Raw genomic sequence first — 72,089 nt, forward strand, 5'->3', positions numbered from 1 at the left:
GAATGAGTGATTCCCTGAGTGATTTCGCTTTGTGTCAAAAAACCACCAAAGAAGAACTAAAACAAATGGGTGCCTCTCTTTCGGCTCAAATGAACAAGCTGAAAGCCGATATTTCTGTTGACATCGAGCAGCTACGTGAGGAAAACAACAACACCTTTCGTAAACTGAATGTTTCCATTGAAAGGACCAAGTCGGATGCTGTGTCTGCAGTGGATCGGAATGTGCGTATGAACGACCTAATTGTCAGCGGTGTGCCGTTTACACCGAGAGAGGATCTATCTGCATATTTTTCGACGTGGTGTCAGTCTCTGGGATATGCGGAAAACTGTACACCCATGGTAGATATCAGGCGACTTACGAAAGGAACTCCAAAGGCAGGAGCCGCCAGTTTGCTGTTAATCCAGTTTGCCATAACGGTGCAGAGGAACGATTTTTTCGCACGCTATCTACGCTCTCGCAACCTATCGCTTTTGGAGATTGGATTTTCGGTGAGTCAGCGGATCTTCATCAACGAGAACCTTGGGCTCGCTACGAGGGGATTACGATCCAAAGCACTGGCGATGAAGAAAAACGGACAACTTTCGGGAGTCTTCACTAGCGATGGGATCGTCTTCGTCAAAACGTATGGAAGTGATCGTGCGGTTGCTGTAATGTCCGAGAGTGAACTGGAAGATATAATGCAACTTTGACCTATCCTTTCTTGCTATTGTTTACATCCTTGCCTCCGCTCATTTTTATCCCGTGTCTCCCCTCCTAAAAGTTAAAGTTTTTAGTTGAACTATAGTGCTGATGTTGTTGCTGTTGCTGTTGCTGCTGTTGGGCCCGAGGACTGGGCGGTACGAGAGATGGAATGGAGCGTTGCTGTATTGGTGAATAATGCTATTAATAATTATTTGCGTCACATCTTGTAAATGAAGTACAAAATTTGAAATGTTTGCTAACGTAGATTTTAGTTTAGTACTCAATTATCGTTTCCTCCTAATTGCTTCCGCGTTTTCTCATGCTTATGGCTGATAATTCCATCTATCACGTCTCAACGAACGTGTGTTTACCCGGAGTAGTACTGAAATCGGCATTGGTTCTAGGGAAGCTTTCAGTGTGTTGCATCAACAGCCAGAGTATTTGTGCTCGCAAGCTTAGTAAACTCGACGAATTACGCCAAATACTTTCTATAGCAAGAGTTGATGTTGTTTGTTTGACTGAGTCCTGGCTCAATGAGAGAATAGATAGCACCATTTTATCAATGCAAGGTTATAATCTCGTTAGACATGACAGAGTGGGACGACTAGGAGGGGGAGTTCTGATTTATATAAAAAAAGGAATCAAATTCAATGTTGTCGGGAAATCGGAAAATCGAGCTAATGTATCGCAGACCGAATACTTAACGCTGGAAATTTCAATACGAAATGATAAAATCCTCCTTGCTTGTTTCTATAATCCTCCTGAAGTTGATTGCACTGACGATATTGACAACATTTTACTGAATTTTGGAACTAATTACGGCCATACACTTTTACTTGGAGACTTCAATACAAACCTACTTAATATTAATGCTACCAGAACCTCTAGATTAATGTCAGTTTTTTCATCGTTCAATCTTTCTACTCTAGGAAATCAACCAACATTTTTCCATACGAATGGGTCTTCTCAGTTAGATTTAATGCTTTTTAATGATGAGTCCAAAGTTTTAAGATTTAATCAAATAGATGTCCCGATGTTTTCCAATCATGATCTTATATTTGCTTCGTTTGATTTTGACATGGAACAGTGCGATAACATAACTTCTTTTCGGGATTACAATTCCATGGATGTTGATGGGCTGTTGGATGCTTATAATGAACTCGAGTGGTTGAGTTTCTGTCAAACTGCCGATTCACACACTCTTTTAGAGTTTTTTAACACTGCTATGACAAATCTGTACGATGATTTCGTTCCTACTCGTGTTCTCAATTCAGATAAAAAAGAAAACTCCTGGTTTAACAGTTCAATAAGCAAAGCTATGGTTGATCGTGACTTGGCGTACAAAGCGTGGAAAAATTCAAAGCTCATTGATGATCACAATTTATTCAAACGACTACGCAATAAAGTCAACCAGCTCATTCATAATGCGAAAAAAAAACTATTTTACAGTGCATCTAGATCCCAAATTACCCGCCCAAGAATTATGGAAAAGATTAAAATCAATGGGTGTTGGTAAAACCAACTCTTGTCCGATCAACGGATTAAATTCCGATGAAATTAATGCAAGTTTCGCCAAGAACTTTAGCTGTTCTAGTAATTCGAATGAATATAATTTCCAAAGTCAAAATGAAGAACACATTCCTGAGAATGAATTCTACTTTGATATCGTCAGTGAGGTCGATGTAATTAATGCAATGTATCATGTAAAATCAAACGCAGTTGGACTAGATTTGCTTCCATTGAAATTTTTGAAAACTATTTGCCCTTTAGTTATAAAACCAATTACTCACATATTTAATTCCATCATCTTATCCAGCCGATTTCCCGATGGATGGAAAAAGTCAAAAATTATTCCCATAAAAAAGAAATCTTCCAGTGATGTCATAGACAACCTACGTCCGATAAGTATTCTAAGCGCTTTATCCAAAGTTTTTGAACGTTTGTTGAAGCTGCAAATTTGTCAATACGTCGATCACAATAATCTTCTCAATACCCATCAATCAGGATATCGTCCAAAACACAGTGCGAAAACTGCGATGTTAAAAGTTTTTGACGATATTGGTATTGTCTTGGATAATAACAAGCCGGTAGTTTTGATACTCCTGGATTATTCAAAAGCATTTGATACTATTTCCCATAAAATAATGTGCCGAAAACTTCGTCAAAATTTCAATTTCTCTAATCATGCGACAACTTTAATTCAGTCTTATTTGAAGGGTCGAATGCAAGCCGTTTGCAATAATGGAATACTTTCAGCCTTCATTCCTATTTCTTCGGGAATACCTCAGGGTTCTATTCTTGGCCCAATTTTGTTTTCCTTATACATAAAGGACTTGCCCGGTGTACTAAAGTATTGCAAAATTCATCTTTTTGCCGATGATGTCCAATTGTACTTTGATTGTTCAGGAACCTCTGCTTCTGATATCTCGGAAAAAATCAATGCAGATCTAGCCAGAGTTTACGAATGGTCTTCTAACAACATGATGTCTATTAATATTAAGAAAACACATGCTATTTTTATCAGTAACAGTAGAGGAAATTATGTTTTGAAACCCACTTTGGTATTTAACAACCAAAATATTGATTTTAAAGAGCATGCTACTAGCCTTGGAGTGACAATTCAAGAAAATTTCTCATTTGACAAATTTATCTTAAAACAGTGTGGCAAAATATTTGCTGGTTTGAAAACACTAAACCTAGCCTGCTCATTCCTTAGTGTGGACACCAAGATTAAATTGTTTAAAAGCTTGCTTTTTCCTCACTTCATTGCATGCAATTTTCTTTTGTTCAAAGTTTCGTCTTTCGCTCTGTCTAGACTACGAGTTGCACTTAATTCTTGCGTACGCTATGTTTTTAACTTAAATAGATTCTCAAGTGTTTCACACCTACAACATCAACTCATTGGTTGTCCCTTTGATAAATTCGGTCACATGAGAAGCTGCTTGTTTCTGTTCAGTCTTGCTGCCACAAAACAACCCGGCTTTCAGAAGCAATCGATCGAGGAAGTACAAACTGACGCGCTTCAACACATCAAGGTATGGAAAATCCTTTTTCGTTAGAGGCGTGATTCAATGGAATTTACTTCCCAACGATTTAACATTAGAAAAATCATTCTTAGCATTTAGGAGGAGATGTATTGAGTACTTTAACTAAACAAAAATGTTTGGTCAATTAATGAATGAGTCAATAATTTAACAAAATCAGTATGGATTAATATTAATTTGAATTAGTAATCGTGACGCCAATTCTACGTGGAAAAACATATGTAACAATTATAAAAAGACGAATGTCTTATGTTACAGATTAGTATTGAATAAATAATAATAATAATAATAATAAACTCATCTGCTCCCTTACCTTTGAAAGGAAATAAGATGAGTGCCTACCTTGCTTCATCGACCGAATAGCCTCAATCGAACTGAGACTATCCGAGAAGATGAAGTAATGGTCTATGGGCATGTCGGAAATCATCCCCAATGCGAAGTTGATGGCTGCTAGCTCAGCAACATAAACGGAACAAGGCTCCTGAAGTTTCCGAAAGGCGGTTGAGTATTCATTGAAGATGCCGAAGCCAGTGGATCCATCAATGCGTGATCCATCAGTGAAAAATCTTCTATTGCAATTGACTTGTTGGTACTTTTCAGCAAAAATGCGGGGAATTGAGATAGGTCGAAGTTGATCTGGAACTCCTTGAATAGCCTGTTTCATGGAGAGATCATACACACTTAGAAATAACTAATTTTACAAGTGACGGAATCCATCTTTGACATAAAAGATGAGACGTAAACAAACATGTCATATAATATTAAGTGCTCCGAGACTGAAAAGTTCGTTGCTCGACGAAAAGTACGTTTGATTAAGCTATATTTCACGTCTGTTATGACTCAAATTTATGTCAAAATTGACGCTCGTATATGTCAGTCTCAGAGCACCTAAATTTACATGAATTTTTCTTAGTGTGTAGTCAATGGGGGAACTGTAGTTAGTAAAGCATACACGAGAAGGGTTATAACAAGGAAGGCTAATATCCGATGACATGTAATTAAGATAGATTCGCACGAATCTAGACTGGATGCTCAATTCGAGCATTTCTTCGAAGTTTTCAATCACAAGGTTGTTACTGACACTACATTTAATCAATATTCTTAATGAGAGCTCCCAGAAACGGTTCTGCAGGGGTTTTACGCCCGCTAGGACCTCTAGGCTCATATTGTGTGTTGAATGCATACAGCCAAGGGCAATACGTAAACAGCGATATTGAATGCGTTCCAATTTAATTAGGTGGGTTTGCCCCGTAACGTGGGTAGATCACCTTTTCGTGGTACGTTACGGGATGTAAGATCTACCACCGATTCCTAGTCTTGTCTACTTCAGACTAGGGGAACAGGATTTTTCAGTAATCAAAGGAACACATCTTAGTCCTTGTTACTTTTTATGCCTTGTTGATAGTGACAAGTCCCCGGGTTGCCTTGACCGAGGATGATCTTGAAACAAGGAAAAAATGAGTTAGTCTTCACCTATGTGATTCCAAATCTTCTATTCATTGTTCTCTAGTTTGAAGTGGTTAAGACTAGGGTTCTGATGCATGGTCATTATCGGTGTCATTGCTTGTTTTTGTTGCTAAGAGATCCAATTTTGATTGACAAAGGAGCGCGCCTTTGGAGGGTGTTCCAACACTCCGAAGGGTATAAATAGCGGTACCTTTCAATTAGAGTCGGATCCTTGCGATAAATGCGAGAATGACAACTGTAAAAAAAAATCGAATGCTTCATCATTTCTCAATAGTGATGGAGTAATACGACATGCACTAAACTAAGGACACGGGATATACTACAATAGATCAAATTACTGGTCGCAGTGGTTTTATGTCCCGAACAGAGGAAAAAAAAAAAGAAAAAAAAGGGCAATACGTAAACAACGATATTGAATGCGTTCCAATTTAATTAGGTAGGTTTTTCTTGCCGAGAGAAAGCAAAAAGAGCCATACTCAAGAACTGAAAGAATAGTCGTTTTATATAGTTTAATGAGGTCTTCCGGGTGAGCACCCCACCATGTCCCGGAAATTGATCGTAGAAAGTTGATCCTTTGTTGACACTTTTGTTTCAAATACGTAATGTGGGTACCCCAATGTAGGGATTATTGACTACATAGTAGTCAATAATCCCTACACCCAAGTGCATTTTGAATCAAACCAGACTCCAAGGTATTTGAAGGTTAAAGATTGGGTAATGTCTCTGCCCAAAAGATTTAGATGCAGTTGGGCTGGAAACCGCTTTCTTGTAAACACTACCAATTCAGTTTTTTTGCGGTGAAAACTCGATCCCTAAATTTCTTGCCCAGAGAGACAGATTATTTAGGGAATTTTGCACTGGTCTTTGCAAGATTTCTGCACGTGGACCTCTCGTGGAAACCACGGCATCGTCTGCAAGCTGTCTAAGCGTGCATAGATTATCTAAGCAGTTATCAATATCTTTGACATAGAAATTATAAAGTAAGGGACTTAAACATGAACCTTGGGGTAAGCCCATGTAGCTAATTCTAGAAGTTGTCAGTTGACCTAGATTGAAGGTCATTTGTTTTTCTGACAGCAAATTATACAAAAAATTATTCAAAATACCGGGTAATCCACTACTGTGCAAATTGTCTGACAGTATGTCTATGGAAACCGAATCAAATGCGCCCTTAATATCCAAAAAGACTGAAGCCAATTGCTCCTTGTGCGCAAAGGCCAGTTGAATATCAGATGAAAGCATCGCTAGACAATCGTTTGTTCCTTTACTCTTCCGGAAACCAAATTGCGTATTTGAAAGTAGCTTGTTTGATTCGACCCAATGGTCAAGTCTTATTAGGATATTTTTTTCTAATAATTTCCTCAGGCATGATAACATAGAGATCGGACGGTAAGAATTGTGATCAGATGCTGGTTTCCCAGGCTTTTGAATAGCTATTACTTTATCCTGTCTCCATGCTGGTGGAACTATATTGAGTTCCATAAATGAATTATATAGGTTAAGTAATCGTCTTTTAGCGATATCGGGGAGGTTTTTTAGAAGGTCGAATTTGATCATATCGCTTCCCGGAGCAGAGTTATTCGATGAAAGAAGTGCCATTGAAAATTCCAGTATTGTGAATGGTTCATCCAGAGAACCGTTACTTCGGACTGTATCCCGTAAAGTTGGTTGTGCTGGAACAGAATCTGGACAAACATTTTTAGCGAAGTCGAATATCCATTAAGAGGAGTATTCTTCACTCTCATTGGAAGATGAGCGGTTTCGCATATATAGCGAGCCTTTTTCCAAAGCGTTGTGAGGTTTCTCTAGAAAGTCCCTCGATAAAAGTACGCCAGTAATTTCGTTTCTTTGCTTTTAGTAAGTTTTTAAGCTTTTTTTCAAGCTTTAGATACTTTTCAAAAAGCTCAGATCTTTCATGTCTACGATAATCTTTAAAGGCATCGGATTTCTCAAGATACAACTTTGTGCATTCGTCATCCCATCCAGGGGTGGCGGGTCTTCTTTTGAGGGATGCACTTGGAACACGTCGTTTCTGAGCATCTAATGCGCTTTTGTAGATTAGCTCGGTAAAGAAACGATACTATTCCAGTGGTGGTAGAGGATCGGTAGAATCAATTCCAAGAATTACCACCGATACAAATTTTGCCAATCAATGTTCCTCGTGAGGTCAAAAGGAACTTGAATTGACTGATCTGTTTTTAGACGACCACTTTTGATTGAAATAATAATTGGCAAGTGATCACTACCATGGGTATCATTGATAACCTTCCACAGACAATCTAATGATAGTGAGTTAGAGCACAAAGAAATGTCAAGACGGCTCTCTCGAGCAGGAGGGTTTGCTATACGTGTTGCTTCACCAGTGTTCAAGATAGTCAAGTTGAAATCGTCGCACAAATCATAGAAAATACCCGCTCTATTGTCATCGTATGATTCGCCCCAACCAGTACCGTGTGAGTTCATATCGCCCAGTATTAGAACTGGAGATGGAAGGATATTAACTGAACTCCAAAGCTGACGGCGGTTTATGGAAGTCCTTGGAGGGACATATACAGAAGCTATGCAAAGATCTTTGTTCTTCACATTTATTTGGCAAGCGACAATTTCAAGGCCTGAAATTATTGGGATTGAGATTTTATAGTAGGAGTAGCATTTTTTGATCCCCAAAAGTACGCCACCATATGAATCATCTCGGTCCAGGCGGATAATGTTAAAATCGTGGAAGTTTAGTTCATCTTCAGAAGAAAACCAAGTTTCACAGAGTGCAAATATATCACAATCAGAATTGTGAATCAAATACTTGAACGAGTCTAATTTAGGTATTAAACTACGACAGTTCCATTGTAATAAAGTGATCATATCTTGATCCTCACTCGACGAATTATCCATCGAAAGATATGAATTCACCAATGAGGGGCCATGATGCAGTCAATTGCTTGAAGCAGTTTCCGACTATAGGAACAAGCAGGTCAATAAGCCCTCGAAGTGGCGATTCGTCGAGAAAGCCGAGGGCATTCAAAATGTTATCCACAATGTCCTTAAATTTAATCTTTCCTCGCTTGGACGGGAGAGTTTTCTTTGAATTGCGAGTAGAATTGGTGTTTATTTTTGGTAATCTCTTACGATTACCTTAATTAGGTAACGGCGGGGTGGAAAAGCTGCAGCAAGGATCAGATGGAGCAGCAATTACCGATTTGTTCGGCTTTTTCAATGAATCCCCGCTACCTTCAGATTTTTGCATGCTTTTGAAAGTGGTTTTATTTTTTTCCGGCGCACTCCCGGGGAGCTAGTCGGCTTCCTTTTACCGGGCGCGTGTACCTCCAGAGACTCACTCTCATCTGCTATGTCAGAGTCCAGTTCATAGGAAGACAAAATCTCAAAAGTGTTTTCATTTTGAGCGGCTGATGCCAACGAAGCAGAGGTTCCATTTTGCAACTTAACCATTTCTAGCTGATTTATTGTCAAGATTAAATTTGTATGCACCTTCCCGACAATTACGCAATCGACACTTGTTCGCAGTAGATTGCCATCGGACCAATTACGCTAAATTTGGAGGTAAATCAGATGATGACTGTTAATAATCATCATTGTGCAATGATTGACCTACACACTTAGAAATTATCGCCGACTTCGGTAATTTTTACCGAAATCTGAACAGCTGAACTTTTCGGTAAAATTTATGCAATTCAATTCAATTGCTTTCAGCTACTTTGAAACTAAATCTCCACTAAAACGACAAGATTTGATCATTTAAACAAGGTTGAACATGTTGTGATATTATTTTCAAATTCAATAGCCTTTAAAATGAATGTCAAAGTTTTACCGAACGTTCAGCTGTTCTGATTTCGGTAAAATTTACCGAACACGGAAACAAAATCTTAGTGTGTAAATATGCTCTCAACAGAATTAAAAATATATTTCAGAACCCTGCGAAGTCATAGAACATAGGTCCTAATGTTAATATGTAGTCTACAATTTGATTGATTGACGAATAAATAAATAAATTTTAGGAACACTACCCTAACTATAGGTGCAAAGGAGTGAAAATTTTAAGGAAAATTAATTATTTTCCATCACTTTCGGGCATATTTTATGTTTGAAATATGCAAATATGCTTTTTTTAGGAGAGCTACTGATGAAAAATAATCTTATCCGGGTTCTCCTCACTATTTCGGCACAACCTCCGTACCGCAACTATAAGTACACCACTATTACAGGAACACGTACCCTAACGAAAAATCGAACTTTAATTTTTTTCGAATGTCGCCATTTTGGCAGTTTTGCAAAAACATCGCCTGCATCTATGTGGTTGCAGGGCTGCCAACAGCGGAAAAAAAATATATTTTGGACTGAAAATTTTCGAAAATTCATCTGAATTGTTGGTTAATAACATACTGTATGCCTAAAGTGATTGCATTTATTCTAATGTTCTTGAACAAATTCACATAAAATACTCTTTTTTTTAGAGATCCCAACAGGTCCCCACCTTAAGTTTCTAGATTTGAATACCAAAAATTGCAAAATAAAACCAATATTTAGGCTTTGATTGGTTTTTGTTTTATTTAACACCAGTCATTCAAAATAGATCAGATGATTAAATTACTCCCAATGAGCTTATTTGAGCGTGTCACACGATATGTATAGGAATTAATATAACTGTAGGTTGAGGAATTTGGCTCTCCTCAATTCTAGTCGGGGGACGTCATAAGCCAAGAAGAAGAGGATGATTTTTAAAACTTCAACTTTTTAGAGAGTTCAACCAAACTTCACCCCATCCCTTTATATTTTTTACCTCCAATCTCTTCCAGATGAATGTTCAACCGACAAAGTACACCGGCCTGGTGGCCGACCTGATGCCGAACATCCGGCTGATGCAAGGTTTCGGTCACTTTCTGTTCCGCTATGTGACCGGACCGATTTTCATTCGCAAGATTTACTCTTGGTGGAATCTGGTGATGATCCTGTTGCAATTTGTCGCCATCATGGGCAACCTGGTGATGAACACGGGCGACGTTAACGAGCTGACAGCCAACACCATAACGACGCTGTTTTTCACCCACTCGGTGACCAAGTTCATCTACTTTGCCGTCAACTCGGAAAACTTTTACCGAACGCTGGGAATCTGGAACCAACCGAATGTTCATACGCTATTCGCCGAGTCGGACGCCCGGTATCATTCGATTGCCCTGGCCAAGATGCGAAAACTGCTGGTCATGGTGATGGCAACATCGTTGCTTTCGGTTGTCGGTAGGTGTCCAGAAGCCAAACTGGATATGGAGGCACGCGGGTTGATTAATTACGGTTTAACTTTTTTTATTTTTTTTTTCTTTTTCTTACCCAAACGTGCAGCGTGGATAACTATAACCTTCTTTGGCGAAAGCGTGAAGAACGTGATGGATAAGGATACCAATGAAACCTACCAGGTGGAAATTCCACGGCTACCAATCAAGGCGTTGTACCCATGGGATGCCATGAGCGGAGTGGCGTACGTTTTCTCCTTCATTTATCAGGTAGGTTTGACCGAACGGAAACTTTTACAATAAGCCAAAGCAGACATGAAATTACTGGAAATTGAAAAAGTTTTCCGGTAGATTCAAGTGTATCATATATATGGGTCCGGGAATTTAAACGTCACATTGCCTTATCATAGAGCGTGGTTCTGAAAATTTCATCTTGAAAATGTCAAAAAAGCTTGAGACACATCTAAATAGTCGACAGCACACGTAGAAGTATTTGACCCAGAAAGTTGGCCAAAACTACAAATCATTGATTTTTTTTTTGTTGAAATTAATTCAATGTTTGCTAGTAATGTGTTTTTTTTTTGTGTGTTTTCCGTGACAATAGAGGTGTCTTTATTATGTATTTATAGATGAAAGTATTTGAATAACATTCTTTTTACCTTTTACATGCTTACCCATGTCAAATTATAGGGGAAATAGACCTATGGATTTAAGATTGGGCCCATCGCTAAAAATCTGCTATTTATCAATTTTATCGTCATTAAGACGGTACTAATGGAAATTTTTGGTCGTTATTGAAAATTTAGTTGATTGTTAAATTTATGTATGGGACCAAATTAGGGCATTTAGACCGACACTACATCCATTTCTCTTACCTATTTATTTTATTTTTTATTCTCTTGCTCCGAATTACTGAGAAAAAAAAAACAATAAAAAAGCTCAATGCTGCTAATAATGACAATTGGGTAGATTTGTTAAAGCGTGAGTCAGGTCCAGAATAGTAATTATATGATGACTACAATATGTAGTTTCTTAAACGAGAAAAATCATGAGATTCACACATTACGGATTTCGGAGTTTTGGCCAACTTTTTGGGTCTAATACTCCTATGTGCGACGACTTGAAAACCATTAAAATCACACTTTCTCTAATTAAAAAACTTAATTAAAGAACAAAACAGTATAGCTGGAACACCCGCCAAATGAAAGCTTCGATGCACCCTATAATATGAGCCTATGGTTTACTGAAAGCAAGGTCTTTGTGAATCACGTAAGTCCAAATTTATGGCCAAAACATGAATGGAATATCTCAGAGGTATAGTGAGGTATAATTGTCTCTTCTACGTTTACCTGCACCTCTGGAGTACCTCATGGAAGTAACCTGGGTCCACTTTTGTCCACACTTGTTGTATTAGAAAAAAAATTGTGTGTAAGTTGGAAGACAAATGGCGTATAAGACATACCTATGTAGTGCGGTTTATGAACACGGTTTGCCAAGTACGTGTAACGCTTGTAGTGGTCTTGATTCCACTGCATTATGAAATCATGAATTTCCATGACAAAATCATGAATTATCGTTACGATTTCATGGAATGGCAAGTTTTTTCATTTCATGAATTTTTATTCATGAAAATGGAATCGGATTTGTTTCCGTGTACCTAAAGCTACAACAAATTTAACAGCACTTTTCAGTGCTCAACCTGTAAAATGTCTACCTTGTTCAACTCTTATTCCTCTTCGATCCTTGTTTGAACCCTATACGAGGTTATCCTTCTTGGATATCGATTTGGAAAATTCCTCTCCGATCCTTCAGATTCTTACAATTATGTGCTTGGAAGTCGATTTAGATAAAAATTTACTGCCTCCATGGCGCCTAAGCGCAAAAGAAGAGGGCAAACTCTTGATCCCCCTTCTGATGAAATTAATTTGAGCAATCGATTTGATTTGCTCACGGATGATGAGAATGATCCATCATCCAGGAAAAATTCTAATAAACTTTCCCGGCTTAATATCTAGAAGGAAAAGATTTCCGCTATTGTGATAACCACTTCCAATTTCCATGCTCTTCGCATGGAACTTTTGAACTTCGTGAAAGTTAAGTTTTCACTACAAATTGGACGTCGGGGTGAATGCCGTGTATTGGCTGAAACCTTGGACGGATTTAAATGTCTTCTCAAATATCTTACTGAGGAGCAGCACAAATTTTCTTCTTACGCTTAGCTTAGCTTAGCTTAGTCTGACTGCACGTATCGATAGTTGCACTCCGTGATTGATCTGAACCAGTGAAATTGTACAAAGAATCAACTGAATGGGGCTTGGTAGTAACCTGCCATTCTCAGTGTACATGTTCCAGTGACTCCTACCTTTAAAGATCAATAACGTCACCGGCCACGTCCTTGCAATCAGGTGGGAGAGGGAAGGAATGTTAGTGTGTGACTTTTGTTGTTTTGGGACCGTGTTTACCTCTGCATCCCACAAAAGTCACAGGAAGGAGGTTTTGTTAGTGGGTTAGGTTCGTTGGATCAGGATTCACCTTGATAAGTGATGCGATCTTTTGTTTTGTGTAGTTATTTATAAGTGTTTTCGATTTATGCTCTAAACAGCCGGCTGTCTAGAGATGTAGATCATTATTAGATGTGTGTATACCGATTTAAACCAACAATAAGGATACTGTTGGGGCCCCTCACAAAGTGTGATGATGGTTTATTTTATTTTATCAATGACCAAAATAATTAATTATAAGCGGTTTGAACCGATTTAAACCAACAGCAAGGATGCTGTTGGGGCCACTCACAAAGTGTGATGGTGGTTTACTTGATTGAATATAAAATAATTATTAGAACCGATTTGACCCGATTTAGACCAACGGCAAGGATACTGTTGGGGCCACTCACAAAGTGTGATGGTGGTTTATTTAGTTCGGAAGAAAATGAATATGTATACTTCTTTTTTTTTTTATATATATAATAGAACGAATTTGTACTGATTCAAACCAAAAGCAAGGGTTCTATTGGGGCAACTCACAAAGTGCGATGGTGGTTTATACTATAAGGGCATAAAACAAAATCAAGAGCCATTTCGGTTTCCATAGCTTCCTAGACACTCGGCCGCAAAATAATCTTATCCGACGGAAACGTCTCGATCATCGCTGCACAATGGTTTATTATAGCATTTATAAAGTAAATTTGAATACCTTATTGTTTATTTATTATCCATTTTGACTTGACTTGGTACCGTTCAGTTTTATGATGACAAAGTTGCCTGGAGAAAAGTGACAGTTCAAAATGTTTCGGAAGGGAGTCAGCTAGTGTCGTCCAAGTTCAAGTGCGGAAAAAATGCCATTTAAAGTGGTACAAACAATTGAAAGATGCGAAACATGCCTAACCGTAATTCTTTCTGGTTGGAAAGAAGCTGGAATCCTACACTGGCCGGAAAAAAACGCGGTAGCGAAACTCTCTCAAGACGAGTTCTCCATGCCAAACCCAATGTGGGAACGTATCAATTGAGTGAAAAAAAGAGAGTTCAAGACTCGCTTGGAGGCTGAAGCAGAATTGGAACAGATGTAGCCAGTTTCGGATACGGAGGCGAACGAAGGGAATAATCCACCACCGTCAAAGAAAGTTTGCCCCGAAGTCTACAAGTCCCCCAGTCGGAAGGGAAACACAATAAGAGACTTTAACGAAGTTTTCCTTATTCCTGGGCAGGAGGTTGACACCTGTGAAGCTGACTGTAAAATCCAGAATAAGATGAGATTATAATATATGCGACACAAATTCACTTTTTAATAGGGGAACATGTGATGTGAATAGAACCCACCATCAGTGCAAGGATTACATATGACTGCAGATACTTCACTGGTTGTAAAGTTCTGCCTGATGGTTTGTTGCAGCTGGGTGAATCAACTTCATTGAAGACCTTTGGAAGACAAACGACAAGATGTACGTCTATCAACACGTGACAAGGGACTGGCAAATCCACGAACACTTGTCCAGTCTACAAATCCATTGAAACCCTTAGGCTGCCCCCCCCCCCCCCCCCCAAACCCAACATATAATAATGTTTGATTGATGAAACGTATTCAAAAAAGGGATATTTAGAGAGAACAATCTTCAACTGGAACGTACTCACCAAATCAATACATCCGGGAGCGCATTCTCGATGCTTAATTTTCTCTAGTCATTTTTAAACAATTCCTCCTCCAGCGAATCCAAACACACAATAACTAAATATCACTTTTCTTCTTCATGTCACTCTGTGCACAAAAGCAATGCACACCGCAAAAACCTAATAATAGATCAGCGCGGTCGAGTCACACTGTCAACAAAGGGAGCGAGAGCACACCAGGCACCAAAGCAACAGGGGAAAAACATCAGCACAAATCATTCTAAATAGAATTATCGCGTCCGGGACATAAAACTATTCAAATGCGAGCACCGAAAAACTACACGGCAGCACAAAGATAGCCCGAGCTCTAAAAAAAAAGCACGCAGCGGAGCAAAAACACACAACCGTTCTCGGACGCTTCTGAAAGCGGACCTTCCAGCACAAATTTTCTTCTTACGACACCAAAACTTAACGTGTGTTCAAGGTTGTCATGAAAGGACTGCCCAGTGGTGAATCCCTGGATCAGATCAAAGATGAACTGCAAAATTACTTGAAGTTGTGCCACTCCAAGTAATCAAAATGAAAATGAAATCCCGTCCGTTTTATTTAGTTGTTTAGTTAACTAGACTTGAATAGTTAACTAAACAACCTTAAAGCTAGCCTTATACTCCATGCCCGAGTGAAGTGGGAACACTTCAGGAAGACTGGAGGAAATTTCCAAAACCTCACTCAGTGCCGTAAGTGCCAGGGATGGGGTCACAAAACTAAAAATTGCTACATGCCAGCTAAATGCATGAATTGTGGTGATTTCTCTCACGCAAAGGACGACTGTCCTGTGAAGGAAGATCCTAAGAAATTTAAATGTTCAAATTGTGGTGAAAACCACAAATCCAATTTTTGGGAATGTAAGACTTGCAAGCGATCCTACAATCTCGTTCTAACCGACAGGTAGGAAACGCTCCACGTTTCCGATCAGGTACAAATTCCTCTGCTGTTAACAACGGTAAGCGAGGAACAAATTCTACATTCGTACCCGTAGGTACAAATATCACCCCTGCTTGAAATTTGTCATCTGTACCTAACAATGTTAACAATGTTCAGCGAGTTAATGGAGCTACCTATGCTGCTATTGCAACAAGGTAGAAATGAAAATACTAACCAACGTAATTCTAACGAAAATTTTGACAATTTTGACTTAGGAAGTATTACTGCACCTAAAATGGAATTTTTACAGAAATCATTAATTGACATGATTTCTGATATGCTTAAATCTAACTCCATGTTTGATGCTATTCAAACTGGGGTAAAATTTGCAAATAATATTGTCATGACTTTAAAATTCAGTAATGGATTTTAAAGCATTAAATATTTTAAATTGGAATGCTCGATCTATTCAAGATAATGAAGACGAGCTATTTAAATTTTTGGTTTATAGAAATGATCGTCTTGATGGACCCTGTGGTGGCGTGGCCATCATTGTTCATAGAGGAATCAAACATAAAATTCTTTCTTCATTTGAAACCAAAGTTTTTGAAGCTTTGGGAGTTTCCGTTGAAACAAAATTTGGACAACTTACGTTTATAGCTGCCTATTTGCCATTACAATGCGTAGGCCAGCAAAAGAGTTTTCTCAAAGGTGACCTTCTGAAACTTACCCGTCAAAGGTCTTAATTCTTCATTATTGGTGATTTCAATGCAAAACACCGCTCATGGAATAATGCTCAAAGCAATTCCAATGGTAATATTCTGTTTGATGATTTTTCTATTTCTTTCTATTCAATATCCAAACAGCCAAACATGTTTTTTTTTTAAAAGAAATCCCTCAACTTTTGATATGGGGTTAGCTGATTCATGTCAATTTTGTAGCCAATTGGTTACCCATGCTACCCATTATGCTCTTGAATCTCTGCTGCCTCAGTACCAATATGCGAGGTTAAATTCGATTCAATAATAGACGACGATTTTCAGCTCTTGATCCGTCTGAAAAATGTCCGTATGAGACAATATCAAAGAACACGCGATCCTGTCATGAAATTTATCTGGAACTGCGCCCAATAGAAAAATACTGGGCTATAATAAAGGAGCACCTTCTGAAACGACCTAAAGTGGAGAAGAATGTAGAAGAAATGAAGAAAGCATGGGTTAATATGCAAAAAACTGTCGATTCTGAGGTCGTGCAGAGCCTTCCCAAGTAACCAAAAGTTCCGCATTCAACGATGAAAATCACTTTCAAGTTCCATAACGTTCAAATAATGTTCTGGCAGAACATTCAAGTTCCATAAAGTTTAAATATAGTTCCGACAGAACTGTCAAGTTCCATAAAGTTCAAATAAAGTCCCGACAGAACTTTCAAGTTTCATAAAGTTCAAATAATGTTCTGACAGAAATTTCAAGTTCCATAAAGTTCAAATAAAGTTCCGACAGAACTTTCAAGTTCCATAAAGTTTGAATAAAGTTCTGAGTTCTGTGTTTCGTATTAAAGTCAGTCAGCTGGCACTGAAAATTCCAACAGTAGGCGGGACAACAGCTCTCATTAATATATCTAAGATGCAGTGCTGTAAATTCTCAAAATCATTTGAACATTTTTGATGAAAATGAGAAAAGTTGTTATTCGCTACCAAAGGAGACCTCCTTTGAATGGGTGATATCAGTTGCTTAGTCATATGACAAAGGCATGGATCATTCTCATTTGAGAAACGCTATATATTAGGGTGTCCCAAAATTGCACTATGTCTGGAAATCTGGGGGCTCACCCTCCAAATGATAGCTAAGGGTGTTAAAAACAAACTTTTGTATGGTGGCAACTCTGGAAAATGTTGTTTAGAGGTCGCCCCGACGATATTTTTGAAAAAAGTCCATTGTTGGATTTCATGCTTGAATCGAAAGTACCTGATGACGGCCAACTCCGACGGCAAACGGTTTCTGGGCAAATGCTTCCTCGCAATACCGGTGATGAGATCCGACTTGAGCTTGGATTTTGGTGACATGCTGTAACTAACAAATTGGACACAGAACATGCCGTTGCAATTTTTTCTCTTATAGTTTTGACCCTTAGGAATCTGCGAAAAATATAAAAGGGTGAGATTTCACTGAAATTTAAAGATCTAAAATATTTATTGGATAATAGTTATGAAAAATGGACTTTTTTTTCAAAAACATCGTCGGGGCGACCTCTAAACAACATTTTCCAGAGTTGCCAAATTTACAACACTGCTCAGATGACGTAGCGGTTCATGCCGGGGCTTTCACGCAGAAGGACTGGGTTTAATTCATCAAACAGCTCCAATTCTACTACTAATGCTGATAAACCAATACACGTTCATACCTGCCTTTAGAAATAACTTTCATAAAAGTGCGAACTAAATATGTAGAGGACAAAAACCTTTTCTAATTTATTTTCCAAAAGTTCCGTTCAAGCTCCGCCAGAAGCTGCTTAGAATGCTCTTCAATTATGGTACCGGAACTTTCAAGTTCTTATAAAGACTTAAAAATGAGGCTGCTTAGAATTCTATAGACCACCTTCAACCAAGCTGCTTAAGCCACAAATAGCCTTTTATCAGAACTTTTGGTTACCTGGGTTATGGCTGGGCTTTAGGTTTAATTTACTTTGAAGCTTTTTGGAAAATTTCAAAAGCAGTTATTTCCCGACGCATTATTTCAGATTGCAAAAAGCTCGCACTATTCGATTTCTTTTGATATTTTAAACAAAATGACGCGAGATTTTTGCAATCTAAAATAATGCGTCGAAAAAATCTGCTTTTGAATTTTTAAAACATGCATCAAAGTACACGGTGAATGAGAACGACCCAAATTTGAGTTTAGTTCACTCAAAATCGCCAAAAGTGCAGGAACTCAGCGATGAGTAAATTTGTCTCATGGTTTCCTGAGGAAAACTTAAAAAATCTGCCGGAAAATGAGGAAATTGACGAAAATTTTATTCAGTCTCGGAGTAGTACCAATAGCCTGAGTAAATCAAATTTTTACTTTTCTCAAATTCGGGAATTTTTCCCTGTAAAATCCTGGAAAAACCTGGGAGAACATGAGACAAATTTTACTCATCGCTAAGTTCCTGCACTTTTGGCGATTGTGAGTGAACTAAACTCAAATTTGGGTCGTTCTCATTCGCCGTGTAAATTGAACCTTAAGGGGAAGTTTACCGGCCCAAAAATAAAAAAAATATTTTCTGTACGTTTTTATTTTCTTAAAACATTGGGAAAAATTATCAAAAATCCAAGAAAATCAGTTTCTTCCTTAGGTTTTTGTCACAAATAACATGTAAAATTATTTTTTCTATCTCATCATGAAAAAAATTGGACTTTCAGAAAAACCGAAAAGTCGATGTTTTGTGGTTTTTTGAGTCCTACTTTTTGCCATAATGACTTATAAAAAATGTTTTTGCACGTGAATTTTCTTTGAAAAATTAGAAGAATGCTATTTTGTTAGATGGTTGGTACTTTTTTTTCAATATTTTTAGAAAAATCAAAACGTAATTATTTTTTTCGGAGCGGTGCACTTCTTCTTAAGGGCAAGGTTTGTACATTCGTATATAAAGGTGAAATAAATTAAATGAATGATGCCAAAACAAACTCTATTTTATTGCTTCTTTTTACTACCTTAAAATTTGGTGATAATCGGAGAAAAAATCGACCAAAAAAATTGCTACCGGATGTTGCATGGCGCCTACAATGAATGGGTTCCCAAGCCGTCGTTTACGTTACTTACATTTTCTTACAAATGACAAAAAAAAATTACCGTTTCTATTTTTTTAATAAAGACTTTATCTTTCCCTACAACTTTCTCTAAGACGTCATTTCGGTTAAAAGTGAAATTTTCGTGCTACTATTTATTGAAAAATCTAGAATAAGCCATTTTGGAAACATCAACATGATTAAAAATGGCAGAATTGTATTACAAATGTAACAAACAATTATGCAAAGTTTCTTCCAAATCGGAGAATGCCGTTACAAAAAAATAATTAATTTTGCTATTTGGCCAGGAACTGCTCATAAATCGAATATAAAAAGAAATGATATCTCAATATTTCAAGTGTGATCTGATGCCGGAAATAGTATATCCATATCCTTAAAATTTAAAGAAAATGTCTAATCGTCTGCCCAAACTGCCCTGAATGTATTCAAAAGGTCAACTTATCATTCTCACACGACATATGACAGACTGCCACTTCCTAATGGCACCTTCCCTGGCTAAAAAAAATGCCAGCGGTGGTTCCACGGATCATAAATGTCTCTGTCAAAGCAGCTGTAATTTTCCCAGCACCTGCCGTAAACCTGAAGACCTCAGCCATCATAGTTATTCCAGCGACGATGACAAGCCAGACCACATTTAACATATTTCAATCTCTTTCTCTCCCTGACAGGCTTATTTCCTGCTGTTCTCGATCTGCCAGGCCAATCTCGCCGATGTGCTGTTCTGCTCTTGGTTGCTTTTTGCCTGTGAACAATTGCAACATCTGAAGGTATAAGTGCTACCTTGTCACACTCCGGGCAAATTAATCTCAATCCAGAGTCACTCTTTTATGCATTTCATTTTGCATCGGTCTCATTTATCTGTTCCTTGCTCTTGCTCCTCATTCAACAGGGAATTATGCGCCCCTTGATGGAGCTCTCCGCCTCGCTGGACACCTACCGACCCAACTCGGCAGCCCTGTTCCGTGCCATTTCCGCCGGATCCAAGTCGGAGCTGATTTTGAATGAAGGTAAGTGTCTGACTTTTGCTCTGTACTGGCAATCAGCTGCTGTGCGGCCCCGTCAACGTTGAAAGCTCACCGCTGAAAAACGAACTGGTGGTTTTAAAATAAAGCTACACGGCTTAAAAATAGACACCAAAGGACTTTTGTATCCACCTCCACTGACTGCACCGTGCCACGGTTGATTGCTTGGTCTACTGCTGTACGAGTACGGTTGAACGGGATTTCAATGCTTTTAGCGGTGGCATGTTGACGGATAAAAATACCTATACACTTTGCTGAGTGGGGAACGCGGTCTGGCAATGCAGACATGATTTGAAATAAGTTTTAACCCTTCAAGCACAAGCTGGTCAATAATGATATTATTAACATTTAAGAAGACATTTAAATTCTAACGCTTAGCCTAGATTAATAATTAATTGATTGTTACGACTCAATTTTTCAACGTGTATCTGGTATCGGAGTACCGCTTGCTGACAAAATTCTGCTGGAAGGCGTGGTACGTGCAGTGCATTTATTCACAATCTCCTTTCACCGTCAATATCAGACCATGTGGACCAGTCACTGTCGCTTGCCTGGTAAATCTATACCTACTGTGGTCCAATACCGAAGCATATCCCTCCATTTCGTACGGATGGTAGTTACTAGCAGTTTCAGTAGTGCAGCGTTAACATGAGCTTTGAATCGTGCTTGAAATTGAAGTGGGGCAGCAGTAGAAATGTATCAACAAGTTGGCCTTTAATCCGGCGGTATTAAGCGCGAAGTAGGTCAGTGAGGGCTTATTTGTGCGATCTGACTATTGTTCAACAACCAACGGGGGTGTAGCTCAGATGGTAGAGCGCTCGCTTAGCATGTGAGAGGTACCGGGATCGATACCCGGCATCTCCAACCGAAATTTTTACCATTTCTCACCGAGCAAATTTGATCTGTTCCTTTTGCAGAAAAAGACCCCGCAACGAAGGACTTTGACTTGCAAGGCATCTACAACTCGAAGGCGGACTGGGGAGCGCAGTTCCGGGCGCCGTCTACGTTGCAGACTTTTAACGACAACAACGCCATGAACGGGAACCCGAACGGGCTGACCCATAAACAGGAGCTGATGGTCCGGAGTGCGATTAAGTACTGGGTTGAGAGACACAAGCACGTTGTTCGGTATGTAGGCTTTGAGATCCGGTTTTTAGTTCTAATTTAGAGTGTTTTAGATCATTTTTATAAGATATGGTTCGGATGTTAATCAAGGGGATGTAGCTCAGATGGTAGAGCGCTCGCTTAGCATGTGAGAGGTACTGGGATCGATACCCAGCATCTCCAGCTTTTGAAGGTTTTCATTTTGACCGTAAGGCAGATGAGTTCAATTTTAATCATTTTTTTTTAAATTTTTTTTCAAATTATTAAAATAGGGTTTTACTGCATAAATTCTATTCAAATTAAACTAATTAAGAGTGAATTCCTTCATCTATTTGTTAAATGTTTGAATATTGATCATTGAAATAATACAATGTCGAGCACAAAACTCAGAATTTCACTGCGAAAAAAAAAACCAGACTACTAAATTTAAAATTTTAAACTGATTTGCATACTGCATAGCGAGTGTACATACATTTTAGGTTTGAGTTTTTGAGACCAACTGAATAGCTTGAGAACATTTTTTTTTCTACTATTGTCAATAAAGTTGGTTAATAACCAGTAATTCTATCACCACGGGGGTGTAGCTCAGATGGTAGAGCGCTCGCTTAGCATGTGAGAGGTACTGGGATCGATACCCAGCATCTCCAACTTCTCATTTTTGTATGATGTCAATAAGGTAGATAATTTCCCCGTAACGTGGGTCCGTGGCGTGGGTAAGATCATCTTTTCGTGGTACGTTACGGGATGTAAGAGATCTACCACCGATTCCTAGTCAAACTAGGGAACAGAATTTTTCAGTAATTAAAGGAACACATCTTAGCCTTTGTTACTTTTCATGCCTTGTTGATAGTGATAAGTCCTCGGGCTGCCTGGACCGATGATGATCTTGGAACATGAAAAAAAAATAGTTAGTTAGTCTTTTATTCGTTGTTCCCTAGTTTGAAATGGTTAAGACCAGGGTTCTGATGCATGGTCATTATCGGTGTCATTGCTTAATTTTGTTGCTAAAAAAATAGTTTCTATGTAGCAATCATTCACATTAAAGCACATAGGCTCTCTTCAGAAATTGATCTCACTTTTTATGATTTTAACATTATTCGATTGGATCCTGAGGATTCACGTGGAGGAGGGGTACTTTTGGGGATCAAAGAGTGCCATTCCTTCTAAAGAGTGAATCTTCCGGAATTCCCCGGTATTAAAGTTGTCGCATGTCAGGCTACCATTAAAGGTAAGAGCCTTTGTATTGCTTCTGTATATATTGCTCCTAGAGTCTCTGTTAATCACAAACAACTTTTCGACATATATGCGGTACTTCCCGCTCCATGGTTGATTTTAACTCCCACGGTACAGGCAATATTATTTCATACTCGATTGTAAAAATACTCTAAATATACTAAAATACGACGTTTTAAATTCTAAAAAAAAGGAATGCAATGAACAGAACTTTGAAAGAATTGCATACAAGCAAATGTTTACACCATCAAGAAAATAGCAAAGAGGAATCAGGCGAAACGTTTGCATCTGCCACAATGGTCCAAAGATTTCAATCTTCCTTTTAGGTTAATGGATGTACACTGAGAAAATCCCGGAAAGTGAGTTAAGTGATAATTTAATTTTCCATATTTCTTGTATCTATTTTCAATGTCATTTTTCGTGACAATAGAGGTTATTATGTATTTATTGATGAAAGTATTTGAAAAACATTCTTTTTACCTTTTACATGCTTACCCATGTCAAATTATAGGGGAAATAGACCTATGGATTTAAGATTGGGCCCATCGCTAAAAATCTGCTATTTATCAATTTTATCGTCATTAAGACGGTACTAATGGAAATTTTTGGTCGTTATTGAAAATTTAGTTGATTGTTAAATTTATGTATGGGACCAAATTAGGGCATTTAGACCGACACTACATCCATTTCTCTTACCTATTTATTTTATTTTTTATTCTCTTGCTCCGAATTACTGAGAAAAAAAAACAATAAAAAAGCTCAATGCTGCTAATAATGACAATTGGGTAGATTTGTAAAAGCGTGAGTCAGGTCCAGAATAGTAATTATATGATGACTACAATATGTAGTTTCTTAAACGATAAAAATTATGAGATTCACACATTACGGATTTCGGACTTTTGGCCAACTTTTTGGGTCTAATACTCCTATGTGCGACGACTTGAAAACCATTAAAATCACAATTTCTCTAATGAAAAAACTTAATTAAAGAACAAAACAGTATCGCTGGAACACCCGCCAAATGAAAGCTTCGATGCACCCTATAATATGAGCCTATGGTTTACTGAAAGCAAGGTCTTTGTGAATCACGTAAGTCCATATTTATGGCCAAAACATGAATGGGATATCTCAGAGGTATAGTGAGGTATAATTGTCTCTTCTACGTTTACCTGCACCTCTGGAGTCCCTCATGGAAGTAACCTGAGTCCACTTTTGTCCACACTTGTTGTATTAGACCCCGGCGTAGTGGTTAGCATCCATATCTCTTACGCCAAAGTCACGAGTTCAAATCTCACCCCGGACAAGACACGAATGACCCAAGAGCGTAAAAGTGACTATAATTTTAAAAAAATGTTGTTGACTTTCCATAGCCTGCCCGTGGCGCGATCCAATGAATTAACCACTGTATGAAACAGTCCACATCGTGCTCTCTTGCCGTGCGGGATCTATTTGCTTTTTGCTGAAGGAAGTGTTACTACTACCTAAAGCTACAACAAATTTAACAGCACTTTTCAGTGTTCAACCTGTAAAATGTCTACCTTGTTCAACTCTTATTCCTCTTCGATGCTTGTTTGGACCCTACCCGAGGTAATCCTTCTTGAATATCGATTTGGAAAATTCCTCTTCGATCCTTCAGATTCTTATAGTAATCTGCTTGGAAGTCGATTTGGATAAAAATCTACTGCCGCCATGGTGCCTAAGCACAAAAGAAAAGGGCAAACTCTTGATCCTCCTTCTGATGAAATTAAATTGAGCAATCAATTTGATTTGCTCACGGATGATGAGAATAATCCATCATTCCATCATTAGAAAAATTCTAATAAACTTTCCCGGCTTAATGTCTAGAAGGAAAAGATTCCCGCTATTGTGATAACCACTTCCAATTTCCATGCTCTTCGCATGGAACTTTTGAACTTCGTGAAAGTTAAGTTTTCAGTACAAATTGGACGTCGGGGTGAATGCCGTGTATTGGCTGAAACCTTGGACGGATTTAAATGTCTTCTCAAATATCTTACTGAGGAGCAGCACAAATTTTCTTCTTACGACACCAAAACTTAACGTGTGTTCAAGGTTGTCATGAAAGGACTGCCCAGTGGTGAATCTCTGGATCAGATCAAAGATGAACTGCAAAATTACTTGAAGTTGTGCCACTCCAAGTAATCAAAATGAAAATGAAATCCCGTCCTGGCGATTCACGCGACGGGATTTCTAATGATTTTCATTTAGTTGTCTAGTTAACTAGACTTGAATAGTTAACTAAACAACCTTAAGGCCTTAGAAAAAGCTAGCCTTATACTCCATGCCCGAGTGAAGTGGGAACACTTCAGGAAGACTGGAGGAAATTTCCAAAACCTCACTCAGTGCCGTAAGTGCCAGGGATGGGGTCACAGAACTAAAAATTGCTACATGCCAGCTAAATGCATGAATTGTGGTGATTCCTCTCACGCAAAGGACGACTGTCCTGTGAAGGAAGATCCTAAGAAATTTAAATGTTCAAATTGTGGTGAAAACCACAAATCCAATTTTTGGGAATGTAAGACTCCCAAAGCGATCCTACAATCAAGTTCTAAGTGACACGTAGGAAACGCTCCACGTTCCCGATCAGGTACAAATTCCTCTGCTGTTGACAACGGTCAGCGAGGAACAAATTCTACATTCGTACCCGTAGGTACAAATATCACCCTTGCTTCAAATTTTTCATCTAAACCTGTTCCCGTCGCTGCTAACAATGTTCAGCGAGTTAATGGAGCTACCTATGCTGCTACTGCAACGGGTAGAAATCAAAATACTAACCAACGTAATTCTAACGGAAATTTTGAAAATTTTGACTTACTCACTTAAACAGAGACCCTGAGTTCGGTAAAAAAATTACCGTCTTAGATCGGTTATGCTAAAAATTACAGATGTTTCGGTATTTTCTCGCTTTATTGCTGAAAACTGTAAATTAAATGACCGAATTTCGTTAATTTTATTTTAATTTACCGAAAACGGTAAACATTTTTACCGGCAGGTCTGTAAATCAGCTTCATCATTGACTTCGGTGAAATATTTTACTGAAGTTTCTGTAAACAAAGCGTTCCGTTACTGAGTTCGGTAACGGTCTAGGTAAACGTCAAATCCACCATATTGTTATTTTTGGTCGACATTAAAAGCGTTCGTGCTTGTGAAAAATAAAAAAGGTGAAATTATGGAGGCTGTTATGCAACACCAAGATGAGCGAATCGTAGATATTTTCCGTAAATAATTAATTTTCGGTATCTAAATAAATACCGATCACAGATGGCCGATGTTGTTGCTTGTTTTTTCTTCTGTCGGTTCAAGTTCCATTCCCGTTGGCGACGATCTTCCAATGCTTCCTTGTTTTCAATGTAGCGCTGAATCTTTCCGACAAAAACTTAAGTTTTCAGATCGTCGCCAACGGTTTTGTTCATTGGTGGTGCAATTTGCAACACTAACTTATTGATCACGTCTGCAGCCAAATTTGTGCATGGGTTGCAGTGACCGCCACCTTGAAACAATATTAAAGCACATTACAGTTGACCTTTTTAAAAAATTACAGATCACTCGGTAATTTTCGATTTGCATATCGTCCTCAAAATTACAGTTCTCCGGTAAAGTCGACAACAAATCAAGCAATGCACATCGGTAAACGTTACCGATCGTTCGGTAAATTTGACAGCTAATTTTGTTGATCCAGTTTACAGATTTTTCGGTAATGTTCTCGATTACCGAAAACATTACCGACCGTTCAGCTGTTGAGAAATCGGTAAATGAATTACCGAAGTCGGTGATTTTTTCTAAGTGTGTAGGAAGCATTACTGCTCCTAAAATGGAATTTTTACAGAAATCATTAATGGACGATTACTGATATGCTTAAATCTCACTCCATGTTTGATGCTTTTCAAACTGAAGTAAAATTTGCAAACAATATTGTCATGACTTTTAAATCCAGTACTGGATTTTAAAGCATTCAATATTTTAAATTGGAATGCTCGATTTCTTAAAGATAATGCAGACGAGCTATTTAACTTTTTTGATAATTCATAACGTGCATATTGCCGTTATAACTGAAACGTTCCTTAAACCTGACCATAAGGTTAAGACCCAAGTAACAATTTTGGTTTTATGAGGTTTCTGTAGACCATAATTTAGACACAAGCACGTTGTTCGGTATGTAGGCTTTGAGATCCGGTTTTTGGTTCTAATTTAGAGTGTTTTAGATCATTTTTATAAGATATGGTTCGGATGTTAATCAAGGGGATGTAGCTCAGATGGTAGAGCGCTCGCTTAGCATGTGAGAGGTACTGGGATCGATACCCAGCATCTCCAGCTTTTGTAGGTTTTCATTTTGACCGTTAGGCAGATGAGTTCAATTTTAATATTTTTTTTGGAAAAAAGCAGGGCATCAATTTGTCAAATTATTAAAATAGGGTTTTACTGCATAAATTCTATTAAAATAAAACTAATTAAGAGTGAATTCCATCATCTATTTGTTAAATGTTTGATTATTGATCATTGAAATAATACAATTTCGAGCACAAAAATCAGAATTTCACTGCGAAAAAAAAACCAGACTACTAAATTTAAAATTTTAAAGTGATTTGCATACTGCATAGTGAGTGTACATACATTTTAGGTTTGATTTATTGAGACCAACTGAATGGGTTGAGAACATTTTTTTTTCAAATATTGTCAATAATGTTGGTTAATAACCAGTAATTCTATCACCACGGGGGTGTAGCTCAGATGGTAGAGCGCTCGCTTAGCATGTGAGAGGTACTGGGATCGATACCCAGCATCTCCAACTTCTCATTTTTGTATGATGTCAATAAGGTAGATAATTTCCCCGTAACGTGGGTAAGATCATCTTTTCGTGGTACGTTACGGGATGTAAGAGATCTACCACCGATTCCTAGTCAAACTAGGGAACAAGATTATTCAGTAATTAAAGGAACACATCTTAGCCTTTGTTTCTTTTCATGTCTTGTTGATAGTGATAAGTCCTCGGGCTGCCTGGACCGATGATGATCTTGAAACATGGAAAAAAAATAGTTAGTTAGTCTTTTATTCGTTGTTCCCTAGTTTGAAGTGGTTAACACTAGGGTTCTGATGCATGGTCATTATCGATGTCATTGCTTAATTTTGTTGCTAAAAAAATAGTTTCTATGTAGCAATCATTCACATTAAAGCACATAGGCTCTCTTCAGAAATTGATCTCCCTTTTTATGATTTTAACAGTATTCGATTGGATCGTGAGGATTCACGTGGAGGAGGGGTACTTTTGGGGATCAAAGAGTGCCATTCCTTCTATAGAGTGAATCTTCCACAATTCCCCGGTATTAAAGTTGTCGCATGTCAGGCTACCATTAAAGGTAAGAGCATTTGAATTGCTTCTGTATTTATCGCTCCTAGAGTCTCTGTTAATCGCAAACAACTTTTCGACATATGTGCGGTACTTCCCGCTCCATGGTTGATCATGGGAGATTTTAACGGAGCGGAGCTGTACGATGATAACCGTTCTACTTTGATTTATGATCTCTGCGACAACTTCAACATAACAATACTTAACAATGGAGAAGTAACACGTTTGGCTGGTCCATCCTCGAATGGTAGCAGATTAGACCTCACCTTTTGCTCCAATTCACTATCGTTGGATTGCACTTGGCATGTAATCCAGGATCCGCACGGTAGTGATCATCTGCCGATCAAAATTTCGATTGCCACTGGGTTCAACTCGTCAGAATCCGTTAACGCATAGGCGATAGGCGATACAGTATAACTTCCTCTCTAATCTCATCGTCGACAGCGCACTTCAAGCTCAAACACGACCGGTGCCGCGATCGTCAATTCGTAACAAAAAAAAAACATCGCTCTGGTGGGATCAACAATGCACGGAATGTTTACCGTAAACATTCCGACGCTTTTAAACTTTTTCAGAAATTCGGAACACGCGAGCATTTCGACGCATACACATCTCTTGAACGCGAACTCAAGAGCTTCATCAAGGCGAAAAAACGGGGTTACTGGCGGCAGTTTGTAGACGGATTGTCGCGCGAAACGTCTATGAATACGCTTCCCAACAAACAATTTGAGCTGATTAAAAGCTGAATAAGCTATTAATTAGCTGAAGAAGCATATTTTTGCCTGAATAAGCTCTTATGCAGCGCTCAATGTTTGTTGGGTTTGGAGTACGGCGCGAAGAATGCGTAGCTGGTCTACTCACAACGAAAGCGAGGAATACTCGGATCGATGGATTCATAAATTCGCGCGAAAAGTATGTCCGGATTCCGTGCCGTCGCAATTGATTCCTCGCGAAACCGCGAATTCGGTAGACGAAATCAGTCAGCCTTTTTCAATGGTCGAACTTTCACTCGCTCTCCTTTCGTGTGGCAATTCTGCCACGGGATCTGATAGAATCAAGTTCAACTTGCTGAAAAACCTTCCAGACGTCGCTAAGAGGCGCATGTTGAACTTGTTCAATCAGTTCTTGGAGCTCAATATTGTTCCCGACGATTGGAGATGAGTGAGGGTGATAGCCTGTGTATTGGTCGGGCTTTGTGGATATCCTTGTGGGGGAAAAAGGTACTTCGGATTTACCATACCCTGAGAGACTGCAAAGTTCACGCATCGTTGGCCGTTGTCGTTCGATGCGGCATGCAGGCTGTTTGGCCCGATTGCCGGTCTATACATTGCCTCCCATCCTACCTGCACTTAGTACCTCCACTACCTCCACTACTGGCTCACCCACCCTAACTCTTTGGATTTGTCTTTTCAGACAGGCTTCAGATGGTCCATCTCGCCAACGGAGGCGTAAATTATGAATTTTGTGAATAAGAGCTAAGTATTCCGCTCCTTCCAGGTTGTCAACTCACCATTTTGTAGCCCCAACATCACACAAAGACACTCTCTACAATAGAAGAGAGAATGGATGCGTGCTTTGATAGTTTAATCCTCTCTTGGTGCTTACCAAAATCCAGATTAAATTACGTATTATCCTCGAGATTAAGCTTACCGCTGGGCTGGTTCGTCTCCGAGACCGCTATATGTGGATCACTTTGCACTAATATACATTAATACAAGAGGTGGTTAGAAGGAAAGGGATGTAAGTAACTTTAATCGATTCGCTTCATCGACTTTCTCTTTCGTAAATAACTCAGTTGCAAACACATTCCTTAATGCGTTTGCAGTTATGGATGCTTGATGAGAACCTTGTTTATCATACTATGTGGCAGAAATAGTGCGAAATCTGTTACACCCCTTTCCTTCTAACCCCCTCACATCAAACCAGCTTACCTTAGTTTAACGCCTTTGTCTTGTTGAAAACTTCAGTTGTTATTACGGAAGTGTATAACTCAAATGAATATCACAGGGGGACCCTATCCCTGTCAACCACATATAGATGCACCATAGTACAGATAATTTTGACATTTTTGGACAACCTGACACTTTTGGGCGTACTAACAGCGGCAAAACTGACGGAGGTACGACAGAACAAAACAGCTTACTCTTTCACACTTGCATCACAGTGCTGAATGCTAGAAAGAGTAGTCTGTTGCAGTTATCCGTACCCACTATATTCATCACATTAAGGTGAGCTCCGCCGAAATTCGTGATTGTTGCCCATTCCACATTTCAATAAACCAAGTAGTAAGGTGCAACCATTTTCGCCCAATTTACTCAAAGTATCCCAAGTAACACTGCAAGTTTTGTAGTGGTTTTAATGCATGCTACAAGTCTAAATCATAATCTACAGAACTCTCATAAAATCAAGATTGTTAATTGGGATGCTTTCCGATATTTAAAATTGACTCTCTTTATAAAATTTCTGACTTGATGGAACTTAAGGTGTTTTATCCGATTGTCACCAAATTTTCAGAGAGTAAAAAGAAACAATTAAAGTTAGTTTTGGCATCATTCATCTAATTTATTTCGCTTTTATATCCGAATGCGCGAACCTTGGCCATAACTCCAGCCATAAGGTTTTGCACGACCTCAGAATCGACAGTTTTTTGCATAAAGTCTGGAACGCGCAAAAATTGGTCAACTTCAAATTTGTGTATTTCTGTTAAAAATGCATTAAAAAAAAAACCTGAAATGCTGCATTTGGAAGTTGACTGTATATACAATTTTGCACGCGCAGCAAGAGAATCCGGCGTTTTCACACGCCAAGTTGGCAAAATTGCTGGATGTGGCCAAACCGACCGTGACAAACGTTTCAACAGTGTTCGGGGAGCGTCTGTCGACCACCAGGAAGCCTGGAAGCGGCGGCAATCGTAATCCGGACGTGGCAGCGACGATGAAGAAGGTGACGGTGAAATATAAGCGGAAACCTAACCTCTCCATTCGGGACGTCGCTGGAAAGCTCAATGTCTCCCACACTACTGTGCAGCGGGCCAAGAAACGAGCCGGGTTGTCGACGTTTAAGAAGGTGAAGGTGGCGAACCGAGATTACAAACATAACACGTCGGCAGAGCAGCGGTCCCGAAAGCTGTATACAAATCTGCTCACAAAGTTCGACTGTGTTGTCATGGACGACGAAACTTATGTGAAGGCGGATTTCAAGCAGCTTCCGGGACAGGAGTTTTATACCGCATCAGGAAAAGGGAAGGTGGCTGAAATTTTCAAAACCATCAAACTATCGAAGTTCCCGGAAAAATATGTCGTCTGGCAAGCCATGTGAACGTGTGGTCTAAAAAGCGGCATTTTCATTACTACGGGAACCATCAATCAAGAGATCTACGTCCAGGAGTGCCTGGAAAAGTGGCTGCTACCATTCCTTAAGCAACATAATAGACCTGTGCTGTTCTGGCAGGACTTGGCGAGTTGCCACTATGGGAAAAAAGGCAATCGAGTGGTACGATGCGAACAACGTGGTTGTGGTACCCAAAGACCACAACCCTCCCAATAGCACAGAACTTCGCCCTATCGAACGGTATTAAGCCTTGGTAAAACGGAATCTAAAAAAAATTAATAAATCCATGGAAAACGAGCAGCAGTTTAAATCTAACTGGCGTTCGGCGGCGAATAAAGTCGATGAGACCACTGTGCAAAATTTAAGTGAAGGGGTTAAGCGGAAGGCACGGCAGTTCGGATTTGGCAAAGAAAAATAAGAAGATTTTTGTGATATGAATTTTGACTGAAAGAAACGATTTTTTTGCCCACCAATTTTCGCGCGTTCCAGTCTTTATTAACCCATGCTTTCTTCATTTCTTTTACATTCTTCACCACTTCAGGTCGTTTTAGAAGGTGCTTTTTTTGTAGTTCCACCTAGTACCGAATTTTTACCGGTTTTACTATTATTAAATGTATCATAACCGAAAAACCGGTTTTTGAAAAAGGACCGGTAATGACAACCCTATTGGCAATGCGATGATCAATGTTAGCTTTCCATTTAAAGTCCTTTGTCAGGCCAATTACAATAGCCTACCTGACAATGCGCCACCGGCAAGTGCCGAAGAATGTTTAAGGTCATTATAAATGGGACAATCGAAACGAGTCAAGGACATACATACACACACACACACCCTCGCTGAAGTCTGAGTTTGACTCAACAAAGGCACCCATCTTTGGGAGGTCGTTATTTTCCATCAGGACGAAAGCTACTCACGTGTCGGAACTGCTGATGCCGGATCTCTTCTTTTGTCCATGCCATGAATAGGCTCGATTCTCTCTTCTGCCTGCCGCATCTTGATCTACCCCATCAACTTCGTCAGTGGTGTGGAGGGCGGTGGTTTGAATGATGCTTCTCGTTTTCTACCATCTTTTGCTGCGGTTTGTGGAATCGAAACGGAGTAGGTTGGTACATAAACAACGATTTCGAGAATGAAGAAGATTTTATCTAGGTGCTTCTAGCGGCGCATTTCGAGTTCTATTTTTTCCTTTCCCGACGGCGATGTGACGACTTGAATTGCAATGTGAGACGTTGTTCCTTTGCTCCGTCACGTGAGGTCGTGGGGAATGTGAGTACGTTCGGTGAAAAATGTGACGTACTCATACACACACACACACACACACACACACACACACACACACACACACACACACACACACACACACACACACACACACACACACACACACACATACACACACACACACACACACACACACACACACACACACACACACACACACACACACACACACACACACACACACACACACACACACACACACGATAATGTATACATTGAATGGTTTTAGCTTTTGCTCTGGATTCGGAATTGTCCTGTCAGATTGTCCTGTCGCATTCGTATACAATCATATTAAAATGGAACATTCTCGGTGGAACAGCAGAGCAGTGGGGGATAAGTCAAAAAGCTTGGGATTTTTTTCTGTTCGTGTGAGGACAAAGTGTATGTGCCGTGAAATGCCATTATTCACATCGAGCGGAAAATTGAAATATGTACTTGAATATTTAATAGGGGTGATGACGAATTGTAGAATGATTTGTTACATTGACCTTTTTGTGATTTACTCGTTCGTAGAAAACAGGATGTGTGAAAATTTCATCATGATGGTTGGTTTTCAAGTGGGTCTTGTACACGAACATTAATTTTGTAAAAGAAACTTGTATCTAGGAAACCTATAGAAACCAACATTTGCTACTTTCAGTAAAAGTGGAATGACTAACTCATGTGTAATGGCTCGAGGATGTGTGCTTGTTTATAAAGCAACAGTCACTACTCTAATCTCTCAACTAACACCAAGAGATATTTGTGGGGTAACAGTTGAAAACCTTAATAGGAAATACGATAACTGTTCAATTTAGCTACCACTTGATGAACCATCTTCTACGGATGACTATAAAAAGGTGGTTGCATACTGTGATACAACCTTTATACCTGACCCTCATGATATCTTTTAGAACACCAATCCACAAAAATCTTGACTCACAAATATTGAATGCACATGTAAGGAGGTATATTTGTTATAGAATCTCAAAAATTGCTTAAAATCTAAATAAAACTGCCTTTAAACTACATGGGCTGGCGCTTTTGGCTTAAAGTTTATAAAGGGTAAGCTCATCTACAGTCAAAAACGAACATCTCAATAAAACTAACTATATTAATGATGCAGTCTTTAGCAAAGTTGTTACTCATTGAACTACAAGTTTTGAAAATATGAATCAAATCGAGGATAAGGAAACTTTTTGATAGGAAGAGTGCAGGGGAGTAATTTTTTTTAATATATCCATAATATCCAAATTCCTCATACAGAATTAAAACTAAAGGCGCCAACCAAATGAGCTGAAACTTTCAGAGAATGTTCTCATGTTTGTTTCTCACCTAAGGAACAAATCTAGGGGTTGGTCCGTGGAAAATTAGAACTGAACTTTTATTTTAGTGGACCAGTCTAATACGCAAGTAACCCCATAAACCAACCAAATCAGACAATGGAACTCGCAAGCACACGGAGAACAAATTCGTTAAGTTAAGATAGCAATCCTAATAGTTACTTTCACATGGAAAAATATTGTTGTTTGAAAGAAACCTATAGTTATTCGAACATGAATTTGACCGTCAACTCAATCATATCTACCTAATAGATTCAACTGTTCATCTTATACTCAATTCAACTATAACTTTGATGAATTATAACAACCGTCAAATGTAATTTATTTATTTAATTTGATTTCAAGTGATCATCATAAATCCACATACCTTTAACTTGTGATGCGTAGAATAGGCGATAAGATAGCTGGGTCTCACGCAGATGAACACGGTTCAAATCTAAGTTGAATCTTCTTGTTCACTTTTTTATGATTTTGCATTTGTGTTTTTGAGGTCGATAAAGAAGCAACACAAACTTCCTTAATATGTCAATATTGAAGAGCAGTTTGTTTAATAAACATTGTAAAATTTTGCTTTCCTAACAATAGTTTTCTTGAATCAACTAAAGCATAGTTGTATTTTGAAGTTTGATGTTTGTTCATCTACTGAAAAACATAGTTGAGCTAACCGAGGAGCCAACTATGGACTTTAGTTGTTGCCCTCTATATATAGTCAAATCAACTATAGTTTCGGGTTATCTCTAAAACAATTGAACAATATAGTTATTTTGACCGGAAAAATAATTGCGTCTGCTGTAATTTGTTCTCCGTGCAGGGTTGCTTCCACTCACTTCACTATAAAAAAAACTTCAAGGGACAGCCCTATGGGGTTGTACGCAATGGTGACGTAGGACTACGTGGTCTTATATTATAAACACCGACAAACCGACATGAAACTTAAACTTAACTCTTGACCGAGAATCCATAACGGCATATTCAAATGTGCAGCGATCCCATCTGTCAAAACCATAGACATTTTCTATCTAGATAAAAATAATTAGCCCAAAATAGATAAGACACGAACCAACTCATACATTTTGCATGCGTGTTCGTGGCTAGGATATCCATTTTTCGCGAACACGCACCAGATGTCAGTTTTGTGCTTTGATCAGAAATTTGATGGTACTCTGTATGGTCATTCATGTCGGTTTGAAGAAGAATTTGAGCGGGGTTCTTTCTGTTTATACTCTTTAGTATGACGCGCTTGGCCTAGCTGACCCACAGCGACTCACAAAGAGCTACTGATTCCGATGAATAGCGGTGCGGCTTCTTCCTCCTTCTATGGATGCTCATGTGGCTGCAGCTCGCTGTTTGCAGGCAGCCTTTCGTTGTGTACTGGTGAACAATTTTCAACGCCACAGGCAGAAAGCACTGCTGCTGCTGCTGCTGATGACGACGACCGGACACCACCACACAAGGTGATTGGAACTGAATCCGATCAGCGGTTGTGATCAGCCTTTATAGCTAGCTGCTTGTGGGGAGCCTTTCGCTGTGTACTGGAGAACATCACCAATCAGCACGTGGTGATTGAATAAACACCGTTTAGTGAGACCGGATGGAATTCAACTTTGAAATCTGTGCTAGGGAAATCGCTTTTCGCAGGCAATAGGTGATAATTTTAATTATAACAGCAACAGTTACACTTTCGTGCAATTTTCAACAGTGAAAAATGATAAAATCTTAATTTAACAGATGCAATATTTCTGATCGATTGGTGATTTTTTTTTTCCTTTGGTTTGTTTTTTCCGTCGATCTTGTTTTCCGTGCTGAGCACCAATGCTACCGACGTGCCAGGAAGGCAGCTCCCACACCTGGACCCTACCTATCGACCCATCAACTCATGAACCGGGGACCAACGGCTTTACTTCCCATCCGAAGGAAGGCGTGATCAGAGATGTTATGCCTCAGAACATCCCGGCGGTGCCAACTGGGATTGAACCCAGGCCTACTGGGATCGATTGGTGATAAAATTATTGAAATTGGTCCAGGGATAGCTGAGTTATTAACGTTCAAAATCTTTCATAATTTTGTTACATGTTCCATTTTCGGTTTTCACAAAGTGTACCCCCGTATAGAAATCACAGACGTAGTCCTACGTCGAAATGTTTTCCAGAATTAGAAATTAGATGTTATGGTGATATTTTGTTGATGACACATTAAACCGGTTTAGTTCGTGAGGAAACTGAGCAGCCATTCCGTTGCTCGTGAGCGGGGGCTTACCAAGACTTGCCTGTGCAACTGCTGGAACGAGAAAGAGGCCGAGAAAGGAAGATGTGGTTTCACGCAGAGACGTTGAATAGAGACACGCATAGACTGAAGCAAGAAGAACCAAACGAACCGTCAGATGCTGAACCAAACGAGCAAAGTAAATAGACATTACTGTTCGCTCAATTCATCCGAAAGGAGTATTGTTCTGAAAGATGACAAAATTGTTTAATTATTTTCACGAAATATTTTATATCTGTTATTTATCTGTATTTTATTTATTTATTGTTGATGCAATTAAATACAACATAAATTAGTGATAAAAACAATTTCGAATCGAAACGTTTCATTTAGTTTTATGGTAATACAAATAATTGCGCTGCAAGCAAAACAGAAAAATATGACAAAAGTTATACTGTCATGGAGTGACTGTCATCCCTCGTCTTCGCTTTATTTTTGCAAAATGTTGTCGTGCACTTCATTTTTATTCAGTTCCGGTCGAACGTCCAAATTTTCTCAACAGCATTGCGGTACTGTATAAAGGCATTTAAGCCACTCGAAGAAACATGGTTGCCAGTGACATTGCCAAAAGATCCATCAAAAACCGTGCTGCTGTTTTGACAGAAATTTTCCTTGCGCGTCTCTGTTTTCACGTACCGGTCGTTCGTTGTTGGCGCGTACCCGAAGTCGGTTGGATACGACGTTTGGTTGATGGATGCCGAATCAAGAGCTGTCAAACGGTGTTAGCAGCGGAGGGATAGGAAACAGGATTCTTGCTATCCCACATCCTGGTCATGCAGATTCTCAGGAGAAATAACCTTACGCTGAACCCATCGAAGTGCCAGCTTGATCAAGAGCGGATCACGTTTTTGAGTCACGGATTGAATGCTCGTGGCTTCCACTTCGAAGAGTCCAAAGTTAAATACATCAGACAATTCCGCCAACCTACCACGCATTCCGAGCTTCGAAGTTTTCTGTGGCTAGGGTCATTCTTAAGCCCTTACATAGAAGATTACGCAAATATGGCAGGACCTCTGTGGAGCGTAGCAACAGCAAAGTCGTGGAACTGGGGTGATGCTCAAACAAAGGCATTTGAACGTATCAAGTCAGTGCACTTCATCGCTTGGATTCTTTTCGGATTCGGATAAGACTATTATTTTTACCGATGTTTCACCCACTGCACTCGGAGCAGTTCTGGATCATGAAGACTGTCAAGGAGTTTCAAGGATTATTAGCTTCGCTTCCAAGGGTCTAACTTCTACTTCTATCTACTTGGCAGACACTTTACGTTGAAAACGGATGCAAAAGGCGTAGCGTTTATATTGAACAGAACTAGGGAGGATTCAAAGTTGGTTAAGCTTTGAGACTTAGCCCGTACAGCTATGACATAGAATACGTGAAGGGAAGTGAGAATATCGCAGATCCATCATCGCGACTCTACGAAGGTAATGATGCTCCATTCGATGATGTCAAGAGCAGACTTTAAAACTTTGTTCAGCACTTATTGAACCAATGAACGCGAAGGATAGACGTTCGCGGCGAACGGTGTTTAGTAATCTAGTTCCTAAAATTGCTCCTTTAAGCTCCAAACGTGGAATCGATAATAACTTTATGGGAGCAAGCTTCGCCTTTGCAGCTACCGGACTAATATTTGCTCCAGTATTTGTAATGCTTCTCAAGTATATTACAGCTGCAAATGCGTCTTCAGAAGCATCTACAAATGTATGTAATTCATAAGAGGTTGCATTTCTTGATGAGATACATCTTGGTATTTGAAGCTTAGATGCACCTTTTAACATTATTAGCCATGACGTCCAATATGGTAGTACTTTTTCAGAAATCGGAGTATCCCAATCACATGACTCTCTATGTAGTTTTTGCAATATTATTTTGCCATGGATAGTTAAATGATATATTAGACCTAGAGGTAGAGGAAAATACTCATGACGAAAGATAAAATTTCTCTTTTCGTAGGAAGTCGTAATAAATTTAGTAATTCTGGTCTTAATTTGTCGTATTTCACTTGATATTTGATAACATCATTGTTGGTAATCCAATAAATTCCTAATATCTTTTCAGTTATCGAATATTTATCTTCGAAAATCTTTGAATCAGATATTTGAAGTCTTTCCTGAGGAATACTGTGCTCTAATTCTGGCTTATTAGAAATGAAATTTCTAATATAAAATCCTCCTTGTTGATGAATCTCAATGACTTGATTTACTATTGTTTTGGCATCATTTATATCTGGAAAACTATCCAAATAATCATCAACATAATGTTGCTTAACAATAGTTTCAGCTGCTTGGGGAAATTTATTTTCAAATTTTTTTGCATTAAAATTTTTGACTGCCTGCGCACATGCAGGAGAGCTAGTCGAACCAAATATCATGGATTCCATGACATAAACATCTGGCACTGCATCAGTGACACATTTACGCCATAGGTAGTGTTGGGTGTGTTGGTCTTCTAATATAATTTTTATTTGTTGGAACATTTCCATTATGTCTCCTGACACAGCTATTCAATACTCTCTGAATCTTATTAAAACCCCGAATATTGCTGTCAAATAATCTCGCCCTGACAGAAGAGTCGAATTAAATGAAACTCCTTGAACAACAGCCTCAGCGTCAAACACTATTCTCGGCTATGGTGGCATTTTGTTTTTGTTAAAAATGATAAAATGTGGCAAGTAGAAAGTCTTTTAGTTTTCTTCTAATAATTCGCGAGGACTAAGTTTTCTCACGTAACCTTTTGCGAAAAATTCATCAAATATATTCATTACCCATTCTTTTAAATCAGGCTTTTTATTAAGTATTTTTTCTAACGCTTCTAACCGAGATTAAGCATCGTTATAACTCGGTTTGAATGCTATGGTATCATGTGTGTTTTGTGTGTTTTTAATAAGAGTTTCGGCCCTTTCCTTGTCTTTAGATTTTGGAAGTTTTTCAGAAGGAAAAACTCCAAAATTTTCTACAGAGCAGAACCTTTCAAATTGATCTCGAAGATCACTGTCTTTGTTTTCCATAATGGAAAATGAATAGAACCGAAAACCAGCCATCCTAATTTTGTTCGAACTTCCATCGGGGAATTCTCTGGTCCTTGGCGTCTCTCGGTCGTCATCAGAAGATGGGAATGCTCCAGTCCGATGAGTATATATGGTCGCGCCGCGGTGTATCCCTCGAAGTCTACGTGGCTTAGATGCTCGAACCTCCTCTTCATTTTTTTTTGGCGGGAAGTGATTGCACCGGAAGCTGCCAATCCGGGATCGTCTTTACACCTTTCATAGTGTACTGCCGGCTGCTGCCTTGAATTTTGAGATTCACCCCTTTACTTGGAGTCTCTTTGCAAATGTTTTGCGTCCATGTTAGTTCTAATGGGTCTAGCCGCCCATCTAGTTCCAGTTGATTAGCCATGTCCTCGTCAATCAGGCTAAGTGATAATCCTGGGTCCAGGAATGCGTAAGTGCTTACTACGTTATTCCCGTTGCTCAATTTTACTGGTATTGTTTGATAATATACCGAGCTTCTCGTACTCCCATGATGATTATTGGTTTCCGATGTCTGATTTGGGGGGTGTAGTAAGCGATTATGGATTTTTTTACATCGATTTATGCTGTATTCTCGTTTTATGTGACATTTTTTGGACATGTGCCCTTTCTTTAGACAAGAGAAACATAACCGGTTATGCGAGATGAGTTTTGTTCGAGATTACAGATATTACACATATTTTTTTCGAATTGTGAGCATTTACTCTTGATCGAGTGTCCTTTTGAGAATGCTTGTATCCTTCCATCATCGGTGAAGGACGCAGCAGTCTTAACGTTTCGGCGTGGGGTTTCAACCTTTTGTTGAGATCCACTTATGTCGGATGTTGATTTTGTTGCTTGTTTCGTTGTACGAGCTGTGTCCAACTTATTTGTTGGCTAAAAGGTAGCTTTTTAGTTATCTCTTCGATCAACCTGATGTCATGGAGATATTCTTTTTGCTTTAACGCCACCATGTTTACGACCAGGTTGTCAAGTAAATCGGAAATATTAACTGCATCCATCTTGCTTTGATGCAGACATTTTGTTAGTTCACCTAACAACTGCTTGTAGATTATTTTCGGTCTACCGAATACATCCTTTAATCTCTCGATTATCTTTGGGACGTTTGCCGCACTGATCATCAGATTGGCTACGCTTTTTGCTGCGCTTCCTTCCAGCGCTTCTTCCAGGCGGGAGAGATTTTCTAAGTTTGTAAAAGCACCTTCTTCTGTTGTATCGTTGAAAGTGTTTATAAACTTCGGCCAATCCTTGGCATTTCCGTCAAATTTAGGGAGTTTTATCAATCCCTGCCTTCTGATGTATGACGTGTTTTCAGCCTGCTTGGCCAACATCCTTTCTTGGTGCACTTTGATCGATTCATTGAATTGATCTGCTACTGTTTTCGTTAGTAGCTTTTCTGCTACAGCCTGGTGATCTTTCATTATCTTTGTGCACTTGATACACAATCATGGCTCTTCCTTGCTAGGTATATACTCTAGCTTGGCACATTTCAAGTGAAACCAACGGTCACACTCGTCGCAACTCACCATGTCGTCTTTGGTATCGGGTTCATTGCACAACCTGCAATGCCCATTCTTGTTTTTTACCAACATCACTGTGGACATGTTCCTCCTTTGAGGATAAAGTCGCTGCCTGAATTAGCGTCTGATTTCGTCACTTCAGTACGCTTAGGTCACTCCACACCTCTTGATTTATGTGAGACCTTTCTTGCAATTTCAATGCCCTTGTTGGCACTCTGATTGCCTCTCGCGTAATGACGCTCTTTTGTAGTGCAGTTCTCCTGCTGGGCGTAATGATGCCTCTCTTGTTGCAAAACAATGTCCTACTTGGCACACTGCTTGCCTCGGTGTTATCGTCTTAGATAGGTCTAACAATTTTTTTTTTCGGTTGTTCGGCCATGGCACCGTCAAACACGCTTTTACTTGCTGCTATGTTAACTGCGTTAACGACTTTTACGGTTGCTCTTTAAGCGTCAACCACGCTTCTATTAGATGTTTTGAACGTACAGGGAGTTCGTTTCTTTATTTTCCTCTCTGGAGCCACCAATGTTCGCGACGCGAAGACTCTAAAACTTTGTTCAGCACTTATTGAACCAATGAACGCGAAGGATAGACGTTCGCGGCGAATTATCCTATTTAAGTTCTTTTAAACTTAGGGGTCGTCCATTAATTATGTCACACATTAAGGGGGGAAGGGGGGGGTTTTGAAAACTGTGACGAGCCATACAAAAAAAATTAGGGTCCATACAAAAAATGTGACAAAGGGGGGAGGGGGGGGGGGGTTGAAAATGGGCCAAATTTGCGTGACATAATTAATAGACCATCCCTTAAAGGATAGTTGCTCTACCGAAGTGAGAGCTTATTCCTATATGAAAGGGATTGTTCGGACTTCACAAATGGACCGATTGAGCCTTACCAACGAACTAACTATATATTTTTTTTTTTGCCATTTAAATGATCTTTATTTCTTGTGATTGTGTGGTTTACATGTATGAATTTTTTAAGTGACACAGATGCGTCTTTTCAACTTTAGTACATTTGAGATTTTAATTATTATTTACAGTTCCTAGTCCTATCAGGCCTATTTTAAAGTATGACCACCTTAGTGGGATTGGTTTGATTTAAATTGGAAAAAGAAGACTACTTATAACTACTATTTACAACTACAACTAACCTACAACTACTATGTACACCTAACCTACTATATACAAATTGCTTATCAAAGCATGTATGTAGTATGTAAGGTAGCCACCATCCCTTCGAAGATCTTGTCTTGTATGCAGCTCCACTTAATAGCAAGATCAATTTGAGCTACCGATCTGAATTCACAATATCGCTGTATGAAGGGCCAAAAACGGTGGGGTGGACCCGTAAGCATAGGCACTTACGCGAAATCCACGGGAATTTAAGAATCTCCTTCCAACGATACGATCCAACAAATCGAATAACGCAATTCGCAATACTTATTAAGCTTCCTACAGGATGGTTTGTTAAGAAGGGCGCGTCAATCTCCATGAAACTGTTGGAGTAGAATTCACACCATCACAATCGAATCGGTAGGATAAAGAAAATGATAGTGTTTATTCCCTCCTAGACTCCGGTTGTCATACCACTCCAATCGTCCAGTTCCAGGTCAAATGATACCCTGATGCTCCCTCTCAATCCAGTATTTATTTATATATATAGTAAATATATGTAATGGAGAAATGAAATATATCAGAAAATCAAAATACGTAATAATGAAAATACATTTATATGGATACAAAAAACTGGTATTCCGCAATGAAAATAATAATTATTTTACATACAATATGATGCAGCTCTATGTCTCCTCAGCTCCAAATAAGGAAGATGTAACCCTGAAATTTCCAGGTTATATTATGCAAATAAATATTTTTAGCTAGAATGATACTTGATATGTTTGTGTTGTGTTATGTTGTGGGAGAGCTTTTGATTAAACCCATGATATTCTGCTCATTAAGCAAAACCGATCCCTCTAAGGTTATCGAGCATCTCAAAACCAAAACACTAGACGGCAAAACATGATTAAGCCCTCACCTGGTATGTAATGAACAACAGAAATACGCGATAATTCATATATTTTCAGCATATGATGCAATATCACAGCTGTTGATAAAAGGAACGGATCCCATCTTATTTAAGACCTGGATGACCTGAAATGTGTGTAACCGGGTTAATACTTATTTAAATGTAATGTAATATTGAAAATGCGTTATAATGCCATGTAACAAGATACAATAAACACAAGATTTTTACGAAACAGCTAATGAACGATTCAGATTTCTTTTCAAGCTGGCACTATGCTTCCCTGGAGCCGCTCATAATAGCTAACATTAAGAATTAAGTATTATAAAATGTAATTTACAATAATATTAAATGATGTAAAGTCAATAATGAAAGATATGTACTACTATAAACACTATACATATACGATAACCAATAGCTAGCTTAGCTTAGATTGACTGCACATATCAATGGTTGCTACTCCGTGATTGATCAGAATCAGTGAAATTGTACAATGAATCAACTGAATGGGGCTGGGAGTGACCGTCCATTCTCATTGTACAAGTTTCAGTGACTCCATATGTTGTAGATCAATAACGGCGCCGGCCACGTCCTTGCAATCAGGTGGGAGTAGGGAAGGAATATTAGAGTGACATTTGTTGTTTGTGGGCCGTGTTTACCTCTGCACCCCAACAAAAGACACAGAAAAGGAGATTTTGTTAGTAAGTTGGGTTCGTTGGATCAGGATTCACCTTGATAAGTGATGCGACCATGGTTTTAAATGAATCAGTGTTATCATGCATTATACTTGGATTTGCCCGAAGCCAAAACCAAATGGTGTATTATTGGGCCTTATTTCGGGTGTCACTACACGGTGATAAGAAAGTGATACTCAGAATAAGAGCCGTGATTACCGTACAAATCAAATGGGAATCACTTCACCGTGACGACAAGTGATAACTTTTCACCGTGATGCGACACCCGTAATAAGCCCCATTATAATATAAATCTGCAGACGTTCCATCATAGAAATGCTGAAAATAAACTTAGAACATGAGCATGAGCAAAATTGATCGCCCGCGACTGCCAACACCAAAGCTAGCTGAAAACCAATTCAAACAAATCAAATCAACAGACAAAACCAGGGTGAAAGCTGTAAGAGTGAATCATTACAGTATAAATCTAATGATGTTCCGTCATCAAAGAGCTGGAAGAAACTCAAATAATTTAAATCAATAGATCCAGTCTGAATGAAGGCTGCAAAATGAGAATAATTATACAGCAATGACCCCATTTTGTCAGCTAGCAAAGTATGTGTGTCTTAAACATTCATCTTGAAGGAGGAAGGTATGAAATTACAATTATGTGGAATTATTGAAAAATAACAGTCTGATGCGCGGATAGATTGACAGGATCGGGTCATAACTGTAATGTGAATATTAGGAAGATTTATCATCATCAAACTATTCTTGAATTGACCTGGAAGAATGCTTGTGAATAATTGTTATACAGATAAATTAAATTGATAAACTAAATGGTTCAAACAACAACTCCAGCCTGTAAAAAGCTGAAAATAGGGAATCTTTACAATGTGGATCCCCCACGGTCCTCTACTCAGTAAGCAAAAGCGGCAGCCACCAGGCTAGTCGAGCTGCTCAATTTAAATATTGAAACCTTATTTTGTGAAGTTCTTAAGAATACCGATTGAAACACAATGTAAACAAATAAAAGTTAAGAGTCTCATCCGAATCAAATGATTCCAAACGATACGCATTCATAGAAATTAAGTTTAAATAGACAAAAGTAGAAAAAGGAACAATCTCACCAAATCAGTCCAACTGAATCCCTTGCAAGCAGCTGCTTGGTGTAGTAGCTCCGATCATAGACCCGCCCTACGGGGATCAATCCTCTGGTCGAATGTAGTCGATTGCTCCATGACGCGAACACGAAGCGACCGTTCACAAAATCATACAACGCGTAAACAAACTGAAATCAAAAACTATCACACGCGACGCCACAAATTTCTGTACCGGGAGCACAAGCGAAGAAAAAAACAAACAACGCAGATAGCGACGCAAACATGATGCAACACGTTTTCTTTTTCGATTCCAAAACTTCTCGGAAAGCGAGAAAACCACCAATCACACACGTATAACCGTCCGGGAGGCAGAGTGCCAGCGCTAATCTGGCAAAATCAGCGAACGCACGCACAAAACAGAAACAAACTTATACACAACCGTATCCGAACAGGTTTGAAGCTGAACTGAATTGCTTATCAAAGCATGTTCTGATAAATTACATTTTTGTGCAAATTTAGTCGTAATTTCGTTAATTTTGGAATCTATTTTGGCAATGCCTGCCTCTTCATGTAAATTTGTTATTCTAGTGTCGAAAGGACGATCAAGAACCATCCTCAGCACTCTATTCTGAACGACCTGAATTTTGTTCCTGTGAGTCTGTGCACATGATTCCCACACCGGAGCTGCGTAGAGGATCGCAGGTGCTATGATTTGTTTGTAGACGGCCAGTTTGTTCACCCTTGAGAGGCGGGATCTGCGGCAAATCAGCGGATACAGACTCCTAACCAAGGCGGAACACTTGACTACGGTTTTCTCCACATGCGAGCGGAATAGGAGCTTTTCGTCAAACAACATCCCGAGATAGGTTACTTCGGCGGACCACTCAACCCTTGTGCCATCCATGATTACAGTACAAGAGGGAGCCGGTTTTAGTTTGGGTGATTGTCGATGGAGGAACATGATTGTTTGTGTTTTGGAAGCATTGATTTTGATTTTCCACGTGGTGGCATAATCAGCAAAGGCGTTAAGGCATCGTTGAAGTTTGTTCGTTATTTCTCGAGGCATCCTTCCTTTGACGGCTATTGCGGTATCATCTGCGAACAGGAAAAACACGCAACCATCTCCAAGGGGAGGAATGTCGGAAGTGTAAATCGACAGTGAGCATGCATAAGGGCCTATACGCGATGATCGATTCTCTTCGTCGATTTTCTCTTTTGTTAATAACTCGCTAGATTTAACGTTTCTCGGTGCGTTTGCTGTTGCTTTTGATAGCCAATACAACCTTTTACTACTCTGCATTGAACAAATTCAAGAAAATTGTTTCGCTTAGCTGTAGCAATGCAAATAGAAAATCGATGCAGAGAATCGATCATCGCGTATAGGCCCTTATGCATGCTCACTGTCGAAATGCTGTAAAGCAAGGGGCCCAGCAGACTGCCTTGCGGGACTCCTGCTGGGATGGAAAACGTGGCTGAAAGACAACCATTCAACGATACCTTAAACGACCTTTGCTGGAGGTAGCTACGGGTGATTTTAACCAGATGTAATGGAAAGTTGATGTTACAGAGCTTGTATACAAGCCCATTGTGCCAGACATTATCAAACGCTTTCTCAACGTCTAACAAGGCCATGGCTGTGGACTTGGATACAGCTTTGTTACTTCGGATGTTATTCATCACCCGCACTACCTGGTGATTGGTGGAGTGCCCCTTTCTGAACCCAAACTGTTCCGGAAGGAGAATGTTATTTTCCTCGACAAACTTGAGCAAACGATTGAGAATGAGTTTCTCGAACAATTTGCTCAGCGCTGAAAGGAGGCTGATTGGTCTGTAGCTTGAAGCTAGCGTTGGGTCCTTCCCGGGTTTGCGGATAGGTATGATTTTCGCTGTCTTCCAGATACTTGGAAAGTAGTGCAGTTCCAAGCATCTGTTGAAGTCAGCAGCCAGCAGAGAGTGAACCTTCATGCTGAGATTTTTCAACACTAGGTTGAATATTCCGTCAAACCCGGGGGCCTTCATGTTTTTGGTGCATTTCAGCGCTGAGCAAATCTGTTCCACTGTAATTCTATCCTCCGGAGGGATGGCACAAGGGGAGGAATCAAGGTTGAGTACGCATTGCTCAACCTGAACTTCGAGCGGACTTTGGATGTTGGAGCCAAGCAAGTGCGATTTGGCAATATGCTCACCAATCGCATTTGCTTTCTCCTGAGGGGTGATTATGAGCCGATCGTCATCATTTTCATCTTTTAGTGGCGGAATGGGCTTAGGGTGCGTCTTTAAGACCTTGGCAACTTTCCAGAATGGTCTGGAGCGGTCGTCCAGATTCTGGACAAGCCGCCCGAAACTTTCGTTCCGGAGTGAGACCATTCTGGAAGCAATCTCCTTGTTCAGATCGGCCAATTCACGTTTCATCGCTTGATCTCCAGTCCTCTGAAACTGGCGTCTACGAACATTTCTCAGGCGAATTAAGAATTGGGTGTGGGAATCAATAGCAATAAACTTACCCCTCACAGGAACTCGTCGGACGCACGCCTCGTCAGCCACGGTTATGGCTGGGTGGAGTCCCTCCAACGCTCGGTCGATGTCCTCCACGGTGTCAAGCGGCGGGTTGTCGATGATGTGCCTGTCTACCACGCGTCCAAACTGGGCCCAGTTTACGCGATGATAGTCCTTGAGCAGGCTTGCAGCAGGAGCCACGTTGCAGCCCAGCTCAGACACCACCGGTTGGTGGTCGGAACTGAGTTCGTTCAAGGCTACCGGCTTGGACAAGCCGATATTTGTCAGGAACAGGTCTAGCGTCGATGGGTTGCCCGCCGGTGAGATAAATGTTGGCTCATCCGAAAACCAAACGGAGTACAGCCCATGCTGTGAGTGGTCGAACAGCAGACGACCGTTCTGGTTCTGCCTGTAGTTAAGCCAGGCCTCATGGCGAGCGTTTAGATCTCCTCCTACTACGAAGCGGGAACCGTTACGGGTGATGGTGGAAAGGTCCTTCTTGAATTTAGCCGCTAGTCCACTGCTGGCGGCACACTGTCGAGGGCAGTAGACGGCGATGAACTGGACGTATCCAGTCGACGACTCCACCTCCACACCAAGGGCCTCGATGATAGTGGTGCGGATATGGGACAGAGTGTGGTATTTTATTCCTTTCTTGACGACGACCGCAACACCACCCCCCCCCCCCCCCCTGGAGCTGGTGCGATCAAGCCTGATAATGTTGTGGTCAGGCAACCAGAAGCTGTCGCCGGACTTTAGATGGGTCTCGATTAGAAGGCCCACGTCGATGCTGTGCTTGCGGAGGAAGTCGGCAAGCTCAATCTCTTTTGCTCTTACAGAGCAAGCATTCCAGGTGACGATACTTAGCGGTTTAGACACCATACTGGATGATGAACTTACCGAACACTTGGATCTGTTCGGGTGTATTGCGGCACTTACGAAGAGCACCGGACATGTTGACAAAAATTTCTATCAGTTCATCCGCTGAGAACAGATCGGGGTTGTTGTTTTGCGCTGGTGGTTGTCTCCAGAATCCAGGGGGGATGGAGAGCTTTGGCCAGCAGAATCACCAGAAGTTGCTTGAGCGGAATGCACCCGCGAATTCTCTTGCCTTTGCTGAGGAGCACGAAGAGGCGGGAAATCCTCCGTCCGAAATGCCGGGACTTTGTCCTTCTTGCGTCCTGGTTGGTTGTTAGTTGCCGCCTGTTTTCGGATGCGTTTGAAGTCCTCGCGTTTGGAGCACTGTCTGTCGGAACCTTGGTGAGCACCACCACAGTTAGCGCATTTTATCGCCACGGCTCCATCCACAGGGCAGTCGGAAGTGGCGTGGTCTTAAGCGCAATTACCACAGCGTGGCTTAATGTTGCAGTTGCGGGTGCCGTGTCCAAAGTTCAGACACCGTTGGCACTGAGTCACATCACGATGGCCGCCACGGTATGGCTCCCAGCGGACGATGATGGAATTGATGGAGCGGATGGCCTTCAGCGCGTTGAGCGTCACCGTTCCCTTCTGGAAGTATACCAGGAAAAGGCTATCCGGATACGCCTTCACATTTTCGTCCTTCCTTGTCATCCGATAGACGGCACTTGGGGCCAGCTTGTACCGGTCTCTGATTTCAGCTTCGATAAACTTCGGGTCGAAGTTTGGTAGGCCCCTAATGACGACCTTGAATGGCTTCTCACCGGGAATGTCGTGGGTGAAGAATTCCACCTTGGAAGTCCTCAGGTGGGCGACGACCAAGTCATACTCCGCTTTGGTACGGAGCACCACCTTGGTGCCGACTCTGCCCAACTTGTATTGGGCTTTAACGCCCAGCGTCGCTAGATCTGCGATGAGCTCATTAAGATGGGCATTTTTCACTACCAATGGAGGTAGCTTCACTTTTGCCGCACTCGGGCCGGCAGAATTTTCGTTGCCGATGGCGTCGCCGAAATCACCGATGTCGCTGGCGTTCGTCGCAGTGACATCGGGCTGGCCTCGATTCTTCTTTCTCTTCTTGCTGCGTTTTTCCAACACAGCTGGCAGGATATTCCCATCCATGGGGAGAACAGCAAAGCTGTTCGAGGTAGGCACACCGGAGCTTCCTTCACCGGGGTTCTGGACCTTCGCCGGGCTTCGCGACCGATGCTTCCCCATTTCGGGGCACACACACACGCACGACAAACCGCGAAAGAGAGAGCGCGAACACTATCGCCACGAACTTTTCAAACAACTCGAGAGACCGAGCAAACACCGAACTGAACTACTTGACGATCAAGCAGAGAATCACTAACTATATTTAACAATTCATGTTCCTTATATAGCTAATCTTAAACCTAAAAAGTTTAACAGGTAAAATCTAATGGGTGATCTAGTCCTTCGTATGATGTGTCGTAGGTAAATTCCTTGCCATCTTGTTCTATGGCACATTTCCATCTTCTGGGGTTTTTCCAACAATCTTTATTTACGACACATTTCCTTCTTCTAGGCAGGTAATCACTTCATTCTTTAAAAGTTACCAGGTAATGCGCATAGAGAAATATTTATTGCTTGCGCTTTTGTTGCCTGCGCCTAGCTGGTGATATGTTTATTATTTTTATTTCAAAGAGAGGTGAAAACAATAATCTAGTTACTTCTCATTATTTTGAATAGAACTAATTAATTCGTCGTGTTCCCGTACCTGTATCGCGTTCGTAACAATGGGAAATTGCATGTCTCGAAGCTAACGCAGTGGAATTCTTGATAGAAGAACAAGTTCGCATCGTAACAGCCTGTGACGACTTGTTGCTCAAAGTTTCAAAATCTTTGGATGACGGTGATTGGTCAAATGATTTGAAGAGATATCAGACGGTTGCGAACGACCTAAACTTTGAAAAAGGGATCTTGACAAGAGGTCGAGAAAGGAAGATGTGGTTTCACGTACCGGTCGTTCGTTGTTGGCGCGTACCCGAAGTCGGTTGGACACGACGTTGGTTGATGGATGACGAATCATGAGCTGTCAAACGGTGGTAGCAGTGGAGGGATAGGATACCGCATTCTTGCTATCCCACAGTTCGCAATTCACAGGGCATCAAACACAGACTTTACAAACTCTAAACTTCAGGCATAACATTTGATAACGGCACAAAAGCACTTGTAAACAAACTTTTTAAGGCCCTTTAAACGCGAACAAAAGTACGCTCACGCAAACAAATACCACTTACGAAAAGGTGAGAGTTGCCCCTATCCAATGATGTTGTTGGTTTGTGTGAGCATACTTCGATTTGCGTGTAAAGGGCTTTAAAAAGTTTGTTTACAAAAGCTTTTGTGTCGTTATCAAATGTTATGTCTGACTTGTAATTTAGAAGAATAACATACCATTATAACATCTAGTGATTTCAAAATTCCGAATAAAAATGTATAGCAAAGTGAGTTGGTGCAACCCTGCTCGCAAGCCACAAAAGCATAAGGTTAGCAGGGAAGCTTTAAACCAACAAAAAATGTGGCAGATGTAATCCACAGTGCGATCAGCAAAGCAAGTCAAATAATCGATTTGTCGGTAGAGAATTGTATGCCGAGTGAGATTGAAATGGAAGAGCAAACCATGCTGTTTGATGTGCGACTATGGTTGTTGGTAGCTTTGATAGCAAAGTTTAATGTTCGGCCATGAAGGCTGGGGTTGTGCTGTTTGCATAGTGATCGGGCGCAGAATGGTGGAAAAGTCTCGCTTTTGAAAACTTTTGCTACATCGCCATTGAATCTAACTCATTTTTTTTTGCGTTCCGTGTACTCAAATTCCCAAACGTATATAGGGTAAACGCACCTCCACGGTACGTTAGTGCAATATGTTCCAATGTTATGGAGTCTTCATAAGCCACTATAGGAATACATTGGATTAACGTTAGTGGAGGTACGCTGCGTTTACCCTACTCAGTAAACTATTCTCGATTTTCTTCCAAAATCTGCTCTAATATGATGAAAATCTAAGAAATTTTAAATGGGTCTATGCACATACTCGTAAACGGATTAAAAGTTGTTCTCGATTTTCCTTATAATCATGCACACGGTGTTACACCTTAGCATTCAGTATCTTGATTTATTTTGCCAATACCTTGAATTACTCACCTTCCCGAGTTGTCATTGAGCCTTGTACGTGTGTGAACAGAAAAAGATGAAGTGCGGTACAGTTACTGGAGAGACGCCGAAATCATGTCCGGAGACGCGGATGAAGATGTAAAAGTTATTAATTAAAAGTGGTTAAATAAATTGAATTCGTCGATTAGCTGTTGTATTCATCATTACTCTCGGCCGTCACAACAGTTCTGGCGACGAGGATGGCGAATCCGGGAGGAGAAGGTGATGCTGCTCGTGCTGCTGCTGGCGTTCCACCACCAAGTTTTGCTATTGACCCCTTCGACAAGCGCAAGTTGAAGTGGATGCGGTGGGTGGAACAGCTGGAAAATGCGTTCACCATTTACGGAATTGTCGACGAACAGATGCGAAAAAGTTTGCTGCTCCATTATATGGGCCCTGATAGCTACGACATAATTTGCGACAAAATCGCGCCGGAAGTGCCCCGTACGAAAACATATCAAGTGATTGTTGACATTCTGGAAGCGTTTTTTAATCCCCGACCACTGGAAATCAGTGAAAACTTTCGTTTTAAGTGCCGTCGCCAAGGCGACAAAGATGCTGCTACGCCGGAGGAGTCCGTTGATGAATATTTGGTTGCACTTCGACGGATTGCAGTTACTTGCAACTTTGGCCAGTATCTGGAAACTGCACTCCGGAACCAGTTGGTGTTTGGCATTAAGAGGAACGACATTCGAAGCCGGCTGCTGAAAAAAAGAGAGCTCACACTGCAGGATGCTCGTGATATCGCTGTGGGTATGGAACTCTCAAAGAAAGGTGGAGCTGAAATTGAAGGCAGCCAAGGTAAGCAGGAAGTCCACAAAATGCAGCACCAGCCAGGTAAGCGGAACAAGTCGAAGAGCAAATTAAACGAAGGGGAAAGGCGTTTTGTTCAAAAAGGGGCCGCTGGGAGTGATATTAGCTGCTATCGTTGTGGTGACAAGTCGCACCTTGCCAATGCTTGCAAGCATAAACAAACTGAATGCAGATTCTGTGGACTTAAAGGACACCTAGAAAAAGTGTGCTTGAAGAAATCTGGGGCAAAGCCTGGTGGTTCACGACCGGCGGGTAAGCAAAACACAGTGCAAACGAACTTCGTCGATGATCTCGGAAAAGACTGCAGTGATTCCGAAGTTCGTGAAGTATGCTCGGTGAACTCCATATCGGACAATCAAAAGTTTTGGTTGAAAGTGCGCGTAAATGGAGTTGACTTACGTTTCGAGGTAGATACAGGATCGCCCGTTACCATCGTGAGTGTGAATTGTTGGAAAAAACTGCTCGCGGGAGCGAACTTGCGGAAGTGCGATGTGAATCTCGTGAGCTATTGCAACACAAACATTGAAATGCTCGGGATAATGGACGCGTGTGTTGAATTCGATCGACAAAACTTACTATTACCATTATACATCGTGAAGTCGGAAAAACATCCGTTGATCGGGCGCGAATGGCTCTGTCGTATGCCGGTCGATTGGAACACACTGTTGTTGAAGAAAAGTGCAGTTAACGAGATAGATAAAGGTACTCCATATGAATATCCTGCTGCTACTGTGGAAAGGCTGCTGCAAAAGTTTCCGAAAGTGTTCGAGGATTCCATCGGTAAGATCTCCCGTGTTCAAGCGAACCTGCCACTGAAGCATGATGTCCGTCCTGTATTCCTGAAAGCACGTAAAATTCCGTTCAATCTGCAAAAGGTTGTTGAAGCTGAGCTCGACAAATTAGAAGCTGAAGGAGTGTTGGTAAAGGTCAACCACAGTAATTGGGCGACGCCGATTGTGCCAGTAAAGAAATCCCACAACCGTGTACGTATCTGCGGGGATTATAAACAAACTGTCAACCCTAATCTGGTGGTGGATAAGCACCCGCTTCCAACGGTGGATGAGCTGTTCGCCTCCCTGGCTGGCGGGAAGAAATTTAGCAAAATTGACCTAGTGCAGGCCTACTTGCAAATGGAAGTTGCTCCGGAGGATCGTGAAATTCTTACCCTAAGCACTCACCGAGGTCTGTATCGTCCGAGCCGTCTAATGTACGGGGTGGCATCGGCGCCTGCCATCTGGCAACGACAAATGGAGGCATTGCTGCAAGGAATCGAGGGTGTCAGTGTATTTTTGGATGACATCAAGATCACTGGACATAATGACGAGACTCATTTGCGTCGATTGGAGGAAGTTTTGCGCCGTCTGGATGAAAATAACATTCGAGTCAACCGTGACAAATGCGAGTTTTTCGCGGATGTGATAGAGTACTGCGGGTATCTGATCGATTGTAAGGGCATCCACAAGATCCAGAAAAAGGTAGAGGCAATCCAGGAGATGCGGAGACCGGAAAACAAGGACGAGGTACGTTCATTTGTTGGTCTTATCAATTACTATGGTAGATTTTTCCGGAACCTGAGTACTGTGCTCTATCCCCTGAACAACCTTCTTAAAAACGATGTGCCGTTCGTATGGAGTAAGCAATGTGAGAAGTCTTTTCACGCTGTGAAGGAACAAATGCAAGCGGAAACCTGCCTCGTACATTATTCCTTCGAGTTGCCCCTGCTGTTGGCTACCGATGCATCGCCATATGGAGTTGGAGCCGTACTTAGCCACATCTACCCAGATGGTTCGGAGCGTCCGATTCAGTTTGCATCCCAAACGCTGAATCGAACCCAACAAGCGTACCTACACGTGGACAAAGAGGCGTACGCGATAATTTTTGGCGTCAAGAAATTTTTCCAATTTCTGTACGGTCGCAGATTCACTTTGGTTACAGACAATCAAGCAGTAACCAAAATATTCGGGGAGCACAAAGGATTGCCTATTATGTCCGCCCTGAGGATGCAGCATTATGCAACCTACTTGCAGTCATTTGATTATGAAATACGGTTCCGAAAGTCGGTGAACCATGCCAATGCAGATGCTTTGTCTCGAATTCCACTGAAATTAGCTGACGCAGATAACGTGATTGAAGAGTCGGACTTAGTAGAAATGTACCAAATCGAAACACTTCCACTTACTGTTGCTGAATTAGCTCAAGCAACTGCTGAAGATTCAACCGTAAGGAATTTAATTCAAGGAATCAAATACGGTGTACTGGTCGAGGGAAAGGATAGATTTGGAATTGACCAGAGCGAGTTCACTCTGCAAAAAGGCTGTCTGCTGCGTGGTATATGGGTGTATGTGCCACATTCTCTACGGAAGCAAGTTCTCGAGGAGTTGCATTCTACGCACTTTGGAACAACGCGGACTAAGTCATTAGCAAGAGGATATTGCTGGTGGAACGGAATGGACAGTGCTATTGAGGAGATGATCGCAAGTTGTGTCGAGTGTCAGTCGGTGAGACCCGTGCCGGCGAAGATGTCATTACACTGCTGGGAAGCCCCTACTGCACCGTTCCAAAGAGTTCATGTCGACTTCGCGGGACCATTCATGGACACATACTTTTTCATTCTGGTCGATGCCTATACCAAATGGCCGGAGGTTCGAGTATGTAGCTCCATCACTACCGATAGCACAATCCGGATGTGTCGTGAAATTTTCAGTACTTTTGGAATACCGTCGGTGCTTGTGAGCGATCACGGTGTTCAGTTTACATCCGAGCAATTTCAGCAGTTCCTGCGGATGAACGGTATAGTTCACAAGATGGGAGCGCCCTATCACCCTGCAACAAATGGGCAAGCTGAGCGCTATGTTCAAACAATGAAGCAGAAATTGAAGTCACTAAAGTGCACAAAGATGCAGCTGAATGTGGAACTCTGCAACATACTATTGGTATACCGGAAGATGATACATCCTACGACTGGACAATCACCCGCTATGATGATGTTTGGTCGACAGATAAGATCAAGAATTGACTTAATGCTACCGAAGAACGAGGTCGTTAGTGCGAAGAACTACATAGTACGAGAATTCAAAGTCGGTGATCGTGTGCGTGTTCGAGATTTTTTGTCTGCTGACAAATGGAAGTTTGGAAAGATTGCGGAGAAAGTTGGAAAACTTCGGTATGCTGTCCGCTTGGATGACGGGCGGTGCTGGGAGCGTCATATCGACCATATCGTCGGTGTGGGCGCTCATCTTCCGGATACTTCACCGAATAGTGCCAGACCGGGAAAGTACTGTAGTCAGGGGGTGGCTGCTTCTCCGTCAGGAGTAGCTACTCCTGAATATACCAAGGAAACGTCAACAACTGCTCCGGTCTGTACTCCGGAGATGCAAGTTGATCAACGACCAGCGGAACCTGATCCAGATCCAATGGAAGGCCCTTCGAATACTAGGACTGGATCAATCCCAGCAACGGAAGTCGCACAACCCTTGAGGCGTTCTACCAGGGTGGTGAAGGCTCCAACAAAATTGAATTTGTGATTTGTGATTTTTTTTTAATTTTTGCAACGGGCTCGAAGAATTTTTCTTTCTCAAGGGGGAGAGATGTTACACCTTAGCATTCAGTATCTTGATTTATTTTGCCAATACCTTGAATTACTCACCTTCCCGAGTTGTCATTGAGCCTTGTACGTGTGTGAACAGAAAAAGATGAAGTGCGGTACAGTTACTGGAGAGACGCCGAAATCATGTCCGGAGACGCGGATGAAGATGTAAAAGTTATTAATTAAAAGTGGTTAAATAAATTGAATTCGTCGATTAGCTGTTGTATTCATCATTACTCTCGGCCGTCACAACACACGGCCAATGTGAACATTTCAAAATTGAGTCAAATATGGCTAAAAACGTGAAGTTACTCAGTGAAACAGTAAAATGTTCTTAGATTTTTCAGGAAATCATCTTGAATATGAGGAAATTCCCCTCAGTATATTGATAAACTCTTACACTGGAGTAAAATTTTGGTCGATTTTCCTTATATTCAAACAGTTTTTCCTGGAAAAGTGAGTTAAATTTTACTTATTCACTAAGTAACGCCACTTTTTGCAATTTTGAATTGAATTCGACTCAGTTACTGAGTTACTCTCATCGGCAGTGCAGACATTTGAAGAACATCGAAGGATTTTTTTTCAGTCATTGGGCCGTATAGAGTTCTCCAGATACACAAAAGTGTGCGTGAGACCGCGCGCTACCTTTTTAAGTAGTTGTGATATCGCGATACCTTTTTGTTTCTTCTTCTTCTTCGTTTTTTCGTATGGATGTTGGATTTTAGTGTTCGTGAGATTGTGCTTGGAGATCTCTATGAATAAAAAGAGTTTACTTTACTTTCCCGTGCTTTTCTTACGGGAAAAGTAAAGTAAACGCTTTTATTCATACGACCTATTATATGGGTGACCTGCGTTTTTTTTTTCAATTTGAGTAAACGATAATCAATATTGTAGACACCATCTGTTTGAATAATTTTTAAGCATTTGCTATAATGTAACTCATAGTGACTGGTGAAAATAAGTCCTGAATGCTAGTTTATTAAGTGTACCATCTTTCATGGCAACAGGTGGTAAACTTCTCTTACCAAAAATCAATATTATTCCATTATTTATTCAATCATTAAACTATACATCCGAAGCAGAATACTGTCCAAGCATATAATTACTATCCAAGTCCGAGAACCGGCGTTCATTTTCCGTCGTTCGTTTTCATTTCCATGGAATCGCCACCCCGTCCCACCATCACCACCAGCCTCGTGTCGGCCATCGGTGATACCTACGGTGCTGCCCTGTTGCTGCATATGTTGACCTCGACCATCAAGCTGACCCTGCTGGCCTACCAGGCTACCAAAATCGATGGACTCAACGTGTACGGTCTGACCGTGATCGGTTATCTGGTGTACGCTTTGGCTCAGGTGTTCCTGTTCTGCATATTCGGCAACCGACTGATTGAGGAGGTAGGCCAAATTGAGTTTATCGGAGCCCAAAACTGAACTCGCAATTAAATAAAATTTCTATCTCTCTCTCTCTCTTTTCCGTATTTTTGTTTTGTCACTTTATCGAGACCAGAGCTCATCGGTGATGGAGGCGGCCTATTCGTGCCACTGGTACGACGGGTCCGAGGAGGCGAAAACTTTCGTGCAGATCGTTTGCCAACAGTGCCAGAAGGCGATGACCATTTCCGGGGCAAAGTTTTTCACCGTTTCACTGGATCTGTTTGCATCGGTGAGTTTGGAAGGGGGTTAGGGAGGCGGGTACGAAATGATGAAAATCAATCGATCGAAGCTAGCACCGTATATAAGAAAAAGCTGCAAAAAAATAGACCAACGTAATTAATGATTCGTTTCGTTCTCTTCATTCACGTTGTTCACAGGTTCTGGGAGCGGTCGTCACCTACTTCATGGTGTTGGTGCAGTTGAAATAAGTTTTTTATCTTTAAATTGTTGAAATTTATACCGTACTATTGTTAACACTGATAAATCCAAACGGCAATACATGACATGACATCGATTTTTGTACCTAGCATTTAAGAAAAATTGGTCAATATACAGAAAACTAGACTAGACTCAGTGCACTGCTGTGTAGAAGAGTATGAGGATATTGTTGTTGAATATTGTATGGAACAGTTAACCTATCAGAAATAAAGGCATGACAGCACGGAATCCAGCATATCCATTGTTTCTTAATAATTTAAGGATATGCGTTTTGTGTAGTCTCATCTTAACGAACTCGAAATTCAATTTCGGTGGGATTGAAATGCATAGGGTAGAGCGCTACTTTGTCGTACTCGTCCATTCTCGTTCTATCGAGCAGAAAACATCAGTACAATCAATGATTTCACCGTGCACTGATGCGTTAGTTCACAAGTTACAACACAAAGCCTATTAGAGCGTATTATGTACACTAATTGTTCTCAAAACAAAAGAAGCGCTCCTAGCGAACTCGCTTTTTCTACCTCCATCCGTAGGACGATGAAAATCCAATGGCATTTCAATGTGTTTGGACGGAATTGAAACTCGTAGGACGAATTTGGAATGTGAAACAGTGTCAGATTTTTAACAATATCTCAACAATGTGTGGCTCTTTATCAAATTCAACGGTACGTATGAAAAGGGGGATAAATATAGAAGTTATATTTGATAGAAATATTTCATTTATTGTTAAAACCCGTTCAAGAAAGAGGTGTAGAGCGGAGGTTGTGCTTAGTGCATATGCGGAAAGAATGCCCTTTAGCATGAAGCAAAGTTGCTTTATCATTGGAATTCTGTTGATTTTGACTTAAAAATCGGTTCAAACATGATGGAACTTTTTGGTCGCTGGAAATGCTGAATACGGTTTATCTAACTTATCTTGCTATGAAGCAATTGAAAAAGTTGAAATAATTCACCTACCTTTAAACCATCTTTTTTCTTCCTTTTATTTACGATTCTTACACGAGCGTTTTGCCTTCTGTCAACTTAGTGTTGTTGGGCCGGCGCCGGTAGTGTAGTGGTAAGCGTGACTGCTTTCTCACCCCAATGGGTCTGGGTTCAATCCCAGCCGAGGTCGGTGGGATTTTTCTGAGGCATAAAAATCTCTGGTCACGTCTTCCTTCGGAAGGAAAGTAAAGCCGTTGGTCCCGGCCCATGTGTATGTTTGAATGGGTGCGATATCCTACGCAGGTGTGGGAGCTGCCTTCCTGCACATTCGATTGTCGTCAATGGATGGCAATCGATGTCCGTCGGTGATTGGCACTAGATTGCGGAACAGATACCGACGTTAAGTAATGGAAAAGAAGAACTTAGTGTTGTTTGAAGCACTTCAACTGTTGTTAATTAAGAGCTTCCTATTACTACTAGAGCTAGGACTGCAACTATCCGAATACTTCTGTATTTTACAATAAAATTACTTTTAGACAAAAGGAATACCGTTGAATTCGAATTCAGTATAGACAAAATCGTGCTTTCCACTACTCAATATTGTATCAATTGAAATTAAGAAACATTGGAAGCAGAACACTCCTATTAACAATCATGCAATTCATCCTAAGATTACTTTTAAATTTTAAATTATTCTTTCAAGAAGTCAATGAAGCTTTTTTCATAATTCACTGTAGTTTTCCATCGAATTTTCATGAAATTCACTTGCAAAAAGAAATCGTGAAATTCTGCTTTGGTTATCAGGCGGATAGTAACTATTCAGATATCATCCAAATAATGGTTTATTCTCTCTCAAAAGTTTTCATTTCTATTCTCCCAAATCATTATCTAAAGACTGGAACGCGCAAAAATTGGTTGACAAAAAAAAAACCGTTTCTTTCAGTCAAAATTCATAACACAAAAATCTTCTTTTTTTTATTTTGGATGTTCAATTCATATATTAAAAGGAAAAAATGTTCGATTATTCTTTTGGTTTGCCAAATCCGACCTACCGTGCCTTCCGCTTAACCCTTTGCATTAAATTTTGCACAATGGTCTCATCGACCTTATTCGCCGCCGAACGCCAGTTAGATTTAAACTGCTGCTCGTTTTCCATGGATTTATTAGTTTTTTTTTTTATTATTCCGTTTGACCAAGACCCAATACCGTTCGATAGGGTGAAGTTCTGGGCTGTTGGGAGGGTTGTGGTCTTTGGGTACCACAACCACGTTGTTCGCATCCGGCCAGAACACGCCAAGTTCGGCCAGAACAGCACAGGTCTATTATATTGCTTTAGGAATGGTAGCAGCCGCTTTTCCAGGCACTCCTGGACGTAGATCTCTTGATTGATGGTTCCCGTAGTAATGAAAATGCCGCTTTTTAGACCACACGTTCATATGGCTTGCCAGTCGAGATATTTTTCGGGAACTTCGATAGTTTGATGGTTTTGAAAATTTCAGCCACCTTTCCTTTACTTGATGCGGTATAAAACTCCTGTCCCGGAAGCTGCTTGAAATCCGCCTTCACATAAGTTTCGTCGTCCATAACGACACAGTCGAACTTTGTGAGCAGATTCGTAAAGAGCTTTCGGGACCGCTGCTCTGCCGACGTGTTTTGTTTGTAATATCGGTTCGCCACCTTCACCTTCTTAAACGTCGACAACCCGGCTCGTTTTTTGGCCCACTGCACAGTAGTGTGGGAGATATTGAGCTTGCCAGCGACGTCCCGGATGGGGAGGTTAGGATTCCGCTTATATTTCACAGCCGCCTTCTTCGTCGTCGCTGCTACGTCCAGATTACAATTGCCGCCGCTTCCAGGCTTCCTGGTGGTCAACAGACGCTCCACGAACACTTTTAAAACGTTTGTTAAGGTCGATTTGGACACATCCAGTGCTCCACTTGCTTGGATGTCATTTTGAAAACTGGAGAGCAAACAGTGAAAACTCATCATAGCAACCATTGTATATACACTCAACTTCCAAATGCAGAATTTCAGTTTTTTATGCATTTTTAACAGAAATAAATGCTGTTCTATTTAGAATTTGGCCGCACAAAATAGGTCATTTCTCCAAGGGGAAATAAAGTACAAAACTCTAAAGGTATCATTTGGTTTGATTTTAATTTAGCTTTAAGGGAAAAGGAGGGGGAAAACTATTCGTCAGCTTTTCGGATGAATTTTCGAACTTTTTGCGGAATATCTATCATCATTGCTTGCACAGTAGTACTGTCAACTTCATCTACCATCCTTTTCCACCACTTCTCCAAATCAGATGGTGTTTTAATTGTTTTGCCCCATTTCTTCAATTTGCGCTTGATGATTGGCCAAAATTTTTCAATGGGACGAAAATCTGGACAATTTGGTGGATTGATACTTTTCTCAATAAAATCGACATTATTCTGCTTATACCATTCTATGACATCGCGGCTGTAATGGCAGCTGGCTAAGTCAGGCCAGAATTTTACGGGACCTTTGTGTGATTGAATGAACGGCAAAATTATGACAGGAGCACATATCGTGGTAGGGGTAAACAATAGTTGCAATGTCCAAACCTACGACTGGATGCCTTCCTTCAAAATAACAACTGAAGTGCGGTAAAAAATCGGTAGAACTGTTTCAAACACACAGTTGGTACATGAGCGGGTCGGTTTTCATCTCTTTTTGCCAGTGGTGGCGGGGGGGGGGGACACCCCTCACCATCCATCTCCAAAGGGGGAGTTTGGTAAAGAGAGATGAAAAAACCGATTTGTACCTTCCTTAAAAGTTGTCCTAGCTCGCTTGTCTAATATCTATATACAATCTTCACACTGCCGTACTCTAACGGAACTATCAACTCTATGCTTTCATCTACTCCATCTATCGTATAAAAATTACCACTACAGTCTGTTATTTGAAATTAGCATCTTCAACTAGGCAAAATTATGTTCTAGAGACACTCCTCCTTGTAAAGTTGTCCTTTCATAGTCGCTCCAGTGATGAAAAGCTTTGTTTTCTTTCCGCAACTGCAGATGCCTTGCCACATCATCAACTTGTGAGTGAATTTATCTGCAAAGACAAATTTGAATTTATCCGGAGCATCCCCCTTACGTTTAGCAAAGTAAAATTTTTAGTCCGGGATTTGTCCAAAGTCCATTTTAACGTAAGTTTCATCGTCTATCAAAATGTGAGTGTGCAGAATTTTTTCACATCTGTCACGTTCCATCTTCGGTAATTTTTGAACAAGTATATGAATCCTGATGAACGGGCAGTTCAGCTTCGAACCTGTTCGGATACGGTTGTGTATAAGTTTATTTCTGTTTTGTGCGTGCGTTCGCTGATTTTGCCAGATTAGCGCTGGCACTCTGCCTCCCGGACGGTTATACGTGTGTGATTGGTGGTTTTCTCGCTTTCCGAGAAGTTTTGGAATCGAAAAAGAAAACGTGATGCATCATGTTTGCAGGCATCAGAAGAAGTGTCGCTATCTGCGTTGTTTGTTTTTTTTTCTTCGCTTGTGCTCCCGGTACAGAAATTTGTGGCGTCGCGTGTGATAGTTTTTGATTTCAGTTTGTTTACGCGTTGCATGATTTTGTGAGCGGTCGCTTCGTGTTCGCGTCATGGAGCAATCGACTACATTCGACCAGAGGATTGATCCCCGTAGGGCGGGTCTATGATCGGAGCTACTACACCAAGCGTGACATAGCTGCTTGCAAGGGATTCAGTTGGACTGATTTGGTGAGATTGTTCCATTTTTCTACTTTTGTCTATTTAAACTTAATTTCTATGAATGCGTATCGTTTGGAATCATTTGATTCGGATGAGACTCTTAACTTTTATTTGTTTACATTGTGTTTCAATTGGTATTCTTAAGAACTTCATAAAATAAGGTTTCAATATTTAAATTGAGCAGATCGACTAGCCTGGTGGCTGCCGCTTTTGCTTACTAAGTAGAAGACCGTCGGGGATCCACATTGTAAAGATTCCCTATTTTCAGCTTTTTTACAGGCTGGAGTTGTTGTTTGAACCATTTAGTTTATCAATTTAATTTATCTGTATAACAATTATTCACAAGCATTCTTCCAGGTCAATTCAAGAATAGTTTGATGATGATAAATCTTCCTAATATTCACATTACAGTTATGACCCGATCCTGTCAATCTCTCCGCGCATCAGACTGTTATTTTTCAATAATTCCACATAATTGTAATTTCATACCTTCCTCCTTCAAGATGAATGTTTAAGATACACATACTTTGCTAGCTGACAAAATGGGGTCATTGCTGTATAATTATTCTCTTTTTGCAGCCTTCATTCAGACTGGATCTATTGATTTAAATTATTTGAGTTTTCTTCCAGCTCTTTGATGACGGAACATCACTAGATTTATACTGTAATGATTCACTCTTACAGCTTTCACCCTGGTTTTGTCTGTTGATTTGATTTGTTTGAATTGGTTTTCAGCTCTTTGGTGTTGGCAGTCGCGGGCGATCAATTTTGCTCATGCTCATGCTCTAAGTTCATTTTCAGCATTTCGATGATGGAACGTCTTCAGATTTATATTATAAGGGGGCTTATTACGGATGTCACATCACGGTGAAAAGTTGTCACTTGTCGTCACGGTGAAGTGATTCCCATTTGATTTGTACGGTAATCACGGCTCTTATTCTGAGTATCACTTTCTTATCACCGTGTAGTGACACCCGTAATAAGGCCCAATGATACACCATTTGGTTTTGGCTTCGGGCAAATCCAGGTGTGATGCATGATGGCGCTGATTCATTTGGAACCATGGTCGCATCACTTGTCAAGGTGAATCCTGATCCAACGAACCCAACTTACTAACAAAATCTCCTTTTCTGTGTCTTTTGTTGGAAATTTCAGGGTTACATCTTCCTTATTGGGAGCTGAGGAGACATAGAGCTGCATCATATTGTATGTAAAATAATTATTATTTTCATTGCGGAATACCAGTTTTTTTATCCATATAAATGTATTTTCATTATTACGTATTTTAATGTTCTGATATATTTCATTTCTCCATTACATATGTTTACTATATATATAAATAAATACTGGGTTGGGAGGGAGCATCAGGGTATCATTTGACCTGAAACTGGACGATTGGAGTGGTATGACAACCGGAGTCTAGGAGGGAATAAACACTATCATTTTCTTTATCCTACCGATTCGATTGTGATGGTGTGAATTCTACTCCAACAGTTTCAGTGAGATTGACGCGCCCTTCTTAACAAACCATCCTGTAGGAAGCTTAATAAGTATTGCGAATTGCGTTATTCGATTTGTTGGATCGTATCGTTGGAAGGAGATTCTTAAATTCCCGTGGATTTCGCGTAAGTGTCTCTGCTTACGGGTCCACCCCACCGTTTTTGGCCCTTCATACAGCGATATTGTGAATTCAGATCGGTAGCTCAAATTGATCTTGCTATTAAGTGGAGCTGCATACAAGACAAGATCTTCGAAAGGATGGTGGCTACCTTACATACATACATACAAGTATATGAATCCTGATGAAATTTTTACAACTAAATAAACATTCCTTCCGGATCAAAACGCTGTCCATAGTTTCTTGCTACGACAAGGCGCAACAGTAATTAAACAGAAGCGGCCAAATACTAACTGGAACAGACTTTACACCAATTTAAAGTTGACCTATTTTTGCGCGTTTCAGACTTTAATAGTTGGTTTTAGGTGACCATAAGACCGGATAAAAAAAAGGTGATCTGTAAAATACCAAAATTTAATAAATATTAAAATCGAAATATTCGGATAATCCTAGACCCAGCACTAATGACAACCAATGCATGGATTTATATATTGTGAGGCAAGCTCTATGCCCAGGGAAAGTTTCCAACTCGAAAATGTGACAAGGCCGGACTAGGATTCGAACATGCCGCCTCAGCCCTGTTTATTGATTTATTTATTTTTGAATAAAAATCAACATGCGTTATTGACCCCAATGCACTGTGGTCCAAAACGGCAAAAAGTGGTACTTTTTTCTTAGAGCCTAGCCTTCACATTTTAGCCATATAGTGTCTTGGGAAAAAATGTTTGTATGAATATTTTCTATAACATAAAACTGTCAAAAATTAGTCATGTCTTACTATGCAAAAATAAAACTAACTTTTTTCTTTGAGAATATAGAGGAACGATGTCTTCAGCAAAGTTGTAGACAAAGCAAGCAACTTCACTGAAGATGTCAAAATTCCGAATCCTGTATTTTCAGAGTTATGGAGTTTTTTCTATGAACGTTCCTTTAAATTTAGTTTCTCATGCTTAACTTCTTTAAATTTCATTTTTAAACTATGCAATATTCTAGACAATTATTAAAACAATCAAAACACACGTTTTTGCTCTAGATCACGAATCGTTATAATTATTCCTTGTAAAGTTATGTTATGCACATGTTATCTTTATTTTTCCATTACTTCATAAGCTTTTCTCATCTTGAAATCCAATATGGCGGCTTCTGGGTATAGAAAAACTGGGAAATAATGTCAAATACCCTTCAATATGGGTATTTTCGGAATCGGGTGATGTCTATAGACTGGAAATCAATTTCTGACGCCATTTTGAAATCCAAGATGGTGGCTTCTGGTTGTAGAAAAACTGGGAAATACTGTCAAATACCCTTCAATCTGGTTATTTTTGGTATCGGGATGACGTATAAAGACCGGAAATCATTGCCAGACACCATCTTGAAATCCAAGATGGCGGCTTCCGGTTGTAGGAAAACTGAAAAATACTAGCAAATACGCTTCAATGTGGGTATTTTCGGAATGGGGATGACCAATTTAGACCGGATATCAGTGTCAGACACCATCTTGAAATCCAATATGGCAACTTCCGGTTATAGGAAAACTGAGAAATAGTAGCAAATACCCTTCAATATGGGTATTTTTGGAATCAGGATGAGGTTTATAGACCGGATATCAATGTCAGACACCATCTTGAAATCCAAGATGGCGGCGTCCGGTTATAGAAAAACTGGGAAATAATGTCAAATATCTTTCAATATGGGTATTTTTGGAATCGGGGTGATGTCTAGAGAGAGGAAATCAATGTCAAGCGCCATTTTGAAATCCAATATGGCGGCTTCCGGTTTTGGAAAACTGGGAAATAATGCCAAATATCCTTCACTATGGGTATTTTTGGAATCAGGATGACGTATACATACCCGAAATCAATGTCTGACGCCATTTTGAAATCCAATATGGCAGCTTCCGGTTATAGAAAAACTGGGAAATAATGTTAAATATCCTTCAATATGGGTAGTTTTGGTATCGAGATATAGACCGAAAATCAATGTCTGACGCCATCTTTAAATCCAATATGGCGGCTTCCGGTTGTATAAAAAATGGGAAATAATGTCAAATATCCTTCAATATAGGTATTTTTGCACTCGGGATGACGTATAGAAACTGGAAATAAATGTCTGACGCCATCTTGAAATCCAAGATGGTGGCTTCTGGTTGTAGAAAAACTGGGAAATACTAGCAAATACCCTTCAATATGGGTATTTTTGGAATCGTGAAGCCGCCATCTTGGATTTCAAAATGGCGTGAGACATTGATTTCCGGTATATATACGTCATCCTGATTTCAAAAATACGCATAGTTAAGGATATTTGGCATTATTTCCCAGTTTTAATCTAACCAGAAGCCGCCATCTTGGATTTAAAAATGGCGTCAGACATTGATTTCCGGTCTCAAGACGTCATCCTGATTCCAAAAATACCCATTTGAAGGATATTTGGCATTATTTCCCAGTTTTTCTTTAAAGGGAAGCCACCATCTTGGATTTTAAAATGGCGTCAGACCTTGATTTCCGGTATTTATACATCATCCAGATTCCAAAAATACCCATATTGAAGGATATTTGGCATTATTTCCCAGTTTTTATCTAACCAGAAGCCACCATCTTGGATTTAAAAATGGCGGCAGACATTGATTTCCGGTCTCAAGACGTCACCCTGATTCCGGAAATACCCATTTTGAAAGGTATTTGACAGGTGTTTAAAGGTGTTTAAATTTTTTTCTATAACCGGAAGCCGCTATCTTGGATTTCAAGGTGGCGTTGGTTGACGATTTCCGATCTCCACGTCACACCAATTCTGGAAATACCCACATTGCGTAATACATCATTTGAATTCACAGTTTTTCTGTATTCAAAAACCGCTATTTCGACTAGACACTGCATAATATTATTCATCAAATACAATTTCTGTTTAGTCACTGGCAATTCTGAATAATGCGCACCACGCACATAAACACACAACAGTACCGGATCGGTTCTTGAATTCAAAACATCATCCTTGTGAACACAGAACACCGGTACTGGAAAATCAGAACCGCACCGTGTGCAGCGAACTGGTGAACACGGTGCGCTGTTACTTGCAACTACCAAACCGAACCGACAGCAGCACCATACACTCGGTACAACAGATCAGCACATTGGCTATGCTTTAGAAAACCGTACCGGTGCTGTACCGGTGTTTTTCCCATCACTGCTGTTATTACCATGCAGGGTTGCTTCCACTCACTTGCTATAAAAAATTGTTTTTCGGAATTATAAAATCATAAGGTGATGTAACGATATGTTGTAGTTGTAAGTAACAAGAAGAGGGTGTAAAGTATGTGTTTAACTCATAAAACCTGTCAATTTCGCTTACAGAGCGTCACAATCAGCGATCTTATGATTCGTGAGCGTTCACTCAGAGTGAGTGCTCACGAATCGTAAAATCACTCATTACGACGCACTGAAAGCAATATTGACAGGTTTTATGAGTCAAACACATACCTAACGATCTCTTCTTGTAACTTACAAGTACTAATTATGATTATTACATCTAATGATTTCATAATTCTGAAAGACAATTTTTTATAGCAAGTGAGTGGAAGTAACCCTGTTACCATGTAGTCATGTTAACAAATAAAACGATTGACGAATCTTGAATGTGGATGGGCTTGAGATTAGACTCATGATGTTCTGCTCAGTAAGCAAAACCGGTTGTGCTAAGGCCATCGAGCCCCTCATATCACTTTATAGCGTTACTCAAGTTTTTATGACTATTCAGACCCGGCACCGACGACAAAGAAAAGTTTTACGAAATACACGATAAACAAGCGATCTAACCATACATTTTTAATATTAAAGGATCTGGGACCGCATTTTTCTGCTCAGTAAGCAAGCCACTGCAACCGACGATCTTTGAAATCCTTAAACTAAAAGCGACGAAAGAGGCCTTCATTAAGATCCATTTTCACGCGACGTTAAATGTTTAGATTTTCTCTTTACGCATGGTTCAGGTAATCATAACAAGCTATGACCGACGTGACGATTGTTTAAGACCTGGTTGAACAAGCTATTCAAATGAAATTACGTTCTCGAATTTTACTTGGCATGTAATGAACAACAGAAATACGCGATAATTGATATTTTCAGCGGTTGGTGGTTAATTTTAAATATACTAACGGTACTGCCTACGACTACGACGGCGCCTACGACAACGACAACAGCGAATTTGTAACTTACAATTTGTCTAGGATAAACACCTTTGCCCGGCACCTCCACTGGTTCTTCATGTCCGCTATCTGTCACTGTATGCAAAATATCTAATAGCAATTACCTTCCAATACCAATACTTCCTGTATTGCTATGGTCATCTGGGAGGAGGGTCGCATCTAGTGCTTTCCCCAGGAACCGTTCACGGCCACCAGCTACTGCCCGTCCAGTCTTGAGCGTATCCAGCGAGGCATCCTTCAGATTACTTACAATCTCCGGCACTCAATGCAAATCGCAGGCACACTTACGCTAGTTACAAAAAAACACACCCGTGCAAAGAAACGGATCAAATAAACGTCACTCTCGCGAAAGAACACCCGTCGTCGTCGAACGGCAAAAAAAAAGGAATTGGTGGGCAATTTTGTGATACGGATTTCCAACTATGGGAATGCACGAATTTCACCACACCCAACTACGAAACACGTTCAGAAGCACTTTTGGTACACTTTCGTTCGAAAACACTTAATTTTTTTTCAAAAATAGTTGCGAGTGAACCAACATCATCACCGCGTAAATAAACTAAAATTAAAATTATCGCTCGCGATGCCACAAATTTCTGGACCGGGAGAAAAAAATCAAACACGCAGATAGCGTCAAATCTTCTGTTGCTTGCAAACATGATGAATCATGTTTTCTTTCTCGATTCTAAAACTTCTCGGAAAGCGAGAAAACCACCACTCACACACGTATAACCGTCCGGAAGGCAGAGTGCCAGCGCTAATCCGGCAAATGCAGCCGAAAACTATGAAAGCTAATGCACGCACAAAATAGAGAAGAAACTTAAGACACAACCGTATCCAAAAGCGTTCGAAACTCGACCTCTTGTCGCTCTCTTTCCAAATTTGAGTACAATAACCTTATTATTTATGGTTATCATATATTTTTCACTCTTCTTTAGGTTTGTAATAGGGGAAATGACGGCTTCGGCATGACAGACTATTTTCGGCAACCCAAATTGAAACACTATTTTCACTGGATTTTCTTACGAAAACACTTCGCTGAATGCATGCAAACGATTCTTTATGCTTTCAGCTTCAATTTGACTATATTTTTACCACTTAGAAAAAGCAATCTAGCAAGGTTTTCTTGAAATACAACACACGTACTACAAATTGTAGCTGATTTCGAGTTGCCGATAATAGAACAGCAGATTTACATGCAGTTCAAATGGAACGTTTGCCGAAGAAAAACTGGTTGCCGACAATACTCGCTCTCACTAGAGAAGATTGGAGCTTTGTAAAAGCGTTTCAAAACAGTTTTTGACAATTCTTTCGACTGAAATTGTTAGAGCAGCTGGCAGCAAAAGATTGTAAACAAACCAATACTGCATATGTGTGCGTTCCTTAGAGAAAAAGGCTATAGAAAGAAGGTCGCTGCTTAGGTTGCCGAGAATACGTAAATTCCCCTACATATTTTTTCATTCTTTTATATTTGAAGTATATAATGTTCTAAAGAATCTTAAAAACAGTAAAAACACATGTTTTTGTACAAGATCGTTAGTCTCTATAATAATGCCTTGCAAAGTTATAGCACATTCTAATTTTATTTTGCTTTAATTTTTTTTGTTTACATGGGAGAATGTGGCAATGGGAACACAACATCATCTAGTCTTCTTGAAGCCCAAGTACCAAAAAGCTTTACAAATTTCTCTTCACCCTCCCCTCCTCCTATTTGCGTATGACAATTTTACGCTTTTACATATTTTCTTGTTTTTATAGAAAACTTAATATATTGAACATTATCTGCAATAAAATTATAGCTCATAAATAATACACAATGTACTTACGCGAATAGCATAATCGGTTTCTCCCTTTGTCCATCTGCCCAAGACAGATGGTGCCTTGATGGCTGCCATCTTTGATTAGATTGGACTAGAACAATTTTTGATCTTATTTTTTCTAATCTTTGTTATTTAGTTATTTGATATTTAGAAAATAAATTCGAAAAACATGTTTTCACAAGCTTCTTGTGGAAGTTTTCTCTTTAAAATTTTCTTTTAGAAGTTCATACTTGACGCTTGCCCGTCGCTCCGCTCCTCTGACTAAAAATAACACAGGTAGGACAGGAAATCTGAGCAGCTGCGCAGCAACATTTTTTCCAAGGTTTAAGGATCATTTCATCGTTTGAATATTGCAAATGCCATTTTCTCATTATTTCCCTGCAGGTCATCTAAATGCTTTAGAAAAAAATTTAAGGAAATTCCACTCAGAAAAACGTTTAAATCATCATCAATCTTCATGCGTTTTGTGGGTGATATGTATTGTGCCGTATGGGTGAAAATGTTTGCATCATTAAACACTGTAAAAAGTCTGTAAAATTTCAGAGTGGAAAAACTCACTTATTCAAAAGAGATATTTTTGTAACTTAAACCTTAACATCGACAACATTTTCATTTACCACAATTACGGCCTCAACACGCTTTCGGAATTCTCAATAGGTTCTGATAATCCGGATCCATAACTCTTCAAGAGCGGATAGTCCGGATCCATAACTCTTCCAGAGTGGGTCAATGATTGTCTGAGGCTGTGCTGTAGCGTTTGGCACAGGCCTTGGCCTTCATGACGTGCCACTCTGAATAATCCAAGGGGTTAAAATCGGGACTGGATGGCGGCCACATATCTTTCAACCAGTGCGTGCCGTCTGAGGTGTGGCATGGTGCCCCGTCTTGCTGAAAGACCACATTTGGCTCCGGTCCATATTGCTCAGTAATCCACGGAAGGACATACTTTATGCCGGTATAATCCTACTTATTCACTTTATCCTCTTCAGGAATGGTGCAAACATTATCACACATACGGTATATGTACCCAATAAAGAAGATTGGAACCATCAATCTAAACATGTCAACTGTATCGAAAACGAATATCTCACTACTTTTCCAAAGCTATTAAATTCTATGACATGCACTAAACAAAGGACACGGACATATCACAAACGATCAATGTTTTAATCGTAGTGATTATGACCCGAACATAGGGGGGAGAATAAAACAAACGTAGGACACGGGATATACCACAGTAGACCAACAGAGGAACAAAGGAAAAACACCGTGTTATCCTAAAAATATCGCACTGCACTTGATAATAAAGTCGGCAGAAAATTTACGACACGGTAAACACATTCATTTAAACATCGCTTGTAACTGCAATTCTAGTCAATTGAAAACTTTCCAAAACATATTTCAACCCAACGTTCATGAATGATACACTGCTTCCGAAATCGTTGTAAGGTTTTCCGTTTTTCCTGACCGACTGCGCAGTGTGCCGCCGCCCGATACGAAATCACGCAACTCCAATCCGCATTACACAAGGCCAATAATAAAAATAAGATATCCATAAATCAGCTCCACTACGAATTTGCCTGATTTCGTTTTCGTTTCACCGGATATATGGGAGCATAGCCGTCATATATAGCATGTGCTGTGCACGTACGGAAACTGCCATATGCAAGCAATCTCCGATGCGCGGGGTGTTGATTATTTCGCCTTCGAGAGTTCCTTCGTACAAGCACGTCGAACGCGTTTCGCTATGATTTTACGCATTGTGAGTTTTCCATTAAAATTGCCAGTGCTAGCGCGCTTGCGCCTGCTGTTGGTTACATATTAAATGCATAAAGGTTACCCATAAATGTGGTAGTTTAAGATTAACACCGGGATTCCAAACGGCTGATATCTCTCGTAGCACTTTCTGTAACACTAGGTTAACTTTGATAATCAGTAGTATATTGCTTGTATATTATTAGGGGTCATCCACCAATTATGTAAGGGGTTCGCAATATTTCCAACAGCTTCAAATAATTTCGAATAGTTGCGGTATGGAGGTTGTGCTGAAATAGTGAGGAGGATCCGGATAACATTATTTTTCATCGGTAGCTCTCCTAAAATAAAGCATATTTGCATAGGGGAATTTACGTATTCTCGGCAAACTAAGCAGCGATCATCTTTCTATAGCCTTTTTTCTAAGGAACGCACACATATGCAGTATTGGTTTGTTTACAATCTTTTGCTGCTAGCTGCTCTAACAATTTCAGTCGAAAGATTTGTCAAAAACTGTTTTGAAACGCTTCTACAAAGCTCCAATATTCTCCAGTGAGAGCGACTATTGTGGGCAACATCTTTTCATTCGGCAACCTTTCTATTTGAGCTGCGTGTTAAACAGCTATGCTTTCATCGGCAACTCGAAATCAGCAGCATTTTGTAGT

General features: G+C 40.2%; 1 protein-coding gene and 5 non-coding genes across 6 annotated transcripts; all 6 read left to right on the top strand.

Annotated features, from left to right (window-relative positions):
• Positions 1–10,000: 10,000 nt before the first annotated feature.
• On the top strand, positions 10,001–57,529 carry Orco (odorant receptor co-receptor). The gene is made up of 8 exons (XM_065217896.1): positions 10,001–10,439; positions 10,542–10,702; positions 19,912–20,010; positions 20,133–20,250; positions 21,183–21,393; positions 56,690–56,894; positions 57,007–57,162; positions 57,311–57,529. Exons 1-8 carry the CDS (start codon positions 10,001–10,003, stop codon positions 57,359–57,361), a joined length of 1,440 nt encoding a protein of 479 aa, XP_065073968.1. The 3' UTR covers positions 57,362–57,529.
• TRNAA-AGC (transfer RNA alanine (anticodon AGC)) lies at positions 21,057–21,129 on the top strand. The gene has a single exon. It is a non-coding gene; the product is annotated as a tRNA-Ala (tRNA).
• Positions 21,480–21,552, top strand: TRNAA-AGC (transfer RNA alanine (anticodon AGC)). Its single transcript has one exon. It is a non-coding gene; the product is annotated as a tRNA-Ala (tRNA).
• TRNAA-AGC (transfer RNA alanine (anticodon AGC)) lies at positions 21,944–22,016 on the top strand. The gene has a single exon. It is a non-coding gene; the product is annotated as a tRNA-Ala (tRNA).
• TRNAA-AGC (transfer RNA alanine (anticodon AGC)) lies at positions 26,859–26,931 on the top strand. Its single transcript has one exon. It is a non-coding gene; the product is annotated as a tRNA-Ala (tRNA).
• On the top strand, positions 27,334–27,406 carry TRNAA-AGC (transfer RNA alanine (anticodon AGC)). Its single transcript has one exon. It is a non-coding gene; the product is annotated as a tRNA-Ala (tRNA).
• Positions 57,530–72,089: the final 14,560 nt, after the last annotated feature.

Source organism: Ochlerotatus camptorhynchus, unplaced genomic scaffold (genome assembly GCF_037179485.1).
Source record: "Ochlerotatus camptorhynchus isolate MF236.1 unplaced genomic scaffold, CSIRO-AGI_Acam_v1.1 ptg000081l, whole genome shotgun sequence".
Taxonomy (NCBI): domain Eukaryota; kingdom Metazoa; phylum Arthropoda; class Insecta; order Diptera; family Culicidae; genus Ochlerotatus; species Ochlerotatus camptorhynchus.

What these genes read in the sequence shown, in the direction of transcription:
- Orco (XM_065217896.1), top strand. Translation starts at nt 10,001, where the DNA reads ATGAATGTTCAACCGACAAAGTACACCGGCCTGGTGGCCGACCTGATG. An exon ending in AACAATTGCAACATCTGAAG is followed by an intron (nt 20,011 to 20,132) that starts GTATAAGTGCTA and finishes CTCATTCAACAG; the next exon opens with GGAATTATGCGCCCCTTGAT. An exon ending in GGAGCTGATTTTGAATGAAG is followed by an intron (nt 20,251 to 21,182) that starts GTAAGTGTCTGA and finishes TTCCTTTTGCAG; the next exon opens with AAAAAGACCCCGCAACGAAG.